A 72,089-nucleotide genomic window follows, 5' to 3' on the forward strand; every position below is an offset into this window, starting at 1 on the left:
ATCACTGAAGAACCTATTGCTATTGCTTATCCTAGATCGGTCCGATCAATGCAGTTACCCCCCCCCCCCCCCCCGACACAAGGCTTGGGCGAAAGCCTTGCCAAGTTCCTGCTTGGCTAACGATGATTATGTTTTGGCATCATTCACCTTCCTGGAGGCATCGTTGAAGAGGTCTTGTGAGTTGGTGTGGTAGTCTTTGCATTTCACTATTGTATTTATGGTTCTACCATTTTTGGCCCTGGTGCTAGGGCGTCTTGATGATGTTGTTGTTGTTGTTGTTTTTCTCTCTTAAATATTTGTAGAACATAAAAAGAGTCGATTTGGGCTATATAAATATATATTCAGGTGGGGAGTAATCCCCCCGTGATATTAAAAAATAATAATTATTAGAGGTCCAAACGAACCCTACATATTAATTTTCACCAGATGTACTAAAAAACATAAATTATGGAAAAAATATCACAATAATCAGAAAGATCTGGCCATCAATTTGATCACCATTAACATTAATGGCCTTTAGATATGTTCTGCTTTTCAAAATATATATCTACTACTCTTTTTACCCTAACTTCTCTAACCATTGTTGATTATCAAATCTCTCTCAATGAGATTTGATCATTTAACAGCGTTCTAGTGGCTTTGTCGATCCTAGAGCAACCTCTTTGTGCCCTCTCCGATGGCTCTACCGGGCAAAGAACGGGCTATGAATTGGCCTGACCGACTTGCTGGTCGGTCTCGCCATTCTATAGCATTATTGTAGAATTCATGTAATGTGTGGCCTCAAACGCATGCTATTCCTTGCTAGTCGGGGTGGATCTGGGCCTAAGGCCTCTAGGGCCCAGGCCCTAGTTGTGGCCTAGAAACCTTCACTATCTCAAAGCAATTATGGCCCATAAACTGTAGGCCCAATTAGTTTTTTTGAAGAAAACACATGAGGGATGAGCTCCCCATGCCTGAATGGTTTACCATAGATACCAGCGAGCTGGGGATGGGGGTGACAAGCACCTATATAGTTTTTAGGGAGGGTTTCCCTGAGGAATTACAAATTGAGGGGGATCATAGGGATTCAAGCCATTACAAGCATATTAAACCAGTGATCATCTATCCAATGGTCCTCCTATCGCAGCCGGTAGCTCCAAAGGCACATTCCTCTTTGCAAGCTGTGAGCAGCCGGGATAGATAGGGGGCAAGTGATGGAAGATGACATTATTCCTTTGTTTGCAATGTGCCAGCAACATAGCAAGACCATCCTCGAGAATAATTTCAAGGGGACATTGTGTGGTGTGGCTAAGTCCTAGAGTTGTGTGGTCATCAGCACTAATCTTTCTTGCCAGCCAAGGTGGATCTATAATGACCGAGCGACTGGGCGGCGGGAGATGAGATGATCACAACATTCTGGTGATTGATCACAGAGCTCACAAGTGTCGATGTCGACCACCTTCTTCTAGAACAAGTTTGTCTTGCATTGAATACGCTCCTGGGAGAGTAGCCAACCGAAGAACTTTACCCGTGGCAAGGCATAGCTCTTCCAAATGAACTTGAAGATCTCACTGCTCTCACCTGACATGGTGGATGCTTGATATACCTTGGTAGAGTCCAACTTGCAATCATCCTCATCGAAGCTGTAGGTTCGCTCATATGGTCATTGCATTAGGGAGATCGAACCGATCAGGCATTCCATAATGTCCTTCTCCTAGATGGTGCGAAGGGAGAGACGGTGAACTGGCATGACATTGAGTCCTCCTTCGCAAACATCCTTGATTGTTGCCTCTTTCATTGTGTAGTGGCTGAACAAGATTGGGAACCATTTTTCATGGGGTTCACCCTCGGACTAGGCATCTCTCTAGAAAGAGGTGGATGCTCCATACCTAATGGAGAACTTTGTGATGCAATGGTAGGCTAGCAATAGGCTTCTGAAGGCATCTCAGTGATAGCCATCCACCACTCTGTCACTCGTTGCCAAGTAAATGTGCTATCGCACCCAAGCAGCCCAAGTAGATGAACTCGAGTGATGCAATCTATGGAGCAATTTAAGGAGCAGGCATGAGTTCTAGGTCACAAAGTTGCACACTCCAAGGCTACCTTCTTCTTTTGGTCATTGGGCTTTCTCCGAGGCCCCAAGGCAGCTAGCCCCTATGGTCTTGCTGGTTCCAGACCATATAAGGCCCTACGCTTATTGTCCATGTGTGCTATAACACCTGGAGGCAGCGGCATGGCCTGCATCAGGTAAGTGGCCAACCCATCCAAGGCTAATTTGATAAAATAAAGCCTACCCTAGTGGTTAAGTAGTGCAGCCTACTAGTCAGCCAGTCTTCGGTCTATCTTTGCTATGAGCATTGTGAAGTTGAAGAGAGTGAGCTGGACATTGGACAAATGAAGCCCTAGGTAGACCCATGGGAAGGATGTCTATTGACACTGAAGAATGCAGACTATGCATTGTAGGCAGCATTTAGGGACATGCATAGGCACCAAGGTACTTGGTGAAGGTGATCCTATTGAGATCAGCGTCCCTTCTTGAGATCAATGGAAATCAATCGCTTCCCTTTTGATCACAATCCATGCATATCATATCATGTTATGTGTAACACCCCTAGTGTTTAGCTTCCACTTTTGCACTGCATTTCATGAACATGAGCATCATGCATCCCTTCCTGAACTTATATCACATGAAACATGATTTCGAAACATTGCAACATGTTGTATATTTCATGTGCATTGTCTCTTTTATGAAATGTAAAGTGTGCAACACTTGAGTGCAACATGTGCCACTCACTTAGTGAAACAAGGTTAGTTAATACTATGCAACAAGATCATGAAACATGTGAAACATGACTATGAAACATTTGCAACCTTTCTTATGTTTTTCATTGTTTCAGTACATACCTTGATTGATTCTTGTGTGACCAATGCATGGTGTGGCTAGAAATGCTTGTAAGTAAATTAGTTACACATAGAATGTCTTTTGGAACATTGTTCATGTTGATCATTTTGCCTAATTAGGTTTCCAAGTCATGGTTGACCAATTTGGACCCCTAGAGCTCCTGTATTTGACTGTTTAAAAAGTGTAGCTTAGGATGTTTGCATGTCTGAGCAACCTAAAACAAAGTTGTAGCAAATTTAATAAGGAACAAACTTTGTTTAGAAGCCAAGTCATGAAAAAGTGCACAACATGCTCCAAAAGGACCCACAAGTCAGATTTGAGGTTGGATTCAACACTTAGAAAATTTCTAAGTATGAAAACTGAGTTTCAGTTTCATGTACCCTAGTTGAGAGCTCTGTAGTCTGCAAACCAAGCCGAACCAGCTCGAGCTCCAATTGTGAAAGTTGTAGACCACATGTAGATCTCCATCTTTGTTAACTAAGACATGAGCTAGATCAACACGAGTTAGAAGTTAATCACCACCAAATATCGCCTGTCAGTCGGTTCATTGGGCTGCTGAATCAAAAACTTCAGACCGGTCATGGCCGACCGGCAACAGAAGACGGCCGCCGTGTGGCCGCCACGCGCTCGACTTGGCCTAACCGCGCCATGTGCTGGCCGGATTGAAATGGATGACGCCCTACTGCCTCTCCACTTGACTACACGCGCTCTGCCTCCTTCATTTCTCCAGCTCGCAGCAGCAGCTGAAGCGCAGCCGTCGCCATTGCCGCTGGGAGCTCCGTCGAGCCCCCGCGCGCTCGCCACCGCGTCTCACCTCGCTCCGTCTCGCCCACCGCTTCCCCGACATCTCCTCTACCTCGTCCACCCTCTGGTAGAGCCTATCGAGCTGAGTTGATGGTATAATCGCCGGACCCGCCACCGCCATGACTTGACCTCACCGGAGATCGAGCTCACCGCGGCCGGCGCACTAGAAGTTTCCCCTTTCCCCTTTATGTTCTCGGATAGCTTCGCCGTGAAACCATGTAGCTCGTACCGTGCTTGGGTGGGGCAATGTAGGCTCGCCGTTGCCGGAGTTCCACCGTGGCCGTGCCTCCGTCCGCCGTGCGCGTCGCCGCTATAGGTTGAGGCTAGTAGAGACCAAACCCTAGGCACCAACGGGTCCGCCTCGTCGTGGTGAGCACGACGGTGGCCTTGGTCTCACCGGAGACCTCACCACCGACGAGCTATGCCGCCTTCCGCATGTCGCAGCCGCCTCCCCTGCTTTGCTGTCGCTGACCAGTGGGGTCGGCTGACGGCCGGGTCCCACACGTCAGTAACTGAGTTTGTGAAGATAGTTCAAAAATACAGTTTTGAATGCTTATTTGATATTTTTGTATCTCCTGATATGTAGATCCAAATTGGATGGTTCCAATTTTGTGAGACTCACAGTTAGGTCTAGTATTTAAGAAAAATATGTCTTGAGCATATTATGTAGAAATTTTGGATGAATTAAATAGGAACTTGAAAAGTGTTTTTGTATGCATGCAAACTTGTTTAAATCATATCTTGAGTTTTTATGATCCAAAAATTATAAAATTTTGTGGATAAGCTAGTCTTATATAGTAGAAGCTCTGGTTAAAATTTGAGAGTCATTGCATGTGTAGTTTTTGAGTTATAGATTTTCCTTTTATCATTGGTAGATACTTGGGTGAATTTTAGTAAATTATTTATGAATCCATTGGCCATGAAAATTGTTGGAGAGTATCCTAGTACCCTAGGGATGCTAGGAAAAATATGAAATCTATTGCTTGACACTTTTCACTAAGGTTTCCTAATTATGCCATTTTAAGCCATTCTGCCTTACCATTTTTGTGTAGGTTGTTATACTTACTCAAATGATGTGAAATTTTTATGGTAGTCTACTTAGGGCATGTAGTGTCTACTGTAATTTTTGTAGATTTAATGGTGTAGTTTTCATATATGTTTACTATTTCCTCTATTTAATTAAATAAATTAAGAAAGGTATTAAAAGAAATGTTTTGGTGATGAACACCCTACTTTCTGATGTTCTTGTGATATGTGTGATATATCAGTAAAGTTAGTTTTGTCCAATTAAGTGTTTATATCATAAGTTAATAATTAATTGTTTGCATTATGTCCCTCTGGACAGATCTGGGGACTTTGGAAAGTTCCCCATGATATTTTGGTTTTCTGTGATTGTAATGAATACAAGAGTTGTAGATAATGTATGTATCTAGCTCCTGTCAAAATTTGAGGGCAATTGGCCCAGTAGTTTAGAAACTACAGCTGTTTAAAGTTAGGTTCCAGTCTTTGCTTATTCTCTGCCTTGTGAGGATAGAGTTCTGTTGATTTATGAGTTCGACCTAGTAAAGGTTTGAATCATGCTCTGAGGTCTAAAAATGTATTGTAGACAATTTTATAAGCTTTCCAGATTGTCTTATTGCATATCATTTGGATTTATAAATCTCCAGTTATGGCTAGTTTACTGTACCGATACATAGTCTCCATTTGGTTGTAATACAAATGCTTGATTGTATGCTTGTGCAATGTTCTCATTGATTGTTTAGGGGTTAGCCTAACTTGAGAATATGCTTAGGTGCAGGTGCTAGGTCATTAACGGAAGATGAACAATTATACCTTAGGTTGTATAAATGTGGTAAGTGAAAGTGATTTGAATAGGGCTTAAGTTGGAATATGCAAACTACAGCGAACATGTGCATTCCCCGAGCATCCCCGACATTTGTTCATGTGCATCCATGATATTTATCTTGCGCATTCATGCAATAGGTGTGCCGGAGGGAGTGACGTTGCTGGAGTTCGAGGGAGCCAACCAGGAGGAGGAACCCGAGGTGCAGGAAGCCGACGAAGCAGTCGCCACGGAGGAATTGCCCGAGTGCCCTGACCACCAGCCTTCCTCGTTCCTGAAAGGCAAGCCCCAGAGCATATTAAGCCTCCTATGTTTTCACAAATACATTAAGTATCTTTTATTGTTGATGATGCATTAAGTATAGGAATTGGTTGGAACCAATTGCTGCATTATATATCCTTCCTTGTCCAGATATCGCACTGGAATCCTATTTAAGTCCAGGACGGGTTAAATGCTTAGCCATGCTTAGTGCGGTAGAAGTCAGGTGATTTCCTATCACCTGCGAGCTTTAGAATGAGGTGGATCACGGTTGGCTATATTTGCTATCGTGGAAAAGAACCATGTGAATAATGAATTAAGACCGAGCGGGGTCTTGTGTAGGTTTGAACATAGTGACTCCGTCTGAGTCGTTTAAGGACCGATACGCTGTACGTCCTCATGTCATGTTGAACGCAGCCTAACACTTAGCTGGCCGGATAAGTCGTTCTGACCGTGAAGCCTAGTAGCTCGATTCAGGCCGGGAACGCGAGTAGTGGCGGCACTCTGGAGGTAGTAAGGATATGCGGAGAGCCATTGGCATAAGTCCAAGGCGGGTTAGAGTCCCGAACAACCTTGGCAGAGTGGTTCTCTGAGAATGTCGATCTGTTTGGACCCGCGACTCCTGAATTGTACCAAAGGTGACTTGTTGCGACCCTGACGGGGGAAGCAGGGTTTGTGTTTAGGAATACCCCTCCAGCTAGATAGGAATCGATTCGAATCGCCGTCTCTCCCGGATAGTGAGAACTTGACTGAACAGCGGCAACGTAGATTCAATTAACTTAATGATATGGTTAAATGGATGATGATAAGGTTGCCACAATGAATACCTGATATGGTTATTAATGTTTGCACCCTAATAAAATGATTGCTTAGTACAGGTGCTAATATAGATGACAGGTTAATGGCTAAAAAGTTACTGCTAGTTCAGGTTAAGAGTTGATCATTATTACTTATGCTTTTCTGCAAAAAGAAAGTGTCAGCCAGCTCCACTACATTAAGCTATGCATAATCCTTGGTGTCATTTGTTTGGTTTTCGACGGGTAAGTCTAGCTGAGTACATTCCCATACTCAGGGTTTATTCCCTCTTGTTGCAGATGACCTTCTATATCAGGGATTCTGCAAGTACTGTCTCCACCCGGCGGGTGATGAAGACTAGATCATGGGCATGATCTCTTTTCTCTTATCTGAATGCTTTTGTGGTCTGTGATCAGCAAACCAGTATGTGTATTTGAACTCTGTGTGTGAGTTAAACTAATTGCTTCCACAGGTTTACAAGACTTGTTTTGTAATAACAATGACTCTGTGATGATGTAACCTATTTGTGAACGTATGCAAAATGTTGTAACGTACGATATGCTATGTTGAATTACTGTGATCTTGGTTGTATGCAAGTTGGTTTGAAATCCTTCGAGATTTCTGTTGACTACCGGGTTTATATGGGCTCAAGTTCGAGAATTTGATCATTTTGGCGATTGTTTTTGTACCTGTGCTCTTATAAATTGGTCGGTTCCGTGACATTATGCTTCCATGGCAAGTAACTTAGCCTAGAGGTGATCTTGTTTATCTTCAGGGGTTTCTACGATGTTGTCAGCATTGCCATTTATGGATTCTATGGTAGGGGTCAGAGGGTCACCCCAGCTATTGTTGCCATTGTTGTGTTCAGGCGTGGCCATGATGCACTCCCTAGATGGGTGATGGCACTTGTGGTGTCAGAGTTTGAGTCCCCGTCACTATAGAGGGAGACCTTTCAAGGAGCTCAGATACCAACAAGCCATCCAGATCAATTCTTGAGTTGGCATCATCATCCTCCATAGATCATGCCATGAGACTAGAGCTGTGGTCAGATCGAACATTGGCATCATCGTCCTCCATGGGATCGATCATGCCTGCAAAACTAGAGCAATGGTCGAATCAACCTTGCAAATGCATCTGTGAGGTGATCACCTATTAGTAGGTTGTCAGTGCGTTCTTGAGTCAGATGTAGAAGTCAAGGAAGTCATGTGGTATATCTTTAGTGTTTGTGTCTAACCTCCAATGGAGATCTTATCACAAACTTGATGGCATCATTGAGGATGTGCTCTCGATTGTTCTTGACAAAGAGGTCCCATACATAGAGGTCCATGTCACGTGAGTGTTTAAGTGCCAGCGACCATGACATCCTCAATCTAACGAGGAACATGAAAAGGGGATGCAGGGTCTCTTCCTACTTCTTGATTGACATGGGATTGCGCAGATGCATATCATCGAGCCATTCAGTTGCGAAGTCTAGGCTATCAAAAGCGATCTTGGTGCTCATGGTGAAGGCGTTGGCATTACTGTTGATGAAGCCCATCTAACTTGTCCAGGTGAATCTATGCATCAAGCCCCTATCTAGCATTCCAATTTTCGGTGGATTTTGCATTCAACTAGTAATCGCGTATCATGCATAGTGGGTCAGAGATGTAACACAGAACAAATTTATACTAGTTCAGGTACGAGGTACCCTATGTCTAGTGGAGAATAGCTTTCTTGTTGTGCATCATGCGCTGGGAGCACAGGTGCAGATGTTCATGGGTGAATGGTTATTAACTAGCTTGTTGGGGCGAGGGTCGTTATGCCTCCTTATATAGTTCGGAGGTAGAGTTTACAACGGAAGGTCCCGATCGGATAAGTTTGCTTCCTAGTTTATTACAAGGAAAATTATTCAGATCCAGTCGGACCTCTATGATTGATATGAGTTCTAAGTATTTCTAGATCATGCCTCGTCCACCAAGTATTTGTGGTACACCTTTCGGGTTTGGCCTCGGACTCGGCCTATCTCCTTTTGGTTAGACATTTTCCCTTGGGGTTAGGATACCAAGGGCCCATGTAGTTGACACTACCTTAGTATGCAAAGTATGTTTTATCATTTACTCCCTCTATTCTAAATTATAAGTTATTTTGGCTTTTACAAATACATAGTTTTTTCTACACGCCTAAATATACGCTATGTATAGATACATAACAAAAGCTATGTACCTAAAAAAGTCAAAATAATTTATAATTTGGAGTAGGGAGTACATGCCATTGAACCCACATGCTTATATCCCCCATCTTAGCAAAGTATAGCTCTTGTCGTGTGCTTATATCACACATCTTATCAAAGTATTGTTATCTAGTGAGCTAGGGCAGAGAGAGAAAATGCATCTTGATCTATAATATGGGTTAATCATCACTTGCAAATAAACCTTTAGCCTAGGGAAGTCCGCCATGACAGTATGAATGCAGTTACTACACATACACATAAAAAATGCATACCCACCCCTATGATCTTGTTGGTGACGTATGATAGAATGATAAAAGTGTATCTACAATATTGTTGTACAAATCCAAAGTTCTATACATAGTATTTCTGATCTATAATCTATGAATATATGCTTGATAATCATTTTTCTTGTACTTTGACACATCATAGAAGCAATTGTATCTGACTTATGCTATGAATCACAAATTCAAGCACCATCTTTACTCTGGCATGCTTACAAGGTTTAGAGTTCTATTGCCAACCTATAACGGAGATACATGTTTTTAAAGAAAATTATAAAGGGGATAGCAAGAGGGGAACTGGAAGAATGAAACTGGACTCGAGGGTATACATAACACGGGCATGAGAAAAATGCTTATACATAAGCTCAGGCTATATATGATGGTTACATGAAAAAATACAATATCATATAACATATATATCTCAAACATGAGACACCTACATCAAAAGGGTGAATCACCTCACTAGGATATTTTGGTTCAATATCATTATATTGTGGAGTTGAGTTCACCTGCATTGCATGCGCGCTGCACATCTATCGTGGTATATCAGATGATGATATGAACTCTTGCTCCAAGCTGTAGCATCTTGTACTTGGTCGGCACAAGCCGAGATCCACTATAGGAAATGATTGATCAATAATATCTCTAGCTCTTGAATATATCATCTGATGGGGATCTTTAATAGTCAGGCGTGGAACCCTGTATGACTTCAAACTTTTTGTTTTTATGGTCTGCAGTCCCATCTCCACTTCCTTCATAGTAGGTCTCTCCTCACCTTTACACCTCAAACACATCTCTACAAGTGAGGCAACACTTGTAATCTCTTCCTCGGCTGCTTCTTCACGAACTTGAGCAGCAACTATTTCTATGATTGGCCTTGCCTTGAACTCAGAAAGAAAGTAATGGGATATACTTTGCATTGAACCTGACTCATTTGTAAAAATAGGTTCCCTTCTTAGGAGCATCTCCAATATCACAACGCCAAAACTGTATACGTCACTTTTTTCATTTAATTGTCCAGTTTGGTAGTACTCTGGATCTAAGTAACCGAATGTTCCTTGTACATGTGTAAAAATATGAGTTTGATTGATCGGAATCAATCTAGAAGCTCCAAAGTCGGAAACTTTAGCGGTGTAGTTTGCATCAAGGAGTATGTTAGATGACTTGACATCACGATGAAAGATTGCTACTGAAGCTGATGAGTGAAGATAACTAAGGGCCGCAGCAGCTTCGGTGGCAATTCTTAAGCAATCATCCCAAGACAAAGCAAAAGCACGTTTTGAGCTAGAATGAAGAATTTGGAATAATGAACCATTAGGAACAAAGTCATATACTAGCAGCGGAACCTTGGTTTCAAGGCAGCAACCAAAAAGTTTCACGATATTTCGATGGTTTATCTGTGAAAGAATGGCCACCTCATTGATGAATTCATTAATCTCACTTTGTTTGATTGTTGTTGACTTTTTTATAGCCACGACCCGTTGATCAGATAAGATACCTTTATAAACCATTCCATGTCCACCTTCACCAAGGATACGTGTGGGATCAAAGTTGTTTGTTGCCTTTTCTAGTTCTTCCAAAGAGAATATCTTTGTCTTTTTAGTTGCATTTTCATCTGATGATAATAACTGTTCAAGCAGAAGGCCTTGGTTCTCTCTGAAATACTTCCTTCGCACTTTCTTTTCGACATCTCTTCTCCATCTACGGACGAGAAGAATTGAACTGATGCCGATAAGTAGAATTCCGAAACTAACGGCAAACCCAATGGCAACACCTGCATGAGAAAATTATATACTCAGTTTTTTTTGTTTCTCCACATCCATAAAAGAATTTATAATTGAGTAAGGACTCACCCATCTGGGGACTTATACGTCTTTTAACCTGAACACAATGCATCTTTCTGGTATCATACTCTGTTTTATCAGGGCACTCGGTGCAAATGTAGCTTCCTATAGTGTTATTGCATATTCTTCCTTTGCAGAGTTGCGGTGTGACTTTGCACTCGTCGATATCTGCAACCACGTTGAAGTGTGATGAGAGCTAGAGAATTCCATAAAATGATAATGCACGAACGGTGCTGACTGCTGAGTAACGTGCATGTGTAAATGAGAATCGAATTAACCTTGGCACCCATTTTGCTCATATGGATTTCCGTAGTAGCCATTCATGCACTTGCATCGATAGCCAATATGACGGTAGCTCTTGTCAGCACCAGTTTCGTTGACGCTCAAGCATGAACTGTTATCACTAACACATGCATAGGTCGATGCATTTCTCTGTGCCTCTTGGCAAGTAAGATTGGCGACAACCCAATTAAGAGCAAGGTCAGAGCTCTTTGTACTGAAGAAGAGACCATCCTTACGGCCAGCTAGTAAAGAAACGTAGGATTTTAGGGGTTTGATGTGCACAAACCCGTCTGGAATATTTATATGGGACAGGTAGTGATTCATGTCAAACACAAGGGTGGAGGACGTGGTGCAGCGGAGTTGAAACTGACTCCGTGCAGAGCATCCTGGTTCCAGGCCAAATGGAAATGGGACATCGATGTTTCCACATTTCCGGCGGCAGTTCACCTTTTGTGGAACCGGATTGTACCCTGTTGTCATATGTGAAAATTTAAAACTTTAATGACCATTATTAATTGAATTAAAAAGCAACGACAACGGTTAAATATATTTACCTTGGGATGAATCACGTTTGAAACCATCGGGTACATGCGGATGGCCAACATAACCATCATCACAGCGAGACGAATGAGGGAAGAATACCTCACTGGTGTAGCTGTGGTTGCTTAAACATGCATGAATATCGCCCAAGGCATGGGTGCATGATGGTTGACCCTCATCAACACCCCACCACCTAAGGAACAGCCTTGAGGGCTGCTGCTCGCAGGTGAGCTCAAAGCAGGGGTCCTTGAAGCACCCGGCACCAATGCCAAAAGGGTAGTCGAAGGTAATGTTGCCACATTTCTTGGGACAACCGGCGAGCGACGACGCAGCCGTGGGAGCAAGTAATATTAGGAGCAGATAGACTAGCACTGCCGCATCAAGATGAACGGCGGCGTCCATAGCCACTAGCAGCGGGCAGCGAGCAGCAACACGCACTGAGGAATGTGACTGTTGTATCAGCTTGTTCGATGGATCCGCTGGGTGCATGTTGTGAATTATATATATAGTATATGATCCTATCCATCATGGAAGACATGTGTAACATGTGACCGGCAATCCGGCATCAAGGGCGGTCCATGACAATTATCTGTGTGGACTGGAGAGGTAGGCCGGGCGGTGCCGCGTGCGGGGTGTACACACGTCGTACGGTGTGTGCATGGCTGTATGGGCCTGCATCTGCCCGTACGTGCTCGTGGGCAGTCAGTGTCTACCTGTGCATCTAATGGAAACGTAAGTCCTTTTCAATCTTTGCTGCTTTTGTTTGAAAACACGCATCACCGACGATGTACGGAGAAAGGGACCCTGCAATTGTCGCTTGGTATATGTACTCAGTGACCTTAGCTTCATCACGAAGAAATCGTTGTCATCTATGAGGTCCCTGTGATTGGAAGAGCCCGCATAGGGTGGTCCGATCCGAGGCCATGCAATTTCCGGTCAGTACCTAGTCTTAGGCTCCACGTGACCAATTCTCGAATTTTCGTGGTCCTAATCCTCAGGATAACACATATGTTTCCTGGAAATGGAGAGGCATCTTTGCTGGCTTGGTACTAAACATGTACCTCCTATGTTTGTTGTGCTGCTCGCGAGCTTCTCGCGGTTACTTTTGAGGTGTTGGGGGAGAATTTGTTCCTCGTACAACTCCAGTGTCTGGGGGATTGGACGAGGATCATGGATGGAGGTCCGTGGCTTTTCCATGGAGCACCTGTGGTTTTGGAGGAAAACGATGGCTTCTCGAATGTGAAGGGCTACAAGCTCAATAAAATTCTGGTTTGGGCTCGTATCCAGGGGATTCCAGAGGGCTTGATGAAGAAGGAGCTGGCGGAGAAGGTGGCGAGGAAGGTCGGTGAACCACCGATCACGGGGATTGTGGATGAAGGGCGCATAAACCTGGCCTCTTATCTCCGGGCTCGGGTTTTCCTCGACTTGGAGAAGCCGCTGGTGAGGGTAGTTCATATTACGATCAAGGAAAGTAAGTGGTATTTGGTGCAATATGAGAAGCTCCCTGTGTTTTGCTTTGTGTGTGGTCTGATGGGCCATGAACTGACAGAGTGCGGCAATGGTGTGCATGAGATCAATAATTGTTAGTCGGGGGATTGGCTTGTGGTGAAGTTTGGGAGTAATAATTTGGGAAGAGGGGCTGGTCGTGGGAGTGGCTCTAGAGGAGGTTTTGGGAGCCGAGGTAGGGGAAGAGGTAGAGGGCCAGACCCTACTAACGATGATAGGGAAGACATGGACTATGCAGAGCAGAATAAAAATCTCATGCTAGTAGGGACGTCGGATGCAGCCGGGGTGGAAGCTCAGAGAAGGTGCAGGAGAAGAAGAGGCAAAGGAAGGAGGGAATGGAGGGGGTGGTGAAACAACTTTCTTTAACGGTGTCCTCCCTCGAGGAGGGTCGCTGAGAGCAATGACACTCGTAGCTTGGAACTATCGCGGGTTGAACTCAACCCGGATGTGTGTTTACTGTCTGAGACACATCTGGATACAGCTAAGGCAGAAAAAGTGTGACGGAGGGCAGGCTTTGATCATATGCTCGTTCATGAGAGTGATGGTCGGAGTGGTGGTTTCTTGATGATGTGGACAAGCGATATTAGCATTCCGGAGCAAGGCATCTTTAAGAATTTTATCGATGTTGTCATTGATAATGGTGAACCCAACTGGAGATTTACAGGGCTATATGGTGAACCGGAGTGGAGTCAAAAAAGTGTCACTTGGGATGCTCTTCGTTCCATCCGTGGAGATGGGAGTATCCCCTGGTTGGTGATGGGGGATTTCAATGAAATTTTGTTCGGCGTTCACTTCTACTCGGCACTCACTTTGCCGCCGATCAGTTGGTTGGGCTACTCGGTACTTAATTCTTCGCCAACCAACTGGTTGGATTGTTTGTCGTTTCATCGTCAGTTACGCTGGGGGCTCACTAGCTAAGCTAGGGACGTCGTCTATGGATTCGCCTGTTGGCTTACTACGTTTTGCCGACGCTGCATGTCATGTGTGATATCAAGGTGTTCCATGTTGTCCAGATCAGGGTGCTGATCTTGGGTGGCACGTCAGGGGCTTTGATAAGTATATCTATCGCAGCAATCTAGTGCTAAGCACTTTCCATTTTCTCCATGTTTTACTGCTTGATATTATCAAGTTTTCCTCCATATGCCCAGTGCTAAGTACGGGGACTTCATCCTTTACACTTAATTCTTTGATCCTGCTACAAGATGTTTCTCTATCTTACAGCAGGTTCGGGGACTAAGTGTGTACACTTCACCTTGCAGTGAATGTACTATTTTTTCTTCTTACTGGTTTTTCAGCTAAGCTGGGGACTAGCTGTGTGCTTGGCTAAGCTGGGAATTGGTTGTTTTGACTAAGTGATAGTTGAAATTCTATGATCCTGACACTTGGTGTCTTCTTCACCTACTGTCAGGCTCGGGGACTACAATGTATGCATTGCACCTTGTGGCGCATGTATCAATACTAACATCCTCTTTGGCTAAGTCATGGATGATGATCATCTGACTTCGCCAACGAAGCCTAAGTGTGTACACTTCACCTAAGGTCGATGTCTTCAGCAAGCTCCACCGTTGTTTTCTCCGCCGATCAACTGGTCGGACCGTTAGGTTCATGACCTTTGTCGCTAACCAGCTGTTGGATTGTTCGGTGCTCACTTCTACTTGGTGCTCACTTCATCGCTGACCAGTTCGTTGGGCTGCTCGGTGCTCGATTCTTCGCCAACCAACTGGTCGGGTTGTCCGTCGCTTTATCATCAGCTATGTTGGGGGCTCACCAGCTAAGCTGGGGACTCCTCGGTGTTTGGATTGTTCATCGCTTCATTGCCAGCTAAGCTAGGAACTCCTCGGTGTTTGGATTGTTCATTGCTTCATCACCAGCTAAGCTAGGGACTTAGCATTCGGATTCTTCGTGCAAGAGTCACCGACTAAGCTGGGGACTCCCTTGGCGATCAGATCTCGCTATGTCTCATCGGTGTGCTATCAAGTTGCTCCATGCTATTTAGATCAGGGTGCTGATCTTGGGCAGCACATTTGGGTCTTGATACACACATGTCAGATGATGTCGGCAAGCTTTTAGATTTATTTTCTTTAAGCCTGCTACAAGATTCATTCTTCATCTTCTAGTAGGCTCAGGGACTAAGTGGCTACACTTCACCTGACGATGAATGTAGTGCTTATTTCTTGATTTACCCTACTTATTGACTTAGTCATGGATGATAATCATCTGACCTTGCAAACAGAGTCAAGTAGCTACACTTCATCTAAGGTGAATAATTTTTAAAATTAATCTTGAGCCCCTTATATCCTTTTGGTGAGCCTTACTTGGCTAAGTCCGAGGTCTCCTAATCAGTTAAACTAGTTGGCTTTGACTTTCATTGATCGGATCACTAGTTAAACTAGTCGGCTTCACATCAAACTGCTCAGACTTGTTCAAGACTGCGTTGCTCAAAGGATACAAGGTGCTCGGGGACTAGCTGTGGGGGATATACCCCTCGGTACCTGTGGGGGTATTAACCCCGATACCCTTACGGCTAGGCTTGGGCCGGCCCGGATCAGTGGGTCCGGTCCACCAAAAGACGACGCGCGGCCCGGACAACCTGTTCGGAGTCCCGCGCAAGGAGTCAAGGAAGATTTGGCGATCAAGCAAGATCCTGGTCGGTTAGAATAGGAATCCTTATCCGGCCACATATGGCAATTGTAACTGGCTAGGATTAGTTTCCAGATCTGTAACCCTGCCCCCCGGACTATATAAGGCAGGCAGGGGACCCCTCTAAAAAACATCTCTCATTGACATACAACAATACAATCAGACGCAGGACGCAGGTATTACGCCTTCTTGGATAAAACCTCGTGTCTGTCTTGCGTCACCATCTTGTTTGTGGCTTGCGCATCTGTCTGCTGACAATCTACTACCTTGGGCATACCCCTAGGTAGACTGCCGACCATATTTCATCGACAGTGGCGTGCCAGGTAGGGGGTGTGCGTACTGCTCTCCAAGCAAACAAGATGGTCATCATCTCCGGCTCCATGGCTACGCCGAACGGCCTCACGTTCATCGTCGGCCAGATCACCTAGACCACCGGCTCCGACGACTTCATTGCCATGACCACGGAGGAGGCGCGGATTTAGTCTGCGCCGACCACTGCTTCACCTGCATCGGCTATGGCTCCGACCACGGTGGATACGTCTCCGACCACGACGGATACGGCTCCGACCACGATGGATCTGGCTCTGACCACGGTACATCTAGCTCTGACCACGGTACATCTAGCTCCGACCACGCCCGTATCACCTTCAGCCACGCCAACAACCCGTCATCCGCTTCCTCGCTACAAAGGGAAGCAGATCGACAACACCGATCTGCTCGACTCCATCGATCGGGTCGGCACCAAACTCGCTGAAACCCTAGCTCTGGTAAGTACGATTCAAAGTCAACCTAATGAGCAGGTAACCGCACCCCACAACAGATCTACCCGACCAGCTCGGTCCAGTCATCCTGCACGACTTGGTACAGATCTCGTGGTCATATCTACTCTTGAAGGGCGCTCCGCTCGTCGCCGGCCAACCTTCGCGATGGGTCTCCGGCTCTCCGAGTATGAAGCCTCGACGGAGAACTACTAGGCCCAGCCCTACGACCTACGAAACACTGCCTCCAACTACACGTATAACATACGACGCTGCTCAGATCTGGGTTTTGTACATCAGCCTCGGCCGAGGCCAAGCAACTTCGTCAACATGATCTGGATTGAGGATTATCAAGAAGGATCCGTCCACATGGTCCAAGAGGGTGACTCCAGCTCCTCGTCTGGCATCGCATCTAATGCCTCCGTCCACACCAAGCTCCAGCTTCACGACGATGAAGGCGTCGAATATGATCTGGATATCCCAGACCATGCCCTGGGTTTCCCGCAATTCCCGTCTTTCCCACCAAGGCGAGGGGGTTTGATCAATGTTGTCAGCAATGACGAACCGCCAGCGGTTGGCGAAATAGAACAAGAAAGGATTGCACGCAAGGCACGCAATATTGACCAGTTTAATCGTCGGCAAATCGAAGCTGAAGCAGAAGAGGAGGCACGACGCATAAGGGTCCAACCACGCGACCTCAACAATGCTTTCGATAGGGTGGGGGACAAACAGGTCTTCAGGACTCCAAGCACCAACGTAGCCATCGCCATGGCGATAATGCAATGGCTACCCAACACCCTGGAAACCCAAGCAGTTTGCGATGATATACAAGCTTATCTAATGGCTGCTATGGCTCAGACCGCAGAGATGGTGAATCAAGCCCGGGCTCCATCCGTTTCAGTTAAATCAAGCCACAGCCGCCAATACTCAAGTCGCTCACAGCCACTCAACCAACGTGGCTCGCGCAACAATGACCCATCAGACAACCGTCAAGGCGGAAACGACGGTCATGATGGTGGTCGGGACGACAACCGCCGTCGGGAGGACAACCACCGTGACGTTCAGGATGACAACCACCGAGACAACCGCGATAATTGCCACGGTCACAGGGTTAATCAGGATGGCAACCGGGATTGCCATGACAGCAATAACGATCTCCGCCGCTACCTCAGGGAACGCGATTTGCGCGATCGCATCAACCAGAGAGCCAACGATCGAGCATCCCATGAAAGTTATCGCCGTTTGGAATATGACACTGCCCATGGCCCGCCGGGTCTAAAGCAGTTTACTCCGCACCTTCACCAAGTCATATGGCCCAAGAACTTCAAGCTCGAGAAACTTCAGAAGTACGACGGCAAGGAGAACCCCAAATTATGGGTCATGCTCTACGAAACTGCATGCAGATCAGCCATGGCTGATGAGCACGTCATGTCTAACTACTTCCTAGTCTGGTCAGCTTGCTGCCGAACTACTTTGATTCTTGGCAAGAGCTCAAGCAGGCTTTCATTGACAATTTCATTGCAACTTGCGAGCAACCGGGAAACAAATACGATCTGCAACGGATTCGAGATCGGAATGATGAGCCACTACGCGAGTACGTCCGGCGTTTCTCAGTGATACGCATCATGGTCCCATCGATCTCCGACAATGAGGCAATCGAGGCTTTCATCACTGGCCTCCGCTTCCACGATGCCCTAAGGGACAAGCTCCTGCGCAAGAGGCCCGAATCGGTTACAGCGCTCCTAGCCACCGCTAAGAAATATGCAGATGCCGACGACGCTCAAAAAGATAATTATCGGAGAAGCAGCAAGGGTTCCACGCTCTGACCACCCCCACACTGCGACGACTACCACGGCAACCGTGGTCGGAACAACAATTTTGACCGCCGCAACCAGCGCAACGACTCCCGCGACCACCGCGACCAACGTAATCAGCGACGTAATCGTCGTGACGATTACAGGGGCAAGCGTGCTCGGGAGGACGATGGCGAGGTCAACATCGTTAAAAAAGGTGGCAGACATCGTAACTATGAAGATGACTATGCCAAAGCATTGAAAGGGCCCTGCCAGCTCCATCCTAAGTCAAACCATACCATGGAGAATTGTCGCGTTCTCAAGTCCATCTACACGCGTCAACAGGCTCCGGATACGTCCGACAAGCCTAACGACGCAGGGGAACAGTGCAACGAGGACAACGATGACGAAGACACAGATCCTCGTCACAAGTATGTCAAGCCAACCGATCGCGTGCACACCATCATCGGCGGCAAAGTGTCCATCGAGACCAAATGAGAACGCAAGCTGCTCGCCCGCGCTTGCTTGAACGTGGCCAACATCGACAACCTCCTCACCGATCCGTGGCTCCCTCCATGGTCTCACCGCGAAATCTCCTTCAGTAGAAAGGACCAATGGACCACAATACCTGAGCCAGGATGTTTTCCCCTGGTCCTCGATCCTTGTATCAACAAGGTTTAGTTTGATAGAGTACTGATCGACGGCGGCAGCTCCATCGACATACTGTTCAAGAATAGTCTGCCCGCCCTGAAAATAGCCTAGGCGGACCTCAAGCCATACGAGGCATAGTTCTGGGGTGTTCTCCCCGGACAGAGCTCTACACCTCTCGGGCAGATCACGTTACCTATGCAATTTGGGACTCCAGACCACTTCCGCACCAACTACGTCAACTTCGTTGTCGCTGACTTCGATGGCACCTACCATGCTATTCTTGGTCGACCATCGCTCACCAAATTCATGGCCATACCTCATTACAGGTATCTGGTGCTCAAGATTCCTACCAAGAAAGGAGTTCTAACCCTCCGAGGCAACATGTACGTAGCTTATACCTGCGAGGACGATAGTTTCAAAATAGCAGAGGCTCACGACCTCTCTATTCGCATGGCCGAGACCATGCTCGACGCCAAGAAGACCTCGGCCGACCATCTGGAGATCCCAGAGCTCGAGGGTCCATACAAGAACGTCAAGTCCAAGGAGCACAAGGTGATCCAGCTAGTCGACGGTGATCCTAGCAGAACGGCCCTTATCGAGGCCAACCTAGATCCCAAATAGGAAGACGCGCTCGTTAGGTTCTTGAGGAGCAACGTGGATGTGTTCGCATGGAAACCTACTGACATGCCCGGTGTATCTTAGAACTTGATCGAGCACTCCTTGAATGTCAACGGCAAGGCCAAACCTATCAAGCAGAAGCTATGATGGTTCGCTCGCTACAAAAAGGAGGCGATTAGGGTAGAAGTTACATGGCTTCTGGCAGCTAGATTTATCAAAGAAGTGTATCATCTGGAGTGGTTAGCCAACTCGGTTCTTGTATGCAAAAAGAATAATGAATGGAGAATGTGCGTTGATTACACTGATCTCAACAAACACTGCCCTAAGGACCCCTTCGGCTTACCTCGCATAGACGAGGTCGTAGATTCAACCGTCGGTTGCGAGCTGCTTTCCTTTCTCGATTGCTACTTTGGTTATCACCAGATCGCTCTCAAAAAGGACGACCAGATCAAGACATCTTTTATCACGCCTTTCGGCGCCTACTGCTACATGACCATGTCGTTCGGGCTCAAGAACGCTGGGGCTACCTACCAACGGGCTATACAGGCTTGCCTCAACGACGAGATAAAAGACGGCCTCATCGAGGCTTATGTTGATGATATAGTTGTCAAAACCAAGGAAGCACATACCCTTGTTGACAACCTAGAACGCACCTTTGCAGCCCTTAACACATTCCAGTGGAAATTAAACCCAAGAAAGTGCGTCTTCGGTGTTCCTTCTGGCATACTACTTGGCAATGTCATCAGTCACGACGGCATACGCCCTAACCCAGAGAAAGTCAAAGCTGTCTTGGACATGAAGCCGCCCAAAAAGGTGAAGGATGTTCAGAAGCTTACCGGATGCATGGCCGCCCTCAGCTGTTTCATATCAAGATTAGGCGAGAAAGGATTACCGTTCTTTAAACTGCTCAAAGCATCCGAAAAGTTTGAGTGGTCGGAGGAAGCAGACGCTACCTTCACACAGCTAAAACAATACCTTACATCACCTCCGGTCCTCACTGCTCCCAGAGAAGACAAAACACTCCTGCTTTACATTGCGGCTACTAATCAAGTGGTCTCCATGGCCATGGTGGTCGAGCGTGACGAGCCCGGCCACGTCTACAAGGTACAGCGACCAATCTAAGTGAGGTACTCAATGAGTCTAAGACCAAGTACCCACAGATTCAGAAGTTGATCTACGCCATACTGATAACATCCTGAAAGTTGAAACACTACTTCGACGGATATCGTGTGGTGGTCATGACTGAGTACCCTCTGTGAGACATCATTAGCAACAAGGATGTGAACGGGTGCATCATTAAATGGGCAATGGAGCTATGCCCCTTCTCCTTGGAATTTGCAAGCCGTACTACAATCAAGTCTTAGGCACTCGTCGATTTCATCGTCGAGTGGACAGACTTAAGCATGCCTGCCTCTCCGAGATCCGACAAGTATTGGACAATGTACTTCGACGGCTCTCTCAACATTGATGGTGCGGGAGTAGGAGTCCTTTTCGTGTCACCATCCAAGGAGCAGCTCTGGTACGTTCTCAGGATTTATTTCCCAGCATCTAATAATGCCGCCGAGTATGAGGCATGCCTACATGGTTTGCGCATTGCGGTTGAGCTTGGCGTTAAACGTCTCTATGTCTATGGAGACTCGGCTCTAGTCATCAACCAACTCAACAAGGACTGGGATACGACAAGCGAAAAGATGGATGCATACTGCAAATCTATCAGAAAGCTAGAAGGTAGGTTCTATGGCATCGAGTACATACACGTGGTCCAAGACAAGAAACAAGCAGCGGATGCGCTGTCAAAGTTAGGATCATCCTGAGCCAAAATCCCACATGGCATATTTGTCCAAGACCTGCTCACGCTTTCCATCGAAGAGGAAGATTCCACGGCAGACAAGCCTCCCGACCAGTAATTGGTGGCTACGGTTCTGACGTCGAGCACCACCGAAACGCCTCCGACCACTCATGAGCCCGACTAGAGAATACCTATCATCAAGTACCTAACAGATGGCAGTGGCTACACTGATCGAACAGAAAACGAGCGTCTGATGTGTCACAGTAAGCAGTACCTGCTCGTCGATGGCAAGTTATGGCGCAAGAACGCAAAGGAGGAAATCTTGATGAAGTGTATAACCCAGGAGGATGGCGAACATCTCCTAGACCAAATCCACTCTGGCTCCTGCGGCAACCATGCGGCCTCAAGAACGCTGGTCGGTATGGCTTTCCGAGCAGGATTCTATTGGCCATCAGCAGTAGCCGATGTAGAGAAGCTAGTCCACCACTGTGAGGGTTGTCAGTTCTTCGCTAAGAGAATCCACGTACCAGCACATGAGATCTAGACAATACCAACCTCTTGGCCCTTCGCATGCTGGGGACTGGATATGATCAGGCCCTTCAAACCGGCTCCTGGGAAATTTACATGCATCTTCGTGCTGATCGACAAATTTTCTAAGTGGATAGAATACATGCCTCTGGTACAGACATCCTCAGAAAAGGCCATCACGTTCCTCGACCAGGTCATCCACCATTTCGGCATACCCAACAGCATCATCACTGATCTGGGTACTCAGTTCACCGGGAACGCTTTTTGGGACTTCTGCGATGAAAGCAGCATAGTAGTAAAATACATCTTGGTGGCGCACCCTAGAGCTAATGGACAAGTCAAGCGGGCAAATGGCATGATTTTGGACGCATTGAAGAAGAGGATGTACAGAGAAAATGACAAAGCTCCCAGAAGATGGCTCAAAGAGTTACCAGTCGTGGTCTGGGGCCTCAGAACTCAGCCCAGTCGTAACACCGATGTCTCACCATACTTTATGGTTTACGGCGCTGAGGCAGTCCTCCCAGCAGATATAGCTTTCAGATCAGCATGGGTAGAGAACTTCAACGAAGGCAGGGTCAATGAAGTACGGGAGCTAGAAGTGAATAGTGCAGAAGAGAAGCGGCTCGATTCTTGTGTATGTACAGCCAAATACCTTGCTGTTTTGCGCAGGTACTACAACAAGAACGTTAAAGAGCGGTTCTTCGTGGTCAGGGACCTGGTCCTGAAGTGGAAGACGAACTAGGCTGGTGTCCATAAACTCGCAACCCCATGGGAGGGGCCCTTCATGATCAAGGAAGTCACACGACCAACGTCTTATAGGTTAGCTCACCTAGACGGTACGGACGTACCAAACTCGTGGCACATCGACAAGCTTAGACGTTTCTATGCTTAACCACTGAGATATGTACTCCTTTTGTACTTTCGATTTACTTCAATAAAGCTATTATGATTTCTTCGACCACTCTAATGCGTCTCTTCAAATTTTATGGTTACTCTAACTTAGCCAGTAAAGGCCGACCACCATTCCTTCTATGGTTTTTGGAGCAGGCCCTGTCTTCGATTCCTCCCAACGCGTGCATGGGATCCGCTCTCTACATTACGGGTGATCGGCAGGTCCCCCCTGGTTTGACTTGTCCGTGTCTACATGTGCACAAGTCACACACCTCACACTCCGACCACATGGCAAACTAGGGCCGCACAAACTTTTCGGGATGACATGTCGAGCAAAATGGTACAACTAAATAGAACGTTAACATGTTCTAACTTAGTTACACCAAAATGAGTTTCAAGCTTAAATACATTTTATACAAAGCAAACAAGTTTATGATGATATATAGTTACATTATTACAAGCTTGCCTGAAGAGGCCCAAGTTTACAATAACACAACTATGTGCTTCTTCTATAGCTCTAAGCCTCTTACATTGGCTGGTCGGGGCGCACGGCACCTACTGCTCGCCGCTTTCGATATTCTACTCGAGTCTTGGGGACTCTTGTGCTGGTCGAGCTGAAGAGGATGGCCCCGCCAATGCCTGGCTGGTCGAGACTGCAGGCTTCGTTGGTTGGCTTGCAACTGATGGCGTTTCTAGCTGACTTGTCGATGGCATACCCTGTATAGGTGCTGTCCCACCTCCACACAGATTAATGTCGCCAATTATCTTTGATGAAAGGTCTAGCTAGGCCATCCCAAGCTCCTCAGCCTTGTCTGGGTCTACCTCTTTTGGGTACCTAGCCTCCAGGCGCTTGAGATCGATCAGGGGGTAGTGGGCACGCACCATGCTTAGCACATGTGCACCCATGTACTCACCCGCCTCCTTCACGAACTCTTGGAACCATTCCCATGCCTTTCGGCATCTCTCGACCATTCCGGGCTATGGCATCCTTGGCACTTCCTCTGTGAGCACCGGGTCGATAAGGTCGAGGACGGGTAAAATGCCAGTTGCCACCTCCTGGCACCGGTTCTTCCATGTATCCCGATCCTCGGTGGTCTCTAGGCATCGTGCCTTCCAGCCATCACGATCTTTCATCATAGCCTCTAGGTGTTTCTTGGCATTTACTTTTAAAACTGCAAAACATACAAAACATCAAAATGTAATGGCACGACAAGATAAGGCAGGCAATAGAATGAGCAAGGTGGTCTGGAACACTTACTTTTTAGTTCCTCCTTCATCTTAGTTGTGCGGTCCCGGAGTTGAGACTGGTCACGCGCCAGTTTTTCGTTGTCCTCCTTCAGGCGACCACACTCTGCGGTCACACGGCAATTCTCCTCTTGGAGGCGGGTTACTTCGGCTTCTAAGCCTACACTACAGCTGTCACTACCAATAATGCAACAACACGTGTCATGCACTTGCTGTGATAAAATGACAACTTACTTGTTTTTTCCTACTCTTTGTTACTGAGCTGGACGACTAGGTTCTGGTTTTTTGCATCTTGTTCTATCCTCTCCTGGTCGGTGGCTTCAAGTTGGCGGCGCAAGCGTTCCACCTCGGCCGCCAGTTCTCTATTATTTGTCGTGATTCCCTCAATCTAGTCGAAGCACCTCTTTCGGTACTTTGCGGTCTTCATCAAGTCCTGCACATAAACAAGCTAAGTCAGACAGTTCGACTAAATAGAAGGATCAAGTGGTCAAGCCAAACATACCTAGACTTCTATCACCAGACGTTTTGCCGCTCGTTCAACTTTTAGGGTCTCTTCGACCTCTGGGATTTCCTCATGCATAACCCACTTGTCGTTCCACTAGCGCAACACATATACATGTTGTCGTTTGTCTTAGGGATGGCCCAGGATCTCTTCTACTTTGTCCTCTTCGGCATCTTGTTTAGGAGGCGGCGCTGGTCTAGAGTTTGTAGGCTCTGCGACCACTATGGCTTTCCCACGAGCTGCGGCATCGGCAAGCGTGCTCTGTGCCACCTCCGGCTGCTGCTCCTTGGCTTGGTCTAGTCCCCTTGGCGCCAAAGTATCCCCCTCAGCAGGGTTAATGCTCAGAGCACTTGTCCTTGGCTCGGCTCTCTTCTCGACTAGCTGCTCGGGGACTGTCGTCTGGCCGCTCGTCTGTTGAGGTTCCGGTGGATTTTCTTCAACAGGTTTCTCCATAGCTGGCTGCTGGGTAGTTTTTTCCACCATTGCTGGCGAAGTCATGCCACACCCGACTAGCTGGTCGGGATTTTCGGTGGATGCCGACCTAATATATCAGAGATAAGTTCAGAAGACAATAGTATTCAATACAAATTGTAAGCTTACATCAAGGTTACAAATACTTACAGCTTGGAAGCACGGAATGACGTGGCGAAGGAGCGTCTCTTCGACCACGCTTGCTCCACGTGCTCCACGGGTTCCACCGGGTCTTTTCCCATGACCAGTACCGGCGCTGGGGTTTGGTGCTCGACCCCTTCTCCGCTTGTCCTCTATGTTGCAGTGGTCGGTGATGTGATCCCTGCTGGCACAGAGGAGCCACCCTGCTCCATCGACTCCATTTGTCTCCTCCTCTTTCGAGGGACGAGTCAGAAGATGTCCGCATCCTCTATTTCATCGTCTAAAAGAGGGAAGATGGCCTGATGACATTTGTTGGCCGCTGGCTGCTTGCCAGCAGCCCTGGCCGTTGCCTCTTCTCCAACCCCGAGTATGGCCTAGTCGACGTCTTCGGCCCTAGCACTGGTCTAGGCGGTTGGGCCAGCAACTTGCAGCCAATCCACACAAGGGGGTGGAGACACGAACACTGCTGCCCTATCACGACCATTACTCTGGGAAATATAAAGACGACAACACAGTCAATTTTTTGTTCCAACATAACTCTACAGCTACAAGGAAGCATAATTTACCTTTGGGGGAGGTCGGGCCAGCTTGAAGGCGTGCTCGATGTCGCTTAACCTGATGTAATTGGGATCGGCTAGGTTGAATAGCTCCCCAATCCTGGCCTTGACTTCGATCTTGTCGAGCGCCTCTTTTCTGGTCCTCGTTGGATCTGCGCTCCCCTGGTATTCGTAGCCAGGATATACCCTCTTCTGGCAGGGCTGGATCCTTTGGCTGATGAAGTTCCCGACCATGCTTGGACCATCTAGCTTCCCCCACAAGATCATCCCGAGCAGTTCTGCGATCTGTTCCAAGTGCTCGGGCTTCTCCGACCAGCTGTTCTTCTTCTCTGGAATCAACCCCACGTCGCACAGGGTGATCGTGTTCGGCTCTTCATGGATGTAGAACCACTTCTTGTAACATTCGTCCAGTGATGTGTTCCAAGGGCAGTGCAAGTACTAGGCCTTCATCCTGTCACACAGATTGAGGTATACGCCTCTGGCTATCTTTGAGCCACCGCTCCCTTTCTTTCGTAGACAAAATAGATGGTGAAAGAGGTCGAAATGGGGCTGGAAGCCACCATAGGCTTCACAAAGATGGATGAAGGTGGAGACAAGAAGAATCGAGTTGGGATGTAGATTGCAAATCCCAATCTCGTAGTACAAACAGAGCCCCTGAAGGAAAGGGTGCACTGGAACCCCAAAACCCCGCTTGAAGAAATCCTCGAAAACCATAATCTCACCTAGTTGTGGATCAGGGTAGCTTTCTCCTTCTGGCGCGCGCCATCCCACGAGTGCTTTGTTGTGGAGCACTCCCATGGCGACAAGGTCTTCGATGGTCTGCTCGTTGCTCCTTGACTTCAACCACTCCTTCGCCATGACTTCGGCTTTCTTCTAGGCGTCTTTCTTCGCCATTAATCCGTCCTTGCTAAAGGGGTGGATGCGGTGGAGGGGTGATTGGCGATGATTTTGGAGGAATAGGGTTCGGCAATAGGAAGAAGAAGGCTATGGCGGCGAATGATAATGGGGATCGGTAAAAAGTAACTTACCAGTTCTATATTATAAATAACCAAGAGCTCTATCATTTCATCCGCCCGAGATTCTTGGGAGACGTGTGCACGCGCCGTAGATGGTTGTTTTCACAACCTCGAGATCTACGCCAATAAACGCGCCCCTTTGTTACCAGTGTACGCGCCTCTTCGATGATAGTGTGAGAGGGCCCACACTGACGCACCTCCTTACAAGTGCCAAGCGACTGTTTGCCATTAAGAGCAAGAAGACAGTGTGATGTGCTATACCCATCTACTTTTTTGACTAGACGTGTCAGATTGGACTTGACAGAGTAAGGAAATAAATAAATACACCAAATAATAGTACAAGAGGCGTTCATTTTTTCGCTGCATGTCCTGTGCTCAAGGATGGACCAGACCACGGTCATGCTCGAGGACTGCCCCGACCACTACAACGCTCGGGGACTGACCAGACCACGGTCGTGCTCGAGGACTGCCTCGACCACTACAACGCTCGAGGACTGCCCAGACCACTGCCATGCTCGGGGACTACTCCGACCACTGCCGTGCTTGGGGACTGCCCCGACCACTGCTCGGAGATCGCTCTCCTCGGCTACATATGATTTGTACTCACATATAGTTGAGAGACATTTATTTAGATCTTACTACAAGGCTCATACTTTGCCTTCTAGTAAGCTCGGGGACTACATCGGTACGATGCACCTGCCGGTGCATCTCGTGTCGCCTGCACGACGATTGGATTCTTAACTTCAGTGGAAATTATTTTTTAGACCCTGGCACCACGTGCCTGCATCACCTATTACCAGGCTCGGGGACTAAGTGGGAACACTTCACCTTGCAGTGAATGTGTTTATTTAATCGATCCCTATGCTTTGACTGATTGTAAGGATTACTATCGTGCTCGGGAACTGTCCCGACCACTGCTCGGAGATCGTTCTCCTCGGCTACATGCGATTTGTACTCACATACAGTTGAGAGACATTTATTTAGACCTTACTACAAGGCTCATACTTCGCCTTCCAGCAAGCCCAGGGACTACATCGGTACGATGCACCTGCCGGTGCATCTCGTATTGCCTGTACGAAATTGGGTTCTCAACTTAACTGGGAATTCTTTTTAGACCCTGGCACCACGTGCCTATATCACCTACTACCAGGCTCGGGGACTAAGTGGACACACTTCACCATGCGGTGAATGTTGTTTTTCGACCCCTACGCCTCTGATGATCAAGGATGCTACGCTTTAAGATTCACTTACATTTCTTTTCAGAAATACAAGTGGGCACACTTCACAGGATGGAAATCTTTTTCTTTTTTCTTAAGAGCACCATACATTCTTTGGACAACCTACTTCTTCAGCGACAACGGTGGTTAGAGACGTCAAGGACTCAAGCCTTACTTGTCGGAGAAGGTTAAAATGGCATGTCGCAGCATAATACATGGTGCTCGGGGACTAGCTGTGGGGGTATTAACCCCTATATCCTTACGACTAGGCTTGGGCCGGCCCGGATCTATGGGTCCGGTCCACCAAAAGACGACATGCAGCTCGGACAACCTGTTCGGAGTCCCACGTAAGGAGTCATGGCAGATTTGGCGATCAAGCAAGATCCTGGTCGGTTAGAATAGGAATCCTTATCCGGCCACATATGGCAATTGTAACTGGCTAGGATTAGTTTCCAGATCTATAACCCTGCCCCCCGAACTATATAAGGCGGGCAGGGGACCCCTCTAAAAAACATCTCTCATTGACATACAGCAATACAATCAAACGCAGGACGTAGGTATTACGCCTTCTTGGCGGCCGAACCTGGATAAAACCTCGTGTCTGTCTTGCGTCACCGTCTTGTTTGTGGCTTGCGCATCTATCTACCGACAATCTACTATATTGGGCATACCCCTAGGTAGACTGCCGACCATATTTCGTCGACAGTACCCACAAGACAAGACATGGGCCATACCATCAAAGGTGGCCTAGCCCATAAGATCAAGGCATGCACTGCAAGGCTACAAGAAGATGTGATTTATTGTATAATACCAAATAGGATATTTTCCCTGTAACCCTACCCCTCCAAACTATATAAGGAGAGGCAGGGGTCCTCTAGACGAGATATATTGAATCTGATATTCAATACAATCCACCAAAGACATAGGACGTAGGGTATTATGTCGATCAGATGGCCGGAACCTGTCTAAATCGCTTGCCTCTACGCTTGTGTTGCCATCCGGCTCCTATTACGCGTATCTCCACCGATTCATCTACTACCATGGGCATACCCCTCGGTAGACTGCCGACCAGATTTTGTCGACGGAGAAGGAGGGAGAGGCCAAGAACCCAATGACAGCTACAAGCGTTCCATGATGTGCTGTTAGATTGTGAGCTAGTAGATAGGGGGTACACTGGTGACCTCTTCACTTGGCGCAGAGGGAATATTCGGGAATGACTAGATAGGGCTGTTGCGAACTCCCTATGGTCAGACCTGCACTCTTATGCAACCTTAATTAACAGTGAGATGACACGGTCTGATCACTGGCCAATTATGATGGACTTGTCTTATATCTGATCGTCATGGAGGAAGGGATAGAAAGAAACGGTTTGAAGCTCGATGGCTATAAGAAGATATCGTTGAGGAAATGATAAGAGCAGCATGGGCTAGAGCCTCAGCTAGAGGCGAGGGGACATCGTTCGGAGATAAAGGTGAGGGAGGTTCATGAAGATTGCACAAATGGGATAAAGAAGTTTTGAAAAATCTAGTGAAATGTATGTCTGATCTTAAAAGGGACCTAGAGAGATTATAGAGGGGGCTGGTGACTGATGCAAACATGGCTTCCCAAAAAGAATCATGGTTCACTTGGAACTTATGTTAGAGCAGGAGGAAATTTATTGGACCCAGCGAGCAAGAGCTAATTGGCTGAGAAGTGGCGACCATAACACCAGTTTCTTTCATAATTATGCCATATTACTAAGGAAGATCAGGAATAGAGCATGACTTCCTTTGTAACTAGATCCTACTTGACCTATATTCGGGGAGTGGACTACAAAGGACTCAATAGAGTGTCACACTCACGATCTACCATATGGCCTGGAATATAGGGTGTATACATAGGTAAACAACGTATAAGCACCATGCTTACACAATGTCGACCACTCACCCCATGTACTTTAGAGTGAGCACTATACAAACTTATGCTTGAACATAAAGACAATCTAGCTATACTAAGCATATAATCAAAGTAAGCTATGGACATGATAACTAGGAACATGAATAATATTAAGAATAATGTCATCACAAATGTTGCAAACATATAGAATATGAAAGATACAAGAGCGGATACAAGGAGCTATACCAAGCCATGCTCTTGACAAGATCAGGAATCCAAGTGAAGCTTGCCTCCCTCTAAATCTAACCTAACAAGCTATGTCCTAAATATGGTGGAGCTCTGAGGTTCTTCTCTTCTGATTAGGGTTTTATCTCTTGAATGAATGAGGATTCTCGCTTGGGGGTGGTAGGGGCTAGTATATATAGGTGGAACCATCAATCTTGAGCCCTTGGATCAAACCGACTTAAAAGAACGGCGTAGATGCAATTCTTAAGGTAGTGGAGAACTGATGTCACAAAGTGAGGTTGACATGTGGGCCCCCTAGGCCAGCCTATAGGTGGGGGCCGGCCTGCTTCAGTGGTTTGCCTTCTGGTGTCTTCTAGAGTCTTCTGGTGTAAGTTTCGTCATAGATAAGTGCGATTAATTCTGATGTTTGGTTCCACCTTGACGGTTTTCTAGATAAACCCTGCTGAAAACATAGATTCACCAAAACTCATGGAATTTATTAGTTTAAAACCCATAAACCTATGTTGGTGATCATATTCATGCATCATTTATTCAAGTTATATTGATGGTTTATGATGGTTGTTAACTACCATCAATACACGTCCTAGCAACAATCTGGTTACATTAGTGGAGGAGCTTATTAATGCAGTGACTAAGGCATGGGATGTGGAAACCTACTGACATGCCCGGTGTATCTTAGAACTTGATCGAGCACTCCTTGAATGTCAACGGCAAGGCCAAACCTATCAAGCAGAAGCTATGATGGTTCGCTCGCTACAAAAAGGAGGCGATTAGGGTAGAAGTTACATGGCTTCTGGCAGCTAGATTTATCAAAGAAGTGTATCATCTGGAGTGGTTAGCCAACTCGGTTCTTGTATGCAAAAAGAATAATGAATGGAGAATGTGCGTTGATTACACTGATCTCAACAAACACTGCCCTAAGGACCCCTTCGGCTTACCTCGCATAGACGAGGTCGTAGATTCAACCGTCGGTTGCGAGCTGCTTTCCTTTCTCGATTGCTACTTTGGTTATCACCAGATCGCTCTCAAAAAGGACGACCAGATCAAGACATCTTTTATCACGCCTTTCGGCGCCTACTGCTACATGACCATGTCGTTCGGGCTCAAGAACGCTGGGGCTACCTACCAACGGGCTATACAGGCTTGCCTCAACGACGAGATAAAAGACGGCCTCATCGAGGCTTATGTTGATGATATAGTTGTCAAAACCAAGGAAGCACATACCCTTGTTGACAACCTAGAACGCACCTTTGCAGCCCTTAACACATTCCAGTGGAAATTAAACCCAAGAAAGTGCGTCTTCGGTGTTCCTTCTGGCATACTACTTGGCAATGTCATCAGTCACGACGGCATACGCCCTAACCCAGAGAAAGTCAAAGCTGTCTTGGACATGAAGCCGCCCAAAAAGGTGAAGGATGTTCAGAAGCTTACCGGATGCATGGCCGCCCTCAGCTGTTTCATATCAAGATTAGGCGAGAAAGGATTACCGTTCTTTAAACTGCTCAAAGCATCCGAAAAGTTTGAGTGGTCGGAGGAAGCAGACGCTACCTTCACACAGCTAAAACAATACCTTACATCACCTCCGGTCCTCACTGCTCCCAGAGAAGACAAAACACTCCTGCTTTACATTGCGGCTACTAATCAAGTGGTCTCCATGGCCATGGTGGTCGAGCGTGACGAGCCCGGCCACGTCTACAAGGTACAGCGACCAATCTAAGTGAGGTACTCAATGAGTCTAAGACCAAGTACCCACAGATTCAGAAGTTGATCTACGCCATACTGATAACATCCTGAAAGTTGAAACACTACTTCGACGGATATCGTGTGGTGGTCATGACTGAGTACCCTCTGTGAGACATCATTAGCAACAAGGATGTGAACGGGTGCATCATTAAATGGGCAATGGAGCTATGCCCCTTCTCCTTGGAATTTGCAAGCCGTACTACAATCAAGTCTTAGGCACTCGTCGATTTCATCGTCGAGTGGACAGACTTAAGCATGCCTGCCTCTCCGAGATCCGACAAGTATTGGACAATGTACTTCGACGGCTCTCTCAACATTGATGGTGCGGGAGTAGGAGTCCTTTTCGTGTCACCATCCAAGGAGCAGCTCTGGTACGTTCTCAGGATTTATTTCCCAGCATCTAATAATGCCGCCGAGTATGAGGCATGCCTACATGGTTTGCGCATTGCGGTTGAGCTTGGCGTTAAACGTCTCTATGTCTATGGAGACTCGGCTCTAGTCATCAACCAACTCAACAAGGACTGGGATACGACAAGCGAAAAGATGGATGCATACTGCAAATCTATCAGAAAGCTAGAAGGTAGGTTCTATGGCATCGAGTACATACACGTGGTCCAAGACAAGAAACAAGCAGCGGATGCGCTGTCAAAGTTAGGATCATCCTGAGCCAAAATCCCACATGGCATATTTGTCCAAGACCTGCTCACGCTTTCCATCGAAGAGGAAGATTCCACGGCAGACAAGCCTCCCGACCAGTAATTGGTGGCTACGGTTCTGACGTCGAGCACCACCGAAACGCCTCCGACCACTCATGAGCCCGACTAGAGAATACCTATCATCAAGTACCTAACAGATGGCAGTGGCTACACTGATCGAACAGAAAACGAGCGTCTGATGTGTCACAGTAAGCAGTACCTGCTCGTCGATGGCAAGTTATGGCGCAAGAACGCAAAGGAGGAAATCTTGATGAAGTGTATAACCCAGGAGGATGGCGAACATCTCCTAGACCAAATCCACTCTGGCTCCTGCGGCAACCATGCGGCCTCAAGAACGCTGGTCGGTATGGCTTTCCGAGCAGGATTCTATTGGCCATCAGCAGTAGCCGATGTAGAGAAGCTAGTCCACCACTGTGAGGGTTGTCAGTTCTTCGCTAAGAGAATCCACGTACCAGCACATGAGATCTAGACAATACCAACCTCTTGGCCCTTCGCATGCTGGGGACTGGATATGATCAGGCCCTTCAAACCGGCTCCTGGGAAATTTACATGCATCTTCGTGCTGATCGACAAATTTTCTAAGTGGATAGAATACATGCCTCTGGTACAGACATCCTCAGAAAAGGCCATCACGTTCCTCGACCAGGTCATCCACCATTTCGGCATACCCAACAGCATCATCACTGATCTGGGTACTCAGTTCACCGGGAACGCTTTTTGGGACTTCTGCGATGAAAGCAGCATAGTAGTAAAATACATCTTGGTGGCGCACCCTAGAGCTAATGGACAAGTCAAGCGGGCAAATGGCATGATTTTGGACGCATTGAAGAAGAGGATGTACAGAGAAAATGACAAAGCTCCCAGAAGATGGCTCAAAGAGTTACCAGTCGTGGTCTGGGGCCTCAGAACTCAGCCCAGTCGTAACACCGATGTCTCACCATACTTTATGGTTTACGGCGCTGAGGCAGTCCTCCCAGCAGATATAGCTTTCAGATCAGCATGGGTAGAGAACTTCAACGAAGGCAGGGTCAATGAAGTACGGGAGCTAGAAGTGAATAGTGCAGAAGAGAAGCGGCTCGATTCTTGTGTATGTACAGCCAAATACCTTGCTGTTTTGCGCAGGTACTACAACAAGAACGTTAAAGAGCGGTTCTTCGTGGTCAGGGACCTGGTCCTGAAGTGGAAGACGAACTAGGCTGGTGTCCATAAACTCGCAACCCCATGGGAGGGGCCCTTCATGATCAAGGAAGTCACACGACCAACGTCTTATAGGTTAGCTCACCTAGACGGTACGGACGTACCAAACTCGTGGCACATCGACAAGCTTAGACGTTTCTATGCTTAACCACTGAGATATGTACTCCTTTTGTACTTTCGATTTACTTCAATAAAGCTATTATGATTTCTTCGACCACTCTAATGCGTCTCTTCAAATTTTATGGTTACTCTAACTTAGCCAGTAAAGGCCGACCACCATTCCTTCTATGGTTTTTGGAGCAGGCCCTGTCTTCGATTCCTCCCAACGCGTGCATGGGATCCGCTCTCTACATTACGGGTGATCGGCAGGTCCCCCCTGGTTTGACTTGTCCGTGTCTACATGTGCACAAGTCACACACCTCACACTCCGACCACATGGCAAACTAGGGCCGCACAAACTTTTCGGGATGACATGTCGAGCAAAATGGTACAACTAAATAGAACGTTAACATGTTCTAACTTAGTTACACCAAAATGAGTTTCAAGCTTAAATACATTTTATACAAAGCAAACAAGTTTATGATGATATATAGTTACATTATTACAAGCTTGCCTGAAGAGGCCCAAGTTTACAATAACACAACTATGTGCTTCTTCTATAGCTCTAAGCCTCTTACATTGGCTGGTCGGGGCGCACGGCACCTACTGCTCGCCGCTTTCGATATTCTACTCGAGTCTTGGGGACTCTTGTGCTGGTCGAGCTGAAGAGGATGGCCCCGCCAATGCCTGGCTGGTCGAGACTGCAGGCTTCGTTGGTTGGCTTGCAACTGATGGCGTTTCTAGCTGACTTGTCGATGGCATACCCTGTATAGGTGCTGTCCCACCTCCACACAGATTAATGTCGCCAATTATCTTTGATGAAAGGTCTAGCTAGGCCATCCCAAGCTCCTCAGCCTTGTCTGGGTCTACCTCTTTTGGGTACCTAGCCTCCAGGCGCTTGAGATCGATCAGGGGGTAGTGGGCACGCACCATGCTTAGCACATGTGCACCCATGTACTCACCCGCCTCCTTCACGAACTCTTGGAACCATTCCCATGCCTTTCGGCATCTCTCGACCATTCCGGGCTATGGCATCCTTGGCACTTCCTCTGTGAGCACCGGGTCGATAAGGTCGAGGACGGGTAAAATGCCAGTTGCCACCTCCTGGCACCGGTTCTTCCATGTATCCCGATCCTCGGTGGTCTCTAGGCATCGTGCCTTCCAGCCATCACGATCTTTCATCATAGCCTCTAGGTGTTTCTTGGCATTTACTTTTAAAACTGCAAAACATACAAAACATCAAAATGTAATGGCACGACAAGATAAGGCAGGCAATAGAATGAGCAAGGTGGTCTGGAACACTTACTTTTTAGTTCCTCCTTCATCTTAGTTGTGCGGTCCCGGAGTTGAGACTGGTCACGCGCCAGTTTTTCGTTGTCCTCCTTCAGGCGACCACACTCTGCGGTCACACGGCAATTCTCCTCTTGGAGGCGGGTTACTTCGGCTTCTAAGCCTACACTACAGCTGTCACTACCAATAATGCAACAACACGTGTCATGCACTTGCTGTGATAAAATGACAACTTACTTGTTTTTTCCTACTCTTTGTTACTGAGCTGGACGACTAGGTTCTGGTTTTTTGCATCTTGTTCTATCCTCTCCTGGTCGGTGGCTTCAAGTTGGCGGCGCAAGCGTTCCACCTCGGCCGCCAGTTCTCTATTATTTGTCGTGATTCCCTCAATCTAGTCGAAGCACCTCTTTCGGTACTTTGCGGTCTTCATCAAGTCCTGCACATAAACAAGCTAAGTCAGACAGTTCGACTAAATAGAAGGATCAAGTGGTCAAGCCAAACATACCTAGACTTCTATCACCAGACGTTTTGCCGCTCGTTCAACTTTTAGGGTCTCTTCGACCTCTGGGATTTCCTCATGCATAACCCACTTGTCGTTCCACTAGCGCAACACATATACATGTTGTCGTTTGTCTTAGGGATGGCCCAGGATCTCTTCTACTTTGTCCTCTTCGGCATCTTGTTTAGGAGGCGGCGCTGGTCTAGAGTTTGTAGGCTCTGCGACCACTATGGCTTTCCCACGAGCTGCGGCATCGGCAAGCGTGCTCTGTGCCACCTCCGGCTGCTGCTCCTTGGCTTGGTCTAGTCCCCTTGGCGCCAAAGTATCCCCCTCAGCAGGGTTAATGCTCAGAGCACTTGTCCTTGGCTCGGCTCTCTTCTCGACTAGCTGCTCGGGGACTGTCGTCTGGCCGCTCGTCTGTTGAGGTTCCGGTGGATTTTCTTCAACAGGTTTCTCCATAGCTGGCTGCTGGGTAGTTTTTTCCACCATTGCTGGCGAAGTCATGCCACACCCGACTAGCTGGTCGGGATTTTCGGTGGATGCCGACCTAATATATCAGAGATAAGTTCAGAAGACAATAGTATTCAATACAAATTGTAAGCTTACATCAAGGTTACAAATACTTACAGCTTGGAAGCACGGAATGACGTGGCGAAGGAGCGTCTCTTCGACCACGCTTGCTCCACGTGCTCCACGGGTTCCACCGGGTCTTTTCCCATGACCAGTACCGGCGCTGGGGTTTGGTGCTCGACCCCTTCTCCGCTTGTCCTCTATGTTGCAGTGGTCGGTGATGTGATCCCTGCTGGCACAGAGGAGCCACCCTGCTCCATCGACTCCATTTGTCTCCTCCTCTTTCGAGGGACGAGTCAGAAGATGTCCGCATCCTCTATTTCATCGTCTAAAAGAGGGAAGATGGCCTGATGACATTTGTTGGCCGCTGGCTGCTTGCCAGCAGCCCTGGCCGTTGCCTCTTCTCCAACCCCGAGTATGGCCTAGTCGACGTCTTCGGCCCTAGCACTGGTCTAGGCGGTTGGGCCAGCAACTTGCAGCCAATCCACACAAGGGGGTGGAGACACGAACACTGCTGCCCTATCACGACCATTACTCTGGGAAATATAAAGACGACAACACAGTCAATTTTTTGTTCCAACATAACTCTACAGCTACAAGGAAGCATAATTTACCTTTGGGGGAGGTCGGGCCAGCTTGAAGGCGTGCTCGATGTCGCTTAACCTGATGTAATTGGGATCGGCTAGGTTGAATAGCTCCCCAATCCTGGCCTTGACTTCGATCTTGTCGAGCGCCTCTTTTCTGGTCCTCGTTGGATCTGCGCTCCCCTGGTATTCGTAGCCAGGATATACCCTCTTCTGGCAGGGCTGGATCCTTTGGCTGATGAAGTTCCCGACCATGCTTGGACCATCTAGCTTCCCCCACAAGATCATCCCGAGCAGTTCTGCGATCTGTTCCAAGTGCTCGGGCTTCTCCGACCAGCTGTTCTTCTTCTCTGGAATCAACCCCACGTCGCACAGGGTGATCGTGTTCGGCTCTTCATGGATGTAGAACCACTTCTTGTAACATTCGTCCAGTGATGTGTTCCAAGGGCAGTGCAAGTACTAGGCCTTCATCCTGTCACACAGATTGAGGTATACGCCTCTGGCTATCTTTGAGCCACCGCTCCCTTTCTTTCGTAGACAAAATAGATGGTGAAAGAGGTCGAAATGGGGCTGGAAGCCACCATAGGCTTCACAAAGATGGATGAAGGTGGAGACAAGAAGAATCGAGTTGGGATGTAGATTGCAAATCCCAATCTCGTAGTACAAACAGAGCCCCTGAAGGAAAGGGTGCACTGGAACCCCAAAACCCCGCTTGAAGAAATCCTCGAAAACCATAATCTCACCTAGTTGTGGATCAGGGTAGCTTTCTCCTTCTGGCGCGCGCCATCCCACGAGTGCTTTGTTGTGGAGCACTCCCATGGCGACAAGGTCTTCGATGGTCTGCTCGTTGCTCCTTGACTTCAACCACTCCTTCGCCATGACTTCGGCTTTCTTCTAGGCGTCTTTCTTCGCCATTAATCCGTCCTTGCTAAAGGGGTGGATGCGGTGGAGGGGTGATTGGCGATGATTTTGGAGGAATAGGGTTCGGCAATAGGAAGAAGAAGGCTATGGCGGCGAATGATAATGGGGATCGGTAAAAAGTAACTTACCAGTTCTATATTATAAATAACCAAGAGCTCTATCATTTCATCCGCCCGAGATTCTTGGGAGACGTGTGCACGCGCCGTAGATGGTTGTTTTCACAACCTCGAGATCTACGCCAATAAACGCGCCCCTTTGTTACCAGTGTACGCGCCTCTTCGATGATAGTGTGAGAGGGCCCACACTGACGCACCTCCTTACAAGTGCCAAGCGACTGTTTGCCATTAAGAGCAAGAAGACAGTGTGATGTGCTATACCCATCTACTTTTTTGACTAGACGTGTCAGATTGGACTTGACAGAGTAAGGAAATAAATAAATACACCAAATAATAGTACAAGAGGCGTTCATTTTTTCGCTGCATGTCCTGTGCTCAAGGATGGACCAGACCACGGTCATGCTCGAGGACTGCCCCGACCACTACAACGCTCGGGGACTGACCAGACCACGGTCGTGCTCGAGGACTGCCTCGACCACTACAACGCTCGAGGACTGCCCAGACCACTGCCATGCTCGGGGACTACTCCGACCACTGCCGTGCTTGGGGACTGCCCCGACCACTGCTCGGAGATCGCTCTCCTCGGCTACATATGATTTGTACTCACATATAGTTGAGAGACATTTATTTAGATCTTACTACAAGGCTCATACTTTGCCTTCTAGTAAGCTCGGGGACTACATCGGTACGATGCACCTGCCGGTGCATCTCGTGTCGCCTGCACGACGATTGGATTCTTAACTTCAGTGGAAATTATTTTTTAGACCCTGGCACCACGTGCCTGCATCACCTATTACCAGGCTCGGGGACTAAGTGGGAACACTTCACCTTGCAGTGAATGTGTTTATTTAATCGATCCCTATGCTTTGACTGATTGTAAGGATTACTATCGTGCTCGGGAACTGTCCCGACCACTGCTCGGAGATCGTTCTCCTCGGCTACATGCGATTTGTACTCACATACAGTTGAGAGACATTTATTTAGACCTTACTACAAGGCTCATACTTCGCCTTCCAGCAAGCCCAGGGACTACATCGGTACGATGCACCTGCCGGTGCATCTCGTATTGCCTGTACGAAATTGGGTTCTCAACTTAACTGGGAATTCTTTTTAGACCCTGGCACCACGTGCCTATATCACCTACTACCAGGCTCGGGGACTAAGTGGACACACTTCACCATGCGGTGAATGTTGTTTTTCGACCCCTACGCCTCTGATGATCAAGGATGCTACGCTTTAAGATTCACTTACATTTCTTTTCAGAAATACAAGTGGGCACACTTCACAGGATGGAAATCTTTTTCTTTTTTCTTAAGAGCACCATACATTCTTTGGACAACCTACTTCTTCAGCGACAACGGTGGTTAGAGACGTCAAGGACTCAAGCCTTACTTGTCGGAGAAGGTTAAAATGGCATGTCGCAGCATAATACATGGTGCTCGGGGACTAGCTGTGGGGGTATTAACCCCTATATCCTTACGACTAGGCTTGGGCCGGCCCGGATCTATGGGTCCGGTCCACCAAAAGACGACATGCAGCTCGGACAACCTGTTCGGAGTCCCACGTAAGGAGTCATGGCAGATTTGGCGATCAAGCAAGATCCTGGTCGGTTAGAATAGGAATCCTTATCCGGCCACATATGGCAATTGTAACTGGCTAGGATTAGTTTCCAGATCTATAACCCTGCCCCCCGAACTATATAAGGCGGGCAGGGGACCCCTCTAAAAAACATCTCTCATTGACATACAGCAATACAATCAAACGCAGGACGTAGGTATTACGCCTTCTTGGCGGCCGAACCTGGATAAAACCTCGTGTCTGTCTTGCGTCACCGTCTTGTTTGTGGCTTGCGCATCTATCTACCGACAATCTACTATATTGGGCATACCCCTAGGTAGACTGCCGACCATATTTCGTCGACAGTACCCACAAGACAAGACATGGGCCATACCATCAAAGGTGGCCTAGCCCATAAGATCAAGGCATGCACTGCAAGGCTACAAGAAGATGTGATTTATTGTATAATACCAAATAGGATATTTTCCCTGTAACCCTACCCCTCCAAACTATATAAGGAGAGGCAGGGGTCCTCTAGACGAGATATATTGAATCTGATATTCAATACAATCCACCAAAGACATAGGACGTAGGGTATTATGTCGATCAGATGGCCGGAACCTGTCTAAATCGCTTGCCTCTACGCTTGTGTTGCCATCCGGCTCCTATTACGCGTATCTCCACCGATTCATCTACTACCATGGGCATACCCCTCGGTAGACTGCCGACCAGATTTTGTCGACGGAGAAGGAGGGAGAGGCCAAGAACCCAATGACAGCTACAAGCGTTCCATGATGTGCTGTTAGATTGTGAGCTAGTAGATAGGGGGTACACTGGTGACCTCTTCACTTGGCGCAGAGGGAATATTCGGGAATGACTAGATAGGGCTGTTGCGAACTCCCTATGGTCAGACCTGCACTCTTATGCAACCTTAATTAACAGTGAGATGACACGGTCTGATCACTGGCCAATTATGATGGACTTGTCTTATATCTGATCGTCATGGAGGAAGGGATAGAAAGAAACGGTTTGAAGCTCGATGGCTATAAGAAGATATCGTTGAGGAAATGATAAGAGCAGCATGGGCTAGAGCCTCAGCTAGAGGCGAGGGGACATCGTTCGGAGATAAAGGTGAGGGAGGTTCATGAAGATTTGCACAAATGGGATAAAGAAGTTTTGAAAAATCTAGTGAAATGTATGTCTGATCTTAAAAGGGACCTAGAGAGATTATAGAGGGGGCTGGTGACTGATGCAAACATGGCTTCCCAAAAAGAAATCATGGTTCACTTGGAACTTATGTTAGAGCAGGAGGAAATTTATTGGACCCAGCGAGCAAGAGCTAATTGGCTGAGAAGTGGCGACCATAACACCAGTTTCTTTCATAATTATGCCATATTACTAAGGAAGATCAGGAATAGAGCATGACTTCCTTTGTAACTAGATCCTACTTGACCTATATTCGGGGAGTGGACTACAAAGGACTCAATAGAGTGTCACACTCACGATCTACCATATGGCCTGGAATATAGGGTGTATACATAGGTAAACAACGTATAAGCACCATGCTTACACAATGTCGACCACTCACCCCATGTACTTTAGAGTGAGCACTATACAAACTTATGCTTGAACATAAAGACAATCTAGCTATACTAAGCATATAATCAAAGTAAGCTATGGACATGATAACTAGGAACATGAATAATATTAAGAATAATGTCATCACAAATGTTGCAAACATATAGAATATGAAAGATACAAGAGCGGATACAAGGAGCTATACCAAGCCATGCTCTTGACAAGATCAGGAATCCAAGTGAAGCTTGCCTCCCTCTAAATCTAACCTAACAAGCTATGTCCTAAATATGGTGGAGCTCTGAGGTTCTTCTCTTCTGATTAGGGTTTTATCTCTTGAATGAATGAGGATTCTCGCTTGGGGGTGGTAGGGGCTAGTATATATAGGTGGAACCATCAATCTTGAGCCCTTGGATCAAACCGACTTAAAAGAACGGCGTAGATGCAATTCTTAAGGTAGTGGAGAACTGATGTCACAAAGTGAGGTTGACATGTGGGCCCCCTAGGCCAGCCTATAGGTGGGGCCGGCCTGCTTCAGTGGTTTGCCTTCTGGTGTCTTCTAGAGTCTTCTGGTGTAAGTTTCGTCATAGATAAGTGCGATTAATTCTGATGTTTGGTTCCACCTTGACGGTTTTCTAGATAAACCCTGCTGAAAACATAGATTCACCAAAACTCATGGAATTTATTAGTTTAAACCCATAAACCTATGTTGGTGATCATATTCATGCATTTATTCAAGTTATATTGATGGTTTATGATGGTTGTTAACTACCATCAATACACGTCCTAGCAACAATCTGGTTACATTAGTGGAGGAGCTTATTAATGCAGTGACTAAGGCATGGGATGAAGAATTATTAAACGACCTATTCTGGCATGTGGATATCCACTGAATCCTACAAATCCTGCTCAGGTCAGGTACGGAGGATGTAGTAGCGTGACACTACAATAGGAATGGTTTCTTTGTTCGTTCAGCTTACCACTATCAATGGATCCACAAATTTGGTGCAAACAGGGTGAATGAACAAGCTAGTGTAGTCAGAGAAGAGGTGGTTTGGGCGAATTTGTGGAAGCTTAATCTCTTGGCTAAGATAAAAATCTTTGGTTGGCGAGTCCTGCATGGGTTGGTGCCATGTAGAGGCGTCCTTGCCAATAGGCATATAGTAAATTCTAGGACATGCCCAGCCTATAATGAAGCTTGTGAGGATATCAAGCACCTTATGTTCATGTGTAAGTGCGCATGTGAAATTTGGCAGACGATTGGAGTGTGGCAGGAGATTGAGAATGAGGTAGCAGTTAACCAGTCGGGCTCTATTGTTGTAGATAAACTGATCAACAGATTGAGACCTCTCGATTTTCTAAATCATTTGGGCTTGGCTAAATTGATCATAACAGGGTGTTGGTTCATATGGTGGGAGAGACGAAAGTTAGTGCATGGTGAAGTCATCCAATCCCAAGTGAGAGCTGCTTTATCCATTGCTACCTTCACAACAAATTATCAAAGAGCTTTGAAGAAGACTGACGCGTGCCAAGGATTGGAAAAAAACTCCAAAAGAAATTTTGTTACTGAATATTGATGCAAGCTACAAACCTAAAAGAGGTGAAGGAGGTAAAGGGGGTCTTGAGAGATGCAAATGGCATGTTTATAGGAGCAGCTTATATAATTACATTGAGCATGTGGTGGATGCTCCAACAGCCGAGGTTCACGCTCTCAGAGAGGGGTTGCTTCTAGCCCAACATATAGGATGTAGCCGTATCATCATCTAGTCGGACTGTTTGGAGGTGGTAGAGACAATGAAGCAAGGTGGATTCTCAGCAACATCTAGTGTGCCAATATATGACGAATGTAATATGCTTTGGCAGGATTTTTCTTCAATTTCTATTGAGCATTGTAATAGAGAATTAATAGAGTAGCGCAAAATCTAGCTAGTTTAGGTGTTCAGTCAAAGCATGCTTGTATTTGGGTCAATGAACCCCCTAGCTTTATTCTTGAAGCCCTGGTGAATGATGTAACCTTATTCAAAAATCAATAAAGAGCGTCAGGTGGCTTCGCTCAAAAAAGTGTGCACATTGGGGAATAGATAGATTAATCGGTCAGGCTAGCGCCTGGACGTCCAGACTGGCCTCGTGTTCGAATGCCCATGCCTATTGCACCTGCCCACACCCCCACGTAGGCATGCTACTATGGCCGCCTGCATGCTTGCGCTTGCTTCACATGGGGGTCACGCTGCTCCGTTTCCACACCTGTGCGTGCCCACACGGGGCGCGTCTCGATCTGCGCCCACACCATTTCCCGCACCTGCCGCTCGATCGCGCCCCCTCCACACCCACATGCATGCAGGCGAGCCCAGCAGCTGCGATCGATGGCTATGCAGATGGGTCCCACTACAACATGTGCAATACCAAATCTACTTTTGCTTTATTTAGATAAAACACTTGCAGCATACATCCAAAATAGTTGAAGAAAAACACGTGTGTAGCCATTGCAAAACATATGCAACATCTAGATGAAACACTTGCAACATATGTGTGAAACATATGCAACATCCGGATCAAACACTTGCAACATATGTGTGAAACATATGTAACACACAGAAAAAACACTTGCAACATATGTCTAAAACAGCTGAAACATTTGGAACAATACACTTATAACATACGTGTATAGCCATGGCAACATATGCAATATCCACATGAAACACTTGCAACATGCATATGAAACACTTGAGATACGCTTGCAACATGAGCTTTCAGCGCCACATCTTCTTGCTACATGGGCGAATCAAGGCTCGTTGACACAGAGCTCGACGTCAGCACGAAGCTTGATGCCATAGAGGTCGCCAGCGTGAAGCTCATCGGTGGCACAGAGCTCGCTGGCAACACATGGCTCGCCTGTGGCAGCGCATGCAGAGCTGAGCTTTGACGCGTAGATGTCGGTGGCATGGAGCTTGCCGGCAACACGGGGCTCTCCAGTGGTAGCGCGTGTGGTGCTGAGCGGTGGCGCGGAGCTTGCCGGCAGCGCACAGAGGGCAGGTGGGGTACAACCATGAGGCGTGGGGCGGGTGGCTGCGCAAGTTCGAGACGGGGAGGAGATGCACAAGCTCCATGACATCCTTCCTCTCCCTGTTGCTTTGAATTGAGAGATGGAGGAGAGAGAGAGGTGAGATGGAACCAGAGAGGATAAGTCTAAGTAGCCACCTAAGTACCTGACGGTTGTATCTGATATTTGTGTGGTGGGTACAATACGTGGACAACATGAGGCCCCATGGCGTCCGGCGTTTGGATGCGGACGGACGTCCGTGGTGGAGCATTACCGTAGATTAATTGCACAGGAAGTATCAAAATATAATATGCTTTTTGTGATTTTATAATATTTTGTCTGTCAAAATCTATTCCTCGGATCCCTAGGCCATCGCCATGAAATCCGTCAGATTTATGCCAGGATAGTGGAGTTGACATAGTATGTTCTATAGTTTATTCTATTTGGTTGTTGCTCCATCGATATCAATATAGTGAATCGAAGATTTTCTGGCTGAAAGACAAGAAAAAATTGATGACTCGACGAGGTAAGGACTATGGCGAGACAGCATATTGAGATTGTATGGCATAAAGTGTAACAAGGAAGGTGTGCCACAAAGATCAGAAGTCATTAGATGGTTATATATCACCACAAAAAATTTAATGTCCGGTTTTCATAACTCTTGTGCATGTGTGTAATTATTCACCCCGCGTACAAGGTCACTGTAGTTTCATTGTTTTTTTATAACCATGAAAAATCTAGTTGTAATGATGAATGAGTTCAATATTACTATTTTTCTGTACTTGTAGTATTTGTATTGGATTATTTATTTACCCTTTCCCTATATGTTTGATACAAAATGTTACATCTTGATTTATACGAGAAATGTAGTATAGCAGTTTTTAGGGGCTTAAGCATTTCTACCCCTGTTTTTAAGCGAAATGGTGATTTTGCCCTCTTTTTTTAACTTTGTGATTTTTCCCCTGCGATTTCAAAACGAAGGGAGAATTTACCCCTGATCTGTGAAGTCTCTCTAACGGTGTTAACTTTTAGAGAAAAGGACAACTTTGCCCATGCATTTTTACTCCTGTTTTATTTTGATATTAGGGGGTTTTACCCCTATTTTCAGATCAACAACAAGTTGACAGTTTTGATACGGTTTCTTTTTAGAAAAATTTGACAACGTTTCAACTAACAATCCATATAAATAGAATTTAATATCACACAACAAATTAATATCACACATATTGCATTAATGGTAACAATCCAGGTCCATATAACATGCAATATTAGATGCCAACGTACAGGGACATGTCAAACACCAACAGTCCAACATACAGGTCGATCTAAATGACATGTCAAACAAAAGTAGGAGTTCCTTAGGAAACTAGCAGTGAGCTATATATCAAGCATTCCTAACAAAGTAGCAAGCCTCCCAGAAGTTCCTTCTCTTCCCCTCCTTACTCTTCCCCTTCCCCTTCCCGAAGGACATGCACTTTATATGAAAAAAGAACAAAACTATGTCAGTAAAGTTAGATATGCTAAATATTTCTTCATTGTATCATTACAGCAGTTCCATTTAGCCATTCTCATACATCAGGATGTATTCTTTGTTTCCATGCAAACTCTTGAAATGAAGCTCTACCTGTAGTTATTTGGGAGTGGAAGGATGTTGGGCTATGCTAGGACAACATAACTATTGTAGAGTTGACATACAGCTATGAAGTTGCACAATTTAGTGAGAGCAATGTCATTACACTTACCATCACTAATGTGATCAGGTCGCATCAGGAGACTCAAAAAACTAAATTGCTATAATGTAACCATGGTCTCTGTAATGTTCAAGATGCTATTTGTATTATTCTCTGCTAATGATAACTTAGTTCAACTTTAAAATCATCATAATAACTCTAATCTCGTAGCTCAACTGCTAAACCTTTTTGTAGTAATTGTAAAAACATGGTAAGCTGGTGAATTCAAAGGAGGGCATGGCAAAGCCACACCGAGTTTTTCTAGTTTTCTAGTGCATTGAAGCCTGGCCAGGTCAAGGCATGAGCCGTGGGGAGAGGAGGAGGCGGAGGGCGACCCATGGGGAGAGGTTGGGGTGGAGGGCGAGGCCCCTAGCCATGCCACCACGGGCGCGAGCAGTGGGAACGGTCAGCGACAGACTCCTCCTAGCCTAGGGCGTGAGCTGGGGGGAGGGAAACAACAATGGGGAGGGGTAGCGCCACCGTTGGGAAGAGCTCGCCACCGAGAGCCACATCGCCCGCCCAAACCCTAGGTCAAGATGGTGCCTGACACGTGGAGGGGGGAGGGGAAGCGCTGCTGCCGGGAAGAGCTCACCGACGGGAGCCACGTCGCCCGCCCAAACCCTAGGTCATGATGGTGCCCGACACTACCAGGCTGGCGATAATTCCTGACAGCCACTGAAATTCATGACGGCTTTTATAAAACCGATAGGAATAAAGAGAACTCCTGTCAGTCCTAAAAAACTGACAGGAAACATCGATAGAATTCCTATCAATTTTATAAAACCCTTAGGAATTAGATGTGACCATCAAGAAAGCATTCTTGTTCCTGATGGTTAAAAGAAACCGATAGGAATCGTTTGGACGTCCAAAAGAGCGAAAAACACCCTACCCTCCTACCCTCTTCTCGCGCCCTGAGCGATGCTTGGCACCAAGAAATCCATCGCTGTTTTGTGGGTCCACCCAAAGGGTTGCAATAGCATATAAAAGAAAACCCCAAAACCCTAAGGCCCAATCCCTCCTCCCTCCGGCCACCGATACTCACCTAGGGCAACCCATGACCTACGTCCCGCGAGACCGTCCGCGGCTCTACACGGCATTCCCTTCCCCTATCCTGCATTGGTGCTCACCAGAATATTTAAAGAAGTGCCACCTTGCTCAAGAGTCGTGGGACCGGCCAGATTTTGCTCAAAATATTGGTGGGTCTCGACCATATGGTCAAACCAAGCAATATTTGGTAAGTTCTTATGCTGAGCTGATTTCTACATGTTGATGTGTTGCTGCTGTGTTATACAATTTTCTAATTAGATCTTTGTATTGTAGGCAAAGACTTATGGCCCAGAAGTTGGCACTGACATGAATACTTTTGCTCCATGAAGTCGGGTGTCAAAAATTGTGATAGCAATGAAAAGAGTGGTCCAATTCCAAGCCGAAAGGCCCAACAACATGTTGTCAGTTCTTCAAATATTTTTAAGTATCAAATGTCTTGCACCATGACATGAATGGTAAATTGATTGCCTTTTTTCATTAGGATGATTACTTTATAACTCTTGAGGCCGAGCACCCAGATGATTTTGTGTAGCACGAGAGTGAAGCACAGCTTGATCCTGGTGTGCTATACAAAAGTAGTGGGCGTGGCTTAGCTCATGGCTGTGTGCCAATAGCAAATGTTGCTATAAGGAAAAGTCACATGAAAGGAATTGCTAGGAGGACAGATACAACAAGTCAAGCCAATTCAAGGTCTTACCAATATCTTGTGAGAAGGAATGCACAATTGGAGCAAAATTCTCAGAGAGACTCTCACATTGGACTTATACTAAGAAAACATATGAAGGTATTTTATTGAATTTGAGATATATTGTATGGACTTAAACACTTGGTTGAAAATGTTATCTAATCGTCATGTGTTTTAGTTTCTATATGACAAGATGAACATGGAAGTACCAGCAGAAATTGGAGACATTTTGTAGGCAGCCAATGCAAATGCTTCTATGCCACCAATTGAGTAGGTCCACACCTTACCATGCATTTGTTTGATATTTTTTTGTATACATGATGCAACTGTGACCTTACCAATCATAGTACTCAACTGTTTAAAGGCCAAAATAAAGAACACCAACATCTAGTATTGTTGTTTGCTGCTAATGAGTTTCCAGCTTGCTGTTGTATGTCTTCATGTGGTGTGATCTGCTAGTTTGATATGTCTTGTTACATCTATTAATTTGCAGCAAATGAGTTTCTAGCTAGCTCTTGTATACATGGTGCAAATGTGTCCATTTGCTGCATGCAATTTTCTTATTTGAGCAGATTTGCGGTCTTATAATTGTTCAAATAGATAGCCAAATTATTTTAGGCTATTTAAATTCCATCTCCTTAAGGCCTTGAGTTGTGATGTGCTATCTTTAGTGTTAGAATCACTCACCATTGTAAGTTCATCTTCTTGCAGGGTACTGAGTCATCCCATGCTGGGAATGTCATGTCTGGTTGTCATGAGACCAATGGCATCAAAGACAATGAAGGCAACACTAACATGGAATGAGATGAAGGGTTAATGAAGGTCTCTTTTGTGCAGTGACACTTGACTGCAGCTTTTGTGAAGCTTTTGTGCAGTAACTGACTGCTGCTTTGAACTCTATATATGTGCTTCTGAACTCTATGTATGTGGGAGCTAGACTTGTTGTGTAGGTGGCATGCACCTTTGAACTCTATATATGTAGGAGCTGAACTTGTTGTGTAGTTGAATCAACTAGTATGAACATGAAATTGTGAACAAGTCTGCAGTGTATTGTATTTGTTGAACTTGTGAACAAGTCTGCAATAAAATATGCTATTAAATTCATCTCTGTGATGACTAATGCAATAAGTTAGCAATGCAATGGGCTATTAAATTTATCTCTGTAATGTCTAATGCATGTGTAGAAACTAAGTAGCTAATTCCTGACGATATGGCGATAGGAAATAATTATGAAATTCTGTTGGTGGTTCTTTCCTGATGGTTTTTCGACTAGAACAAACATTGAGTCCCTGTCGGTGGTCATTTTTCCCTGACAGCTGTACGACAGGAATCCAACGTAAATTCCTGTCGGTCTTGAATTCCTGACGGGAGTTCCTATCGGATGAACTGACAACGAATATCTTTGACTGGTCAACTTAGAACCGTCAGGAATATACCGATAGGAAAAGTTTCCTAACGGCTGACTGTTAGGAATTGTGGGTTTTTCCTATCGAGACGTTCCTGACGTTGTGTTCCTATCGGCTGGCCGACAGGAAACTTATTCCTAATAGTATTTGGCTCATTCCTGATGGTACTCAGCCATCAGGAATTCTCCTTAGCCTAGTAGTGAGACGTGTTTTTCTCCTCCCGTGTGCCAGTTCGAACCATTGAGGAACGAGGAGACTTCTGGGGTATTGTTGTCTTTCTTGCCTACGTTCCTTTTTTTCTTTTTTTTGCCATTTAATCCCACGAGTCCAAACGGTGTTACAAGTAGGGGCAAACGGCTGCTTCGTTTGACAAAAGCGAGGGTGAAATCACAAAGTTAAAAAAGAAGGGGCAAAATCACCATTGAACTTTCGAGTAGGGGAAAAACACCAAATTCCCCAATTTTTACTCCTGGAGAGTCAAAGAGATTATTTGTTTTTAATTCTTGTTATAGTAGTACATATGAAATCAAATAAAGTATTTTTTTTAATTTTTAATTTTGAATTTAGCTATTTACAAGCAAATATGCCCATGCATTCCATGAGAGCACACAGCTTATTGGTTGGTCACATAGACGAGTTGTGGCTTAGAGATTTATTCAATGATTGTGTCTTCTATCCTAATAGATCTTGGAATCAGACTTCGTATGTAACACCCTAATCCAAGTTTTGCAATAAATTTAAATTTTTCAAGGTTAATTAGCACTAAGATTTAATTTATTGGCAAAGGCAAAATATATTTTATAAATTAAGTTAGACATGACTTAGCGAATATAATGTTGTGTTGCATTCATGTCGGTTGCATTATTTTGGTTTGCAAAATTATTTTCCAAATGGGATTAAGTGTGACAAAGAGTTTGAAAACCTTTTTAGAACATTGCCAATGGCGCTCTCTCCCCACCCTGTAACACCCTAGGTGTTGGCCTTGCATAAATTGACTTGCATTGCATGAGCATGAGCATCAAGCATTCATATTTAAGCTTTTACATGTGAAACATTTGATTGAAACATTTGTAACATTGCTTGTTATTTCATGTTTCCATGTGTATATGCATATGATCATGAGTGAATACATGTAAATGGTTTATGTGAGTCACTAAAACATATTATCTACACTTAGGTTAACAAATGGAACATTGTTCATGAAGGTCACCTTTCATGATCAAGTACTTAAGTGATGTAATATGTGTTGAGCTAGATAGCCCTATGTGTGACCAATGCATGAAATGAGTGTGTGATCTTACAAATAGCTTAAACATGTTTAGAAGATCATGATAAACAACTTTGGTATTCATGGTTAGGGGTAATTTGGGGCACTAAGCCATAGTTTAGTGTATACCATCATTTGAATGTAGCATGTTTGACCAAGTTTGAACTATGTGCTAGAGACCTTGCATGGAGGTGGTCACTAAAACAAAGTTGTAGTATTTGGCAAGAGGAACAACTTTTACTTTTGGGTCATTGACTGGTTTAGCCCCTAACATTCTTGAATTAGGCTCACAAGAATCACCAAATCCTTGTTTTCAGCACTTAGCAATTTTTTCTAAGTTTTTAACCGTGACAGTTCTGACAACCCGACTTTGGGATGATATAACTCGAGTTTGGTTGAGATTCAAGGCTTGTGTTCTAAACAAGATTTGGAGCTGGTATGTAGGGCTATGACTTTGGTATAGTTTGTGTGCGCTAATTCATCACGGATTCGTAGATTGAGCTTCACAAAATCATGCTGTCAGGCGTTTGATCGGGCACTGACGAACTAAATCGCTCGTTCTTCGGTGGCCGACCGTCGCAGAGCTTGCACGCCGCATGGACGTGAGGATGGCCGCGCGTCGCCGATGCCCTGCCTAGTGCGGCCACGATGGGCCAGAGCGCACTACAACAAGCCATGCGCTCGCCCGCACTGCCCTGCGCTCCCATTTCATTTTTGGCTTCCTCCTTCACCCCAGCACAGCCACCGCAGCAGCTGCCAGTGCCATTGCTATCGCAACTGCTCCGCCGTGCTCGCCTGCGCTCACCGCTGCCCCATTCTCCAAAGGGCCACGCTCGTAGCTCCGCCTCACCCTTCTCCACCATTTCCACCTTGCAGTGCCCGCAATCATGCCTTAGGTAAGCCGCCATTCACATTGCGCCAACGTGGGTATGCCTTTGGTAGAGCTCCGCCATGGCCGCTGCCATGGTCGTGCTTCGTCGGAGCGCCTCCAGCCGCCTAAGTCGCCTAGATAGAGTCGCCTGGTCGTCGTGATGTTGTTGCGCGCTTCGTCAAGCTTCGCCGTGAAAGGTGACGGCTGACACACCGCAAAGCAGCGCCGCCATGCCGCCATGGCCGGCGACGAGCCCGCTCCGCCACACCTGCATGACCACCACCTAGACCATCCGATGTGGTTTGAGTAGTAGATCATGTTGGTGCCCTTGGCTTCGCCGAAAAGCCCACCGGCGACGAGCTATGGCCAACCCGCGTCGAAGCAGCGCCGCTGCCCTGCTTGTTTCACCGACGCGTGGGGCCGACTAACTAGTGGGTCCCCGTTGTCAGTGACTGTAGTACAGAAGTTAGTGCATTTATTTTCTGTTTTATGTGCATCTTTGAAAATAGATAAGTTGAGCTGTGTAGATTCAAAAATTGTGAACTAAAATTTCTAGTGTTCCTTAGGAAGTGTAGTATTTAGGAAAAATATGATATTAGCATTTATAGTAGAGTTTTTGGAGGATTTAAATTGAAACCTAAAATGTGTTTTTAAATATATGTAAATTGTTTATTTTATATCTAGAGTTCCTGTGCTCCAAAAATTATGAAATTTATGTGGTGAGCTGTTCTTGACAAGTATAGGCTCTGGTAAAAATTTGAGGGTCAGTGCATGTATGGATTTGTAGTTATAGATTTTCCTTTTATAATTAGGTAATCATTGTATGAATTTTTATAAATCATTTATGAATCCAATATTCATGAAATTTGTTGGAGGTTGTCCTAGTACCATATGGATGCTAAGAAAAATATAAAATCTGTTGCTTGACACTTTTCACTAGGGTTTTCTATTTATGCTATTTCAAGCCTTTCTGCCTTTTCATTTTTGCATAGGATGTTTTACTTGGTAAAATGGCATGAAACATTTACAGTAGTCTATTGGTAGCATTAGTAAGGCACTATAAATTTTTGAGAATTTATGATGCACATTTGGTATATGTTTACTATTTACCCTAATTATTTAATTAAAATAAGAAAGGCATTGAAATAATTAGATTGTGATTAAGCATGATGTTTTCTACGGTTCTTATGATGCATAGTAACTATTGAGGTCAATGGTAAAGTTTAGAAGCCATTGATTGTATACAAATGACTAATTATCGCTTTATCATTCGAATACAAGACTGCATGTATAGTTTTGATCGCATAGATGATTTCATATAGATAATGGTCTCTATTATAAAACTTGTTAATAAGAAAGTTGTAGATAAATTTATAAGCTTTCCAGAAAGTCCAAGATCACCACATTTGGACAAGCAGAACTCCAGTTATGAGTAAAACGAGTAGCTATTGTTTTGTAGTGTAATACATGAATTGCTGAAGTGTTTGATTGAGTAATTAAAAAGAGATATGCACATACTCAGTCAAATATGATACCCTTGTTATTACTTTAAAACCATGCTGTTAAGAATACTTACAAGAATACATTCTTCATATAGCATCATACTATACTTGTCGGCATGTATACATTCACAATATCTTATGTCATATTCATGCATCTAGGATCGACGGAAGAGATAACGTTGCTGGAGTTCGACGAAGGAGAAGAAGGGGACCAGCAGGAGATTCCTCAAACTGCAGCTTTCGAAGAAGAGGAGCAGAACCCAGAAGAGCTTCTAGAGTGCCCTGATCACCGCCCCACTTCCTTTCTGAAAGGCAAGCCCCGGAGCATTCTAAGTCACCTAGTATTTTACAAAATATTAGTTAAGTCCTTATGATTGATGCATTAGGTTATAAGAGTCTATTGGAACCACTTGATGCATATAAATTCCTTGTCCAGATATATACACCTTTAACCCTATGTAGGTCCAGGATCAAATATATGCTTAGCCATGCTTAGACCAGTAGAAGTCAGGTGATTTCCTGTCACCTATGAGATATAGGTGGATACCGAAGCATGGTTGGCTATATTTGCTATCGTGGAAAAGATCCATGGGGTGAAAGTAAATCAAGGCCAGGCGGAGTCTATGTGTAGGTTGACTCATGTGATTCTGTCTGTGTCGATTAAGGACCGTACCGTTGTTGGCGCTTCTGACAAGATTGAACGCATGCCTATCACTTAACTGGCCAGATAACTCATTCCGACCATAAAGCCAAGTAGCTCAACTCAGGACGGGCCCTGTTCTATTGTGCGCTCCTTGCAGGGAGCCAGACTAAGCCCAAGGGTAGGCTAGGCCTGAATGTCCTGGCATTTGGTGTCCCCGATTGTGCGGCGCGGTACGAGCCCACAAAATGTGTACCTGAGATTGTACCAAAGGTGACCTAAGGCGACTAATGATCTGGTCTGCCTAGGTTTGTGTTAGGAATAAATTCCTAGCTCATTGAAATCGATTCGAATCGCCATCCCTCCCGGATAGTGAGAAACTTGGCTAGTCCCAATATCGTATTAATTGTACTATGGAATATGATGGTTTGAATGAACATGGAATTACAATACCTGCTATGGTTACTAGTGTATGCTCTTAAAATGATATACCGCATGTTTGGCTCAGGATAGTTGCTAATTTAGAGATGGATAGTCATAATTAACATGATAAAAGAATTATAATTGTATAATAGAGTTAATTGCTTTTATGCAAAATGTTGTCAAGCTATATCCACTTATACAGCCTTGCATGATCCTTGGAGTCATTTTATTTCTGGTTTATGATGGGTAAGTCTAGCTGAGTACCTTCTTGTACTCATGGTTTATTTCCCATTGTTGCTGATGGCACTGTTTATCATGGTTATTGCAAGAGTTGCTTCTATCCCGCTGTGGATGAGGAGTAAGCCTTGGGCAGGCTTCTTTATTAATCCTTCTACATGCTTTTGTGGACTATGATTGTATGTTGGCACTGTATTAAACTATGTTGGAAACTTTACTTTCAAACTTAATTTGCTTCCGCTTTTATCCATTAAACTTGGTTTGTAATAACTTTGTTTCATACTCTGATGATGGAAATGTATCTGTGAACTTTATGTAATATGTGACATGTATGTTGAATCATGTACGATCTTGGTTGTTGTAAATCATTTATCGAGACCCATCATGGTACTCGACGGACTACCGGGTTTATATGGGTTCAAGTATGACAGTGCGACCGCTTGCGGGCTGCCATTGTACTTGTACTCTTATAAATTGGTCGGTTCTTCGACAGCTGGCATCAGAGCAAGATTCAACGTTAATTGTCACATGTGTATTTAAAACAATTTTTTTATTTTCTAAAACCTTTTCTAGCAACTGATAGCTATATAAATAGGTATTTGGACTCTAAAGTGTGCCAGTGATCACTTTCCTTATGCCCAAATTAAGGACTATTAGGTGGCTATTTAAGTACTAACATGGGGTTTTTACTTTCATCATCCATACGACATGCTATTGTATGGATGCCATTTATTTGAATGGTAATGTATGGATCAAATGCCTCTACGCCAAGGTAAGATGATGAGTGGCATGACCGCAAGATGTGAGCATGCGGTCGGGGAGAGTTAGCTTTGGTACGACTATGTATGCATGCTTGCATGTGTATGTGGTGCGTATTTAATTGTAGGAAAAAACTGTTACCGGGTAGCTTTGATACGAAAGTATATGTATGGGTATGCATATATGTAAGTATTTAGATTTACATTCTGTATATTTAATTATGGGATGGGCTGAAATGAAACTTTTATGCAGGTACACTAACAACAAAACATGTAGCTCGACTAGTTACGCTATATATGAGAGAATGTATGTATGCCACCGTATATGTCGTTAGAAATAATTCTTCCTAAGTTTGTGAGGACGTACGGAACGAGCATGCATCATGATAATTATCATTCAAATAATTACATTGTTCCTCCCCTTATAAATTTCTTACTCGGTTATGTAACTCTTATCCATTATGGCCTTATCTCACACAAAGTTGTACATGTTGATGGTACAGATGGTAGCACCAACTGGATGTGAGAATTTCCTGATGGTTTTCAGAACGCCTACACTACTGTGGAGAGTTTTGCACTTTGCGGGGTACCATGAACTGCCCCTTTATCATTGGAATGAAGAGTACTTGGAGGGACAACCATGGTATGAGGTGTGGCTAACTATACCAACCCACACCCAAGCACCCTTCTAGCAGGAGTGGAAGGCAGAATCAGAAGGGAAAACTCCTTGGGAGGTTGCCCAAGTGGTGGCCTTTGAGGTTTTGAGTCAAATCTACCAGCAGCATGGAGATGCACTTACTGGTAGTGCAGCGAGTATGTTTCCTTGGGTGGATCCGTCCACCACAATATGGGAACAACGCAACCAAAATGCATTGATCCGAGATCAGGATGAGTGGGCAAACAACTCTAGTCCTGCTATGAGTGCCATGTTTGCGGTGATGAAGATGTTTTGTGCACGCCAAGACACCAAGGATTTCTGGCAGGAATCATACACCACTTGCATGGACAAGCTCATGAGAGCTAAAGCCACACAACGCAAGCTCAAGAAGTGTGTGCGCAAGCAAAAGAAAGCCGCAAGTAAAGCCCGATGGGAATCTGACCAAGCATATGTAGCCTTGGGCACTCTACATGCCCAAATGGAGCAAGTGGATCAACAAAGAGCAGTAGCCCAAGAAGCAAGAGCAAATGATCAAGCATTGCTTGCAGGACTACATAAGTAGTTGGAGGCCGCCCGTGCTGAGGTGTCCACAGCTAGACGCCAGCGAGATGCAGCAGAAAACCTGTGTCGCTACAATAAGGATAGAACGAGATAGGCACCACGACATGAGTAACGCCCAGGACCATGCCAAAAGGGGCTTACGTCAGCAGCTTGCACAGGCTCAACTTCAAGTGATGAACCTTCAGCATGAAGTGCACTATTTGAACAACCAGCTGAACCCAATCCTTGATGGGGAAGAAGATGGTCCAAATATGGAGGAAGATGAGGATGAGGAAGAGGAAGAAGTGGAGCCTAAGGAAGGAGATGATCCTATCTCTGACCTCGATAGTGATCATGATGAGGATTAGATCGCTTAGTACTTAGTAGAAGTGCTTAATATATCATCGTTGGTTATGTAATGGACCTGTAGTTTGAATGTAGTGTTGGTGAATTGAACTATCATGTAATATTGTTATTTGCATGACTATCACACGTTTAGTTATATGCTAATGCAAATTCCAATTGATTTATCAGTGATCATGATTTGAATATTAACGTGCTATGAGTCTGATAAGGGATCGAATTGGTGGTGTCATGTTGCGAGAATGAATTATTATGCCCCTATTTTTATTGTATGAATATGAGATTGTCTCTAGTAATTTCAGTTTGGCATGATTATAAATTCATCCGCAATCTTTTGACATCAACCAATAATCGTTTATTGTTGCAACTTCACAGATGACTCGCACCCATGCAGGAGCTAGTAGCAGCCAGGATGGCAACCGTGATGACTTACCACCACCGCCACCGCCGTCTGCTCAGGAGTTCTTTGCCCAATTCTTGGGAAGCCAAAGGACAATGGAGGAAGCTCTGCGCCTCGTCGTGCAGAACACCGCTCATGGCCACCCACAACAACAAGGGCCCAAGCCAAATCAGCACAGTACATTTAAGGAATTTTTGGATACAAAGCCTCCTATCTTCAAGGTGGCAGAGGAACCACTATAGGCAGACGAGTGGCTCAACACCATTGAGCAGAAGTTTTGTCTGCTAAGAGTCACCAAGCATCTAAAGGCTGAGTATGCTTCCCACCAGTTGCAGGGACCAGCAGAGATTTGGTGGACACATTTCTTGTCCTCTCTACCTGCTAATGCGCGAGTAACATGGGAGCAGTTCAAGTTGGCTTTTCGGGGACATCATATTCCCCCAGGCCTAATGCGCATGAAGGCGGCTGAATTTATGAGGCTCACTCAAGGGACAAAGACCCTCACAGAATATATGCACGCATTCAATAACCTGTCTAGGTATGCTCCAGGTTTTGTGGATACCGAGGAGAAGAAAATAGAGAGCTTCAAGCGGGGTCTGGGCACCAAACTGATGAAGACCATGGCCAATTCTAAGTGCACCACTTACAATGAGTTTATTAGTGATGCTTTGACCCAGGAAAACCACAATAACATGCATGCGGCAGTTAAGGGTCGCAAGAGGGCATTTGAGGCAGGTGCCTCCAGATCTTCATAGTCCAGAGCTCCTATAACAGCTAGGCCACTGTTCCATCCACCTGCACCCAAGTTTAGGCCTCCACCATCAAAAGCTTAGAACAGCAGGCCTCAGAAAGCATTCCGTAAGGCATTCACTATTGCCTTACCTAAGGGAAATGGCAGTCAGGGAAGCTCCACCGGACCTAGGAGTAATCAACCCTATTTTAACTGCAATCAAGTGGGACATTGGGCCAAAGAATGCCCCCACCCAAAGAAGAATGGCAACCAGAATCAGAACAATCAGAGGTAGGCGAACACAAGGGCACGTCCGGGATACGTGCATTATACAGCCGTTGAGGAAGTGCCCGCAGGAGAAGTTGTTACGGCTGGTATGTTTCTTGTCAACAAGCATCCCGCTATTGTTTTATTTGATTCGAGAGCTTCTCATTCATTTATGAGTCAAGCATTTGTGTTGGTGCAGAAAGTGACCAACTAGTAAATATTTTTAGTTTTGCTGTATGTTGTGATCGGAGGTGGCCTAGCACTCAATGACACAGGATTTATACTGGTTCAGGCAACGTGCCCTACGTCTAGTTAGGGTCGGTCGGTGACTTTATTCCTGAGTCAGGTGCTCGAAGTCTGTAGTGGGGTTACAAACGAGAAGGAGAAAGGAGGGGGTGTACAAGAGGTTCAGTTGGCTCTGACTGGAAGGGTTGCGGTTGGAACTTGGAGGTCCTATGGTTGTGGGGTGTTATGTCGATCTAGTGAGTCTAAGCTTGAAGAAGTCCTTCTTTTGGTTGGAGGGAGCGCATCCCATTTTATAGATGAAGGGGATGGCTTTATAGGTGAGAGGGAGAGAGTATGAATGTTTCTAAGCCTTGTTGCCTATGCTGATAAAAACTAGATAATGGTTGACGCCCCTAATACTATTGATGTCGCTGTAGAATGTCAGATGTGCACGGGAGGTCAAGCTATCTTCTTTAGTAAGGATGGATGCCGGTACCTGCAAATACTTCTTGATGCCTAGTGGCATGTGAGGAGCCGCGCTTTGTTCACCCGGTATGGCAAATCCTAGAGCCCATACTGCGATCAATGTCTAGAGACACGCGGGGGGCTTACCGTATGGGAGTTTTTTGTGGCCCCTGCAATACTTTGTGTCAGGGTGGCTACAAAACACTATTTTGTGCAGGGTATGGTCCCTGGTATAGTGGTTTTAACTTGTGAGCCATGCCTTGCCTTTCTCCGCACGTCTTCTAGTTCCTTCCGAATGGGGTGCCCCTGGTCGGATGGCTCCAGTCAGCTCTTAGTGCGCCAGTCAGAGAAGAGCGGTGAGCAGGGTTCCCACGAGCCCCGGTCACAGGGTTGGAGTCGCGGGGTCAGAGTAGGAAACAACGTTTTGGGTCAGGCCTTCCGATTGCAGAGATCGCTTGGAGACCTCTGGTGTCTAAAGCGAGTGCTCCGGTCGAAGAGGTGGGCCGAAGAAGCTAATGAATGGGCACTTGTTCTTTTGGGTAGACCTTCTAGTCGGCGATCAGATTGCCCTTCTGGCCCATTGTATTTTAGACTCTTGGGCCGGCCCATGAACTGTATGTTGTTTTCCTAGGCCGAGCCTGGGCGTGCAAGCCAGTCCTCGAGGGACCCCGGGTTTATGAACCCGACAGAAGCCCCCGAGCCCCCGGGCGATTTGAGCCAAATCATCCAGGGGATTTTTTTGTCTTGCTGGTGGGTACGCGCGAGCGCACCCACGGGTGTAGCCCCCGAGCCCCCGGGTGGTTCGGGCAGAACCGGCTAGGGGGTTTTTGTGTTGTGTTGGTGGGTGCATGCGAGCGCATCCGTGGTTGTGCGTGTTTTGAGTTTTGAGACGTAATTTTGTATAACCATGGCGTCGTTGTGCAGCCGAGGTGTTTTTAAGCGCGGGGATTGGATTGAGACAGAACTTATTGATCCTGGCGTCGGAGCGTGCTGGGGATTAGGCGAGAAAGTTTAGTTTGAGATAAGCCCTGGTGTCGATGCGCGCCGTGAACAAAAATAGCTTAGTTTTGGATGCAATAGAGATTGATCTTTGGCGTCGGTGCGCGCCATGGGATCAGGTAAGGTGGAGTCATGAGTAGACCCAGGCGTCGGTGTTCACCGTGGATTGAGAGAGTTAGTTTTAGTTAGTGAAGCCATTACGCGAGTTCAGAGTCGTGATCCCAAGAGCCATAGCCGGATGTCGCCGATCCAGTCGATGCGAGTTTGGAGTCGCGGTCCTAAGAGCCGTAGCTGGATGTCGTCGATCCAGTCGATGTGAGTTCGGAGTCACGGTCCCAAGGGCCGTAGCCGGATGTCGCCGATCCAGTCGATGCGAGTTCGGAGTCATGGTCCCTTGGCATTTGAGCCCTCGAGCCTTGTCGGGCCTTCATGGGGGTTGGTGTGAGTCGTTTTGTGCTACCCCATCTGGTTCCTCACAACCAAAGGGGCTGAGTTTCATTGCCTGTCCCGATCACTCGGGCTCAAAGACTAGCTCGGTGAGCTCGCTAACGGGTGTGATCGAGCGGAATCTGGGTTCGTCGTTCATGATGGGGTCAGCATATCCCTCTTGTGTTATTCCACTACTCCTTTACCTATAGCCCGACAGATGCCTAGGCCATTCTGAAGACTGACCTGGGTGGCCTAATGACCTCCCCTTGATGGAGATTCTGTGGGCTTGGCGAGAGGTTTAGGGTCGAACGAGAAGGTTGAGATTACCTGGTTTGCCAGATCGGGCGAAGGCCGCATGGTGCTCATCTATGGTTTTCTCACCTTGCTCTGTTTGGTTGCTCATGTCGAATGAGGCAAGCCACCACTTCGTGGCGCAACACAGAGCATTCTGGTGCATTTTGCTGCATGTGCGATGCTTAGTTCCTGAGCCCCTAGGCGGTTCATGCCCTAACCATCCGGGGGGTTCAGGCGTATGAGATGAATGCGCATATGGATGTATGAATGCTTTGTAATGAAATAGAGGGGGGTTTTGGTAATGTTTACCCTAACGATTGGAGTGACGGGGCTTGGAGAGCCTCAGTCAGAAAAGTCCGACTAGGATCCTGATGACCTGAGTGACGGGGTTCGGAGAGCTTCAGTCGAAAATGTCCTACCGGGACCTATGCTCATCGTTCACGATGGAGTTGGCGTGGCCTACATGGGGCGCCCCTTTGCTTCCTTACCTATCAGTTGGTGTCTATCCTTACCTATCATTTGGATTCCTTTAGGTCTGGCCTGGGGAAGTGGGGAGCCGCCCTCGTGCGGTGGTGCTTCGGTTCCTATGCCTATCGTGTGGTAGTGGTTGATCGTGCGGTAGTGGTGGGCCATGGCCAGGCCACGTCCCATCCGATCAGGAGCCGTTCCATCGAGTAGGGCGCGTCTTATTTGCATTAAATGAAAGAAAGAGAAAATCTTGCCCCGTCGTTCCGGCTTCCCCGATCGGTGCATCCCTCCGTAACCGCTGCTCCCTTTTTCATAAGTAGGAAAGGGGAGAGGGTTTTTGTTCCACTCTTTTGCCTTTTCTTCATCTGCCGCCACCTTCTCTCCTCCTCTTTGCCATGAGCATTCCTGAGAGCTGCGAAGGTTTCTAGGAAAGAAGGGGAGAGAGCAAGGGAGAAGAGAGGAACTCACCAAAATGTCAGACTGGAGGTCGTCCACTGTGAGGGTGTCGGTGCTGGAGGCGTTCGTTGTGAAGGGGTTCCTGCCACCGCAGGAGGTGGCGCACTGGAGAGTCCCCGGGAAGGAGGAGGAGTTCCTACAACCTCGTCTTGATGAGGTGGTTTCTTTCCTTACCTTCCACAAGCATGGATTAAGATACCCCACGCACTGGTTCCTACACAGGCTCCTCAACGAGTGGGGTCTAGAACTACAGCACCTCAGTCCGATGGGGGTGCTGCACATCGCTGGCTTTGTCACCATCTGTGAGGCTTTCCTTGGGATGGAGCCACACAAGGACCTCTTCCAGCACTTCTTCTTTGGGAGAGCTATGGCAGACTAGAGTTCGGCCGAGGTCGCTCTGGTTAGAGGCTTCACCCTATAGAGGAAGCCACGTGTGTGAGGCTCGTATCCCATGTACTCCCCATGTGACTCCAACCGGGGATGGCATGGGGAGTGGTTCTACATTAGGAATCCAGCGGGGGCGCCATTTCTAGCGTTTACCGGTGGGAGGCCAGTGAAGCAGAAGAGTTGGTCATGGGGCTACGCCCACGCGGAGAAGCACAAGGTGGAGGCCATCGAGGAGGAGCTTTGGAAGCTCATAAGGGGTGGCCTCGATGGGGTGTGGGTGTTCCACACCCTTTACCACCACCGGGTCACGCCGTTGGCGGAGAGGACGCACCCGATGTGGAAGTATGACGGCCAGTTGGACCTAGACCGCATGTCGCCGGAGGAGCTGCCGGACGATGAGATCTGGAGTCATGTCAGCCAAGTGCTACAGCTAAGGCCCAAAGAGACAGTGGTGGGAAAACCCATATTGTTTAATGCCTCGATCGTGTCCACGCTGGTATGCTCCCTTACTTTGCTCGTGCTTTTTCTTCTACCCCTCTTCTTTTTTGATTTCATTTCATTCGTTTCGTAGGGGCTTGGGAGGTACAAGTCCTAGCTGCACCTTCCCAAGGGGCTGGCGAGCCAGGCATGATAGGCCACCTAGAAGGAGGCGGCAGACGCCTGGAAGAAGAAGAAAGCCAAGGAGGTTTATCGAAAAGAAGAGAAGAAGAAGGAGGTCGCCCGGCACATGAGAGCCGGGGAACGTGCGAGCGACGTTGAGTCGGAACTCGTGTCGGATGATCCTATGGATCTGGACGACATGGTCTTCTTCGACGGGGAGGAGGGTTGGGAGGTCGTTGCGACCTTGGTGGTACATCACGACCCTACAACGACGTCCGCTGGTGAGGAGCAAGAGGCCGCGCAATGTGTGGAGGTTCCTTCATCGAGGAAGCATGCCGCAAGTGCAGATGTCATCGGCGAATGGGCGGCGAAGCGAATGCGGTCACCGCACCCCTTGGTGGTGTTGCTAGCTCCATCGTCGCTTGTGGCGGACGCGGCTGGACAAGCCAGGCGGTGCGAGGAGCGAACCAACGTCCGTGTGGCGATGGAGCCAGTGGCAACACCGGACTTGTGGTCGGAGGAGGCCCCGCCTGCTATGGGTGTGGCCAAGCAGTCCATGCGGTCTGAGGGGCAGACTGGCAACCGGTCGACGCGTGACTCGTAGTTGGGGGATGCCCCGCCCACTGCTCCAGTCGGGGAGCCCTGAGCCGGAGGTCATGGTGTCCCATAGGCCAGGTAGGAGCGGGTTGGGACGACTCCAACCCCATCTAAAGTGAGGGGGCATGGGTCGCTGTCTGGGAGCGGTCCTCATCCTGTGGGCCCATTGTTGTCGGAGCCTGTCTTTAGGGTAGTGTCGCTCACCACCTGGTATGTTTCCTTTCATTGCCTCTTCGACTTTTGGTGGTCAAGTCTTTTTGGAGTGTGGCTTACCCATGATTTTTGTCAGCGGCTGAGGGACGCCGAGGTTGAGCATCGCCCCCGCCTTCGTGTGGGAGGTTTGGAGGCCCACTCTGCAGTGCATTGCGCGAGCGAGGGGGCAGTAGGGTGATGGCAGTGAAGCCTTCCCTCCTGGGGCGGTGTCCCCTAGGGCAGCCACTGGTAACGTGACAGCGGCCGCGATGTTGTTGGCGGCAATCCCGATGCCAATGGCAGAGGTGGCATCGGAGATAACTCTTGCGGCCCCTCCTCTGCCGGTCATGGTGGAGGAGATGAGGGGGGATGAGCTCCCCACCTTGTCGGGTGGAGGGCTGCACGACCCATCCTTGCCATCAGAGCCAAAGTTGCAGGACGGAAGCATGGCCAGAACAGAGTTGGGACGCTAGGCGGCATCCCATGCAAATGTGGTGGTCGAGATCCCATCTAACGATGAGGCGGATACCATGGCGGATCCACCGGTGTCACCACGGGAGCTATCGGTGTCGCCACAGCAGCTAGCGGTGGTTCGGTTGGAGGCTGGGCCCTCCGACGGTTCATCGTACGGTGACCTAGAGTGGCCCTTCCCTGAGGACCCATCGAAGGTGAGGTTCATCCTCTGAGATTCTAGGGAGCACCAGCTCTAGGACATTTTTGGGGGGCAAGGGCATGCCGCGGTGTCCAAGCTCACCGAGTTATCCGCGAAGCTAGAGAGCGCCCGGAAGCAGGCTTAGTTTGCTCGGCAGCTGGTTGAGGTCGACCTGCAGCTCACCGTGGAGGTGAGTTTTTGGTACTTCTCCTTGCCCTTTGAATCTTTCGTCGGTTGTTTTTATAATGCCTGTTTTCCACAGGAAATAAGGAAGGTGTCATCCCGCAAGTCTCACTTCCTCCGGGCAGAACACGCCCAGATGCCCGAGCTTGAGCGCTGGGTGGAGTCCACTTGCCGTGAGTCCCAAGCCTAGGTGGCCAAGGCGGCTATAGCACGAGCAGAGGAGCAACGTGTGGCAGAGCAGGCAACTGCGACCGAGCGAGGGCTCGAGGTGGCAAAGGTCCACCAGGTGGAGATGGAGGTGGGGCTGCGGACGTCCCTAGCGAACACCAAGGTGGCATTCCAAGAGGCCTTGGTAGCCCTTGAGCCAGAGCGAGCCACCCTGGAGTTGGCACAGAAGGCCCTGGAGGCGGAGCAGAGGGCCCGGTCAGAAGCGGATCGGGAGGTACTCACGCTCCAGGACCAGGTGATGGGGATGGAGGACGCGAGTGCCCAGCCGTGCGAGCAGGCATCTTGTTAGGCAGAGGATCTCTCCACCCTTGAGGCCTCTCACATCAGTGCATACCTTTTTGTTTTCTCGTGGTGTTGATTTCTTTCCCCCCCCAGCCTATTTCTGAGCTTGTCGCCCTTCTTGCAGAGCTGGGTGAAAAGGTGAAGGCACTAGAGCGAGACTTGGAGATGACCAAGGCGAACTTCAGCCGGAATGTCGAGGAGCTGGCCAAGTCCTATGAAGAGCAACGTGCTCTCGAAGGGGAGCTTGGCCAGATCCACAACATTGCCCAGCTCGTCATCTTGGAAGTCTTCGGGTCGGCACCAAGTACCAGTGCGCCCATAGTTCAGCTGGGAGAGGTCTCGGACGCGGTCAAGGACCTTGTTAGGAGCAGGCTATTTTATGGAGCGTTGGGGGTGCTAACCTCGGTGGTGACGTACCACCCGAATCTAGAATTTGCCACTATCTGCGGCGGATATGCTAAAGGCCTGAGCATGGAGGACATCCAGTCAATCGGGGTGAGCCTGCTGCCGCACGCGCGGTCGGTGTCAGAGCAAGTCTCTATCGAGTGGGTGATGGATGTTCGCCATCAAGACATGGCCTAAAGCATGCATGGAGAGGATGCCTTTGAGCCTGCAGATAGCACAGAGCCTAGTTCGAGGGGGAACATTGACTCAGCCCTGATCGAGCCGAACGTCGTGCTGCCGGGGAGCGAGCAGCCTGCTCCTTCATCAGTTGTGCCGTCAGCAGACGCTGCCGGGTCGGTTTAATACCTTTTTAAACATAAGTAGTTAGTAAATGTAAGAAGTTTAAGTTCATGGGGGGCCTGTGTAAAACATTCATGTGTGTTTTAACGACTGTAATCGGTTTTTGTTTTTGTGATGGAGTTGCTCCGTTCGGAGAAGCTTGTTCCCTTCCGTTCCTTAGTTCTCTCTTTGCATAATTTTGTTTTAAATTTCCTTCTCTCTTGTGCCTGCCCATTTGTTTCGTGGGCTGCAACTTCGCGAGCCCAGGGCATGGCCCGCAAGGCTCGGCCGGTCATAGCTATAGGAAAAGGTGGGGTGCGATTAGTCAGAATGTTCTAAAGCAAAGTTACGTAAGGTAAATCAAAGGAACGAACTGCCCTTTCGTTCAGGTAGGAAGGAGGTTCTCCATACGAAAGTAAAAGAGTACTTAAGGTAAAAACAAAAATAGAGGGGTAGTAGAGCCCCCTAGTGTAGCCCTCGAGCACCCTGAGCCAAAAAGTGTTTGGGTCAGGGTGCTCTTATAGGAGCGTTCGCTAAGTAAAAGGTAAGACTGAAACTTAGGAAAAGAAGAAAAGACATAGTTGTTTCAAGGTCCTCGGAGAGAGCATCATCGTCATCATCCTTCAGTCGGTAGGCTTCCGGTCGAGTCACTTCAGTCGTCTGGATCCTTGCCCGCTGCGCCCCCTTCTTCGGTCACGGCCTCCTCGCCTTTTTCTTCCTTTGGCCTGCCAGCCTACCTCAGTAGGTGCTTGAGGAGCTGGCAGTCCTTGTAGAGGTGGTTGACGGGGTAGTCGTGGTTGGTGCACAGGCTCTCCATGACATCATGGAAGTGGCCTAGAGGGTCTTGCTGAGGTGGTTGTAGAGAGTCCTTGTAGAGGTGGTTGACGGGGTAGTCGTGGTTGGTGCACAGGCTCTCCATGACATCATGGAAGTGGCCTAGAGGGTCTTGCTGAGGCTACGTGCCTGCATGATCGGAAACGGCGACCGACGTGAAGTTAGCCTATTGGCGGCGATCCTTTCTGTTCTTTTTTCCCCTCTACGTGGAGGGGCCCTTGTGCTTGGCCTTACCTTTGTCATGGCCCCCGTTGAAGCATGGTGGGAAAGGCACTTGCTGGGGGTGTTAGACAAAGGTTCATGGTTCCAGGCTGTCAGGGCTGGGACTCTGGTCGACGCTGCACGCGTCTGTGTTTGGCCTAAGCTATGCATAGATAGGCGGTCGGCACGGGGCGGTCGTCAAGTCAAGATGAGGTGCGGTTGCGGCTTCTGGTGCCGCAATAGGTGGTTGTGGCGGTGACAGGGTGTAGTGCCCCATCTGCTGTGTCCCTGTTCCCTGAACGGGGAGTGAGGTCATGAGTCGGCGTCGCGATACAGAGCACTCCGCTTGTTGTACGGTGGCGGTCTCCACCAGTGCCTGGAGGTTTTGGGGGATTGCCTGTTCACGAGGGTCGTTTGGCTCGGACAGGCTATGCAGGAGCATTGCTGTGGCGGCAATGTTCTGATTGGCCTGAGCGAACAGTGGGGGGTCGGTCCCCTGAACCGAGGCATTGCGCTGGGGCGGACGGGCGTGGCCCCAAGCGCCGCTCACCGGTCTATGCGCATGGGGCACAGTGTGGTGCACCGAGCGCGCTGGTGCAGTTGGTGGCTGATGCGGCCACTGTCATCGTAGATCCTCCCCATGCTCATGTGTGAGCTCAGGGGTCTCCGCATGAGGGCCCAGCGGAGCATGGGTCTGGAAGGACTCTGTTACCCCTAGCGGCTGTTTCGGGGCATCCGCCACAGCATACTCCCGGGACCGACGGTGGCTAGGCACCATGTCGCCGATGCTGGAGCCATCACTCCTAACATCGTCATCCATGATGTTGAGGAAACAGGTGGGAGCATAGCTCGCCATCCCCACGAACTTAGACGTGAGAGGGTGCGGCACCAACACCTTTTGGAGTCCCTAGACGTATGCGTCCATGGAAGATGTGAGGCCATAGGGGAACCGGCCGCATGGCGGCTACGACGGGGACAACGGTAACCCACCGGGTATTTGGCTGAAGATAGAGCGTAGTAAGTAAATAACAGCATGTATATTACTCACAACGGGGTTTGAGCAGAGAGTTTGCTCAGAATGAAGCGTAGATGCTGCGCCGTCGAAGTTGTGCGTCCTAGAGTCGATGGAGGATGTCCCTACGATGGGTGTAGGGTCACAGGCCTCCTCACAGAGGTGTAGTATGCTAAGCTGGTCGGCGACAAAGTCCAGGCTCCCGAAGTAGAAGGCCTAGGATGGCTCGAAGACGGGTGGAACCCACATCCCAGCGGGCGAGAGTGCAGGGAACTCCAGCGAGCTGAAACAAATCGTATCGCCTGAGCCCGCCACGATGGGGGTGGCGGAAAAATGGGCCATCCGATGACCAAAAGCATGTTGAACGTACAACATCTTCCCCACGGACGGCACCAACTATCGGTGCAGAAAGTGACCAACTAGTAAATATTTGTAGTTTTGCTGTACGTTGTGATTGGAGATGGCCTAGCACTCAATGACACAGGATTTATACTGGTTCAGGCAACGTGCCCTATGTCCAGTCAGGGTCGGTCGGTGACTTTATTCCTGAGCCCATGTGCTCGAAGTCTGTAGTGGGGTTACTAACAAGAAGGAGAAAGGAGGGGGTGTACAAGAGGTTCGGTTAGCTCCGACCGGAAGGGTTGCGGTCAGAACTTGGAGGTTCTGCGGTTGTGGGGTGTTGATGTCGATCTAGTGAGTCTAAGCTTGAAGAAGTCCTTCTTTTAGATGGAGGGAGCACATCCCCTTTATAGATGAAGGGGATAGCTTTATAGGTGAGAGGGAGAGAGTATGGATGTTTCTAAGCCTTGTTGCCTATGCTGATAAAAACTGGATAGTGGTTGACGCCCCCTAATACTGTCGATGTCGTTGTAGAATGTCAAATGTGCATAGGAGGTCGAGCTATCTTCTTCAGGAAGGATGGATGCTGGTACCTGCAAATACTTCTTGATGCCTAGTGGCATCTGAGGAGCCACGCTTTGTTCATCCGGTATGGCAAATCCTGGAGCCCATACTGCGATCGATGTCCAGAGACACGCGGGGGGCTTACCATATGGGAGTTTTTAGTGGCCCCTAAAATACTTTGTGTCAGGGTGGCTGTAGAACACTATTTCATGCAGGGTATGGTCCTTGGTATAGTGGTTTTGACTTGTGAGCCATGCCTTGCCTTTCTCCGCACGTCTTCTGGTTCCTTCCGAATGGGGTGCCCCTGGTCGAATGGCTCCAGTCAGCTCTTAGTGTGCCGATCGGAGAAGAGAGGTGAGTAGGGTCCCCATGAGCCCTGGTCATGGGGTTGGAGTCGTAGGGTCAGAGTAGGAAGCAGCGTTTTGGGTCAGGCCTTCTGATTGGAGAGACCACTGGTGTCTGAAATGAGTGCTCCAGTCGGAGAGGTGGGCCAAAGAAGCTAACGAACAGGCACTTGTTCTTTTGGGTAGACCTTCTGGTCAGTGACCGAGCTACCCTTCTGGCCCGTTGTGTTTTAGACTCTTGGGCTAGCCCATGAACTGTATGTTGTTTTTCTGGGCCGAGCCTGGGCATGGAAGCCGGTCCTCGAGGGACCCTGGGTTTATGAACCCGACAATTTGCATCTAGACATGTTCAAAAAATAATTGAAGTAAGCAAGGGTGGTTACAATATAAGTTCAGAGGGGCTACTATTTCTACAAATGAGATAGTAAAAAATGTGTTCATCTCTATATTAGAGAGGGAGTATACAACGGATTTGATAATATTGCTCGGGTTATCAATAAGTGTAATCTTAGGCATGAATTGGATGAAGGATCATGATGTTCTCATTGACACTAGCACTCATACTGTTATGTTGAGAGAACCCAAGGGAGGGAATGCTTTTCTAGTACCACTCTCCTAAAATTTTGAACTCCAACATTTAGCTTGTGCTATCCAAACCACTACCCTTTTTGATATCCCCGTGGTTTGTGAGTTTCTGGATGTATTTCCAGAGGAGTTACTAGGTTTACCACCTGATAGGGATGTGGAATTTAAGATTGAGTTAGTGCTAGGTACGGCACCTATCTTAAGAAGGCCATATAGAATGCCACCAAATGAGTTAGCAGAACTTAAGATTCAGTTACAGGATCTGTTGGACAAGGGTCTTATTCAACCTAGTTCATTGCCATGGGGCTATCCAGCATTGTTTGTGAAAAAGAAGGACAAGTCACTAAGAATGTGTGTAGATTACAAACCACTCAATGCTGTGACTATTAAAAACAAATACCCATTGCCTCACATCGACATCTTGTTCGATCAGTTGGCAAAGGCAAAGGTATTCTCTAAGATTGACTTAAGATCAGGCTATCATTAGATAAAGATCAGGCTAGAGGACATACCTAAAACTGCTTTCTCTACTAGGTACGACTTATATGAGTATTTGGTTATGTCTTTCGGACTAACAAATGCTCCTGCCTACTTCATGTACCTGATGAATTTGGTATTCATGCCTGAGCTTGACAAGTTCGTGGTCATGTTTATTGATGATATATTGATTTATTCAAAGAACGAGACAGATCATACAGAACATCTGGGGATTGTTCTATCTAGATTGAGGGAGCATAAGCTATATGCAAAATTTAGCAAGTGTGAATTTTGGTTGAGCAAAGTACCCTTCCTAGGTCATATCTTATCAAGAGATGGAATCTCTATAGACCCATCAAAAGTACAGGAGGTCATGGATTGGAAGGCCCCGACTTCGGCTCATGAAGTTCAGAGTTTTCTAGGGTTAGCAGGATATTATCGTCGTTTCATTCTAGATTTCTCAAAGATAGCTAAGCCCATGACCAGACTACTTCAGAAAGATGAGAAGTACAAATGGACACTAGAATGTGAAGCAGTTTTTCACACCCTTAGAACTCTGTTAACTACAGCGCCTGTCTTAGCACAACCTAACATTGAGAAGCCTTTTGATGTATTTTGTGATGCATCAGGAATAGGTTTGGGGTGTGTGCTTATGCAAGAAAGAAGAGTTATTGCATATGCTTCTCGGTAGTTGAGAAAACATGAAGTCAACTACCCTACACATGATTTAGAACTTGCAGCAGTTGTTCATGCATTAAAGATATGGAGACATTACTTGTTGGGCAATGTATGTCATATATATACTGACCACAAAAGTCTCAAGTATATCTTTACCCAACCAGAGATGAACATGAGACAGCGAAGATGGTTAGAATTGATTAAGGACTACAATTTGGAAGTGCATTACCATCCGGGGAAAGCCAATGTGGTAGCCGATGCACTCAGTCAGAAATCTCATTATAACACTGTGGAAGCATTGTTAGAAGATGGCTTCAATTTGTTACATCCTGCTGTACTGCACAATATCACTATCAGTTGTTCACTTGAGAGAAAAATCATAGAACTACAGTAGATAGATGTAGGTATAAGTCACATCAAGAGAAAAATGCAAGAGCAAGAAACCAAGCAATTTAGATTGGACGAAAAGGGTGTACTATGGTTTGAGGACCGACTTGTGGTACCAAAAGACCGTGAGCTTAGAAATCAAATTTTAGATGAAGCCCATTCGTCCAAATTGTCTATCCATCCAGATAGTAGTAAGATGTACCAAGATTTGAAAACCCGTTTTTGGTGGACTAAGATGAAGAAAGAGATCGCAGCCTATGTCTCTAGGTGCGACAACTGCAGCAGAGTAAAAGCTGTTCATATGAAATCTGTTGGATTACTCCAGCCATTGCCTATTCCAGGTTGGAAATGGGAAGAAATCAGTATGGACTTTATCACAGGCCTTCCAACGACATCGCAAGGTCACGATTCTATATGGGTCATTGTAGATCATCTCACCAAGTCAGCACATTTTATACCCGTGAACACAAGGTATATAGTTGGGAAATACGCTGAGCTATATGTTTCTCACATTGTGAGGCTGCATGGAGTACCCAGGACCATAATCTTAGACCGAGGACCATAGTTCGTAGCTCATTTCTAGGAACACTTGCACCAGGCTTTGGGAACTAAGCTAATCAGAAGTTCGGCATACCATCCACAGACTTCCGGACAGATAGAGCGAGTGAACCAAATCTTAGAAGATTTGCTAAGAGCTTGTGTTATATCTTCCAAGGGTTCGTGGGAGAAATGGTTACCTTTAGCTGAGTTCTCCTACAACAACAGTTATCAAGCAAGCATCAAGATGGCTCCGTTTGAAGCCTTGTATGGCAGAAATTGTAGAACTCCGTTGAATTGGATTGAGCCCAGTGAAAGGAGATACTTTGGTATTGACTTTGTCAATGAAGCTAAAGAGCAAGTGCATGTTATCCAACAGCATATGAAGGCAGCTCAATCGAGGCAAAAGAGTTATGCTGATAAAAGAAGAAGACCACTGACTTTTGAAGTAGGTGACTATGTATACTTAAAAGTATCACCCATGAAAGGGGTGAGGAGATTTGGAATGAAAAAGAAGCTTGCGTCTAGATATGTGGGGCCATATAAGATTATGGAATGGAAAGGAAATGTTGCTTATAAGTTACAGCTTCCACCAGAGATGAGTGCAATATTTGATGTCTTCCATGTTTCTCAGTTGAAGAAATGTCTTCGTGTACCTGAATAAGCTATTGCACCCACCAACATGAAGCTTCAATCGGATTTGACCTATGAAGAAAAACCAATCCGAGTGTTAGAAGAGATGGAAAGAGTAACACGGAGTAAGATCATTAAGTTCTATAAGGTGGTGTGGAACAATCATAGTGAACAAGATGCTACGTGGGAACGAGAGGATTATTTACGAGAGGTTTATCCCGCCTTTTTCCAAGAATGGTAGGTCTTGCAAATCTTGGGACAAGATTTTTATAAGGGGGAGGGGTTGTAACACCCTAGGTGTTGGCCTTGCATAAATTGACTTGCATTGCATAAGCATGAGCATCAAGCATTCATATTTAAGCTTTTACAAGTGAAACATTTGATTGAAACATTTGCAACATTGCTTGTTATTTCATGTTTCCATGTGTATATGCATATGATCATGAGTGAATACATGTAAATGGTTTATGTGAGTCACTAAAACATATTATCTACACTTAGGTTAACAAATGGAACATTGTTCATGAAGGTCACCTTTCATGATCAAGTATTTAAGTGATGTAATATGTGTTGACCTAGATAGCCCTATGTGTGACCAATGCATGAAATGAGTGTGACCTTACAAATAGCTTAAACATGTTTCGAAGATCATGATAAACAACTTTGGTATTCATGGTTAGGGGTAATTTGGTCACTAAGCCATAGT

At 46.9% G+C, this 72,089-nt stretch overlaps 1 protein-coding gene and 1 pseudogene across 1 annotated transcript; one reads left to right on the forward strand and one right to left on the reverse strand.

The window, feature by feature from the left end:
* Window positions 1-9,377: 9,377 nt before the first annotated feature.
* On the reverse strand, window positions 9,378-12,189 carry LOC136546195 (wall-associated receptor kinase 5-like). Its single transcript, XM_066538159.1, has 4 exons — window positions 11,752-12,189; window positions 11,194-11,667; window positions 10,925-11,083; window positions 9,378-10,845 (listed from the first exon to the last, which is right to left on the reverse strand). Exons 1-4 carry the CDS (start codon window positions 12,137-12,139, stop codon window positions 9,605-9,607), a joined length of 2,262 nt encoding a protein of 753 aa, XP_066394256.1. The 5' UTR covers window positions 12,140-12,189; the 3' UTR covers window positions 9,378-9,604.
* A 7,346-nt stretch (window positions 12,190-19,535) lies between these two features.
* On the forward strand, window positions 19,536-48,354 carry LOC136544078 (uncharacterized; annotated as a pseudogene).
* The last annotated feature ends 23,735 nt before the right edge of the window (window positions 48,355-72,089 follow it).

Source organism: Miscanthus floridulus, chromosome 3 (assembly GCF_019320115.1).
Source record: "Miscanthus floridulus cultivar M001 chromosome 3, ASM1932011v1, whole genome shotgun sequence".
In the NCBI taxonomy this organism is placed as follows: domain Eukaryota; kingdom Viridiplantae; phylum Streptophyta; class Magnoliopsida; order Poales; family Poaceae; genus Miscanthus; species Miscanthus floridulus.

Excerpts from the sequence above, each read along its gene's own strand:
- LOC136546195 (XM_066538159.1), bottom strand. The coding sequence starts at position 12,139 with ATGGACGCCGCCGTTCATCTTGATGCGGCAGTGCTAGTCTATCTGCTC. Across the intron at positions 11,084-11,193 it reads TGAGCAAAATGGGTGCCAAG|ATATCGACGAGTGCAAAGTC; the intron begins GTTAATTCGATT and ends ACGTGGTTGCAG. Across the intron at positions 10,846-10,924 it reads ACGTATAAGTCCCCAGATGG|GTGTTGCCATTGGGTTTGCC; the intron begins GTGAGTCCTTAC and ends TTTCTCATGCAG.